This window comes from Phyllobates terribilis, unplaced genomic scaffold (assembly GCF_046119375.1).
Source record: "Phyllobates terribilis strain yellow unplaced genomic scaffold, ASM4611937v1 Scaffold_11__3_contigs__length_659146591, whole genome shotgun sequence".
NCBI lineage: Eukaryota > Metazoa > Chordata > Amphibia > Anura > Dendrobatidae > Phyllobates > Phyllobates terribilis.
In genome coordinates this window covers 260,385,541-260,457,629 of record NW_027362771.1, presented here as the reverse complement: position 1 = coordinate 260,457,629, position 72,089 = coordinate 260,385,541, and positions in this window count along the sequence as shown.

The following is a 72,089-nucleotide window of genomic DNA, read 5'->3' as shown; positions in this document are numbered from 1 at the left end:
AGGTAGATGCAGATAAAAATTATTTTTAATTTGCAACCTGATGGAGGTCAGTATAGATGGACTAATAGAGAAAGTCCCACACACTGCTAGAAGGCCAAATATTTTTTCAGAGCTAGATGCAGATAAAAATTATTTTTAATTTGCAACCTGATGGAGGTCAGTATAGATGGACTAATAGAGAATGTCCCACACACTGCTAGAAGGCCAAATATTTTTTCAGAGCTAGATGCAGAAAAAAATTATATTCAGTTTGCAACCTGATGGAGGTCTGTATAGATGGATTAATAGAACAAGTCCCACACACAGCTAGAAGGCCAATATTTTTTCAGAGGTAGATGCAGAAAAAAATATATTCAGTTTGCAACCTGATGGAGGTCTGTATAGATGGATTAATAGAACAAGTCCCACACACAGCTGGAAGCCCAATATTTTTTCAGAGGTAGATGCAGAAAAAAAATATATTCAGTTTGCAACCTGATGGAGGTCAGTATAGATGGACTAATAGAGAAAGTCCCACACACTGCTAGAAGGCCAAATATTTTTTCAGAGCTAGATGCAGAAAAAAATTATATTCAGTTTGCAACCTGATGGAGGTCAGTATAGATGGACTAATAGAACAAGTCCCACACACTGCTAGAAGCCCAAATATTTTTTCAGAGCTAGATGCAGAAAAAAATTATATTCAATTTGCAACCTGATGGAGGTCAGTATAGATGGACTAATAGAATGATGCTATGCCCAAAAGATTTTACTTCACTAGGTGCAGTAAAAAAATTGGTATTCTATACACAGGTGGTATATCTTGCAACACAGATAGGCTACTCCACTGACTAACACACTCTGCAATAGGCCAAAAAGGATTAGCTTTGCTAGATTCAGCCAAATGCTGTGAAAAAAACTTGCACAGCACTGGCACAGACCTGCCTGGCAAAAACTGATAGGAACTGATGTAACCTAGTCCTGAAAAGGACTGCAATTACAATTAGTCTTTACTCCCACAATCTATCTATTTAAGAGCACAGACCTGCCTGATAAAAGTCGTAGGAAATGCTGTAACCTAGTCCTTAAAAGGACTGCAATCACAACTATTCCCTACTCCCAAGCTATCTGTAGATTTGTGTGAAAATTGGCTTGAAATTAACAAGGTATAGCGCACACAGCAACAGCGGTGTCGTCTAACACGCAGCTGCAGCAGTGAGAAAATGGTGGCGACGGGGAAAATGGCTTGGTCTTATAGGGCAAGGACATGTGACATACACTGCCAATGACACATGCCCTTGCTTGTGTGAAAAACAGCAGTTCGCTCCGTGTGTGCGCTGCTGATAGGCTGACAGACTGCACCTCCCCACTGCAACTGCGGGAAAGAGAAAAAAAAATGGAGATCTTCATTATTCCTGCAGAGATCCATCCCCTGCCCCTCCCCCCACCCCGCTGTACACTCAAACTGCGTATTAACATTAATTTTCATCATTACTGAGAAAAAATCCAGTTATGATTTTGGTGCACGAACAGTTATCGAACATAACCTCGAACAGCCGAATTTTTCTCAAATCGTTCGTGTTCGCCGAACGGCTCGAACACCGCCCAAAACAGCTCGAATTTGAGATTGGCAAACAGTTCGAGTAGAACAACGCTCATCTCTACTCAAGAGTCAGTCTCTTTCATGAGGTCCAAGTCCATAGTGTGTTGGCGGCGGGATAACACTCAAGCTTGCTTCCTCCATCCCCTCCTGGCAACGACGGACAACAGAGAGGGGATCATTATCCTCTTGATCTCCTAACTGTTGCACGTCCATCACCTCTTCCTCCTCATCCTCCTCCATTTTTTTCTCGGCTCCTGCACCTTCACTAACAGTTTGTCTGTTATCATGAGCTCCCTTGATCACTGTAATCCACCGTCCCATGTCAACCGCCTGTGCGACTACAGTCCGGAACTTAGAGACTTAGAGATATTTTTAACCCTTCCGCATCCTCCTCTTCCTCCTCTTCCCCTGGTACCACCACTTCCTCCCGCTGACTATTTAAAGTGTGCTCTAGCATGTAGATTACCAGAATAGTGATGCTGATGATGGCATCTTCAGCGCAAACCATCTTAGTAGCCATGTCTAAAATGTGCAGAAGAGTGCAGAGGTCCTTTATCAGTGTCCACTTCGCAAGTGTGATTTGCACCACGTCCATACTGCATTGGCCCAGGTTATGCAAAATGACATACTGTGTCAGGGCTCATCGCTGCTGCCACAGTCGCTGCAACATGTGCAGAATTCAATTACACCATGTCACAACATCGCATATCAACCGGTTAACCGGTAGGCCGAAAGATCTCTATAGCAATGCAAGTCAATGACCCACGGGCTGCGAATGGCGGAAGTGAGCACACAGCAACCGTGTTTTCTGCAGCAGCGCATCCAGGCCGGGATAGTGGCCAGTCAGCGAGTTGTAATGACCCTGGCCATGCTTGCTTGTCCAGGTGTCAGTGGTGAAATTTACCCTGGCAGGCATAGATTTTTTCAAGGAATGGGTGATGTTGTCTATAACATGCTGGTGTAGTGCAGGCACATCTTTCTTAGAGAAGTAATATCGACTGGGCAAATGGAACTAGGGGACTGCGATGGCCATCAACTGTGACCGGAGACCTGTGTTAGAACATTTTCCACGGTGACGGAGGAAGAAGAAGCAGCAGTTGCGGTTGATGCGGTGGCCGGTGGTTGGCGAGGCCCTCTAGTCTGCATTTTAGTGCAGTGAGATTCCCAGTCTAATGAATGTTGATCACGCATGTGCCAGTTCATGCATGTAGTAGTCAAATGATTGCAATTTTTGCCTCTATTCAGTCATTTTTAACAAAGTTGGCAGATAACGTGAGTTGTGTCTTCCTTTGAGGTCTCCAAAAAGACACCGGCTAGGCAAACGTTGCCGCCCCTGCGAACTGCAGACCCATGACCGCTGCTGGCCACAGTCAGAGTTGTGACTGTGGATGCAGTGCTTGTCGTGGTTGCATTACTCAGTGTCTGTGCAGGAAGCCGCAACGTAACCTCTTCGTCTTCCTCCTCCTCTGCTGAGCTACTTAGCTGCATACCTCTGGGTTCACACCAAGTAGGATCTACAAGCTTATCATCATTTCTATGTCAGGGGCTCTGGCACTACCCGAAGCCGGGTCACTTACAGCCCAGGCACCTGGGAATCGGTGGTCAGCAAAAACAAACGCATACACAACACCTTCAAAGGGGCTCAAAAGCTGCCAAAACAGCTCAAATTAGGGGAAATACACACACATACTGCCCCTCTACAAAACATACATACACATACTGCCCCTCTGAAAAATACACACACACACTGCCCCTCTGCAAAATACACACACATACTGCCCCCTCTGCAAAATACACACACATACTGCCCCTCTGCAAAACATACTTACACATACTGCCCTTCTGCAAAATACACACACACACTGTGCCTCTGCAAAATACACACAGTGCCCCTCTGCAAAATATATACACACACATAGGGCTGGCTCCTGGTTTTTGTGGGCCTAGGGCGAAAGAGTCTGTGGGCCCCTTTAACACATATTATGATTAATGATGCACAGATATGGCAGAGAAATATAGGTATACAACACAGGACCCAACCTGCCCCCTCATCCTTCACATATGCAGACATGCATACACACACAGTACGCAGACATGCACACACACATACAGTACGCAGACATGTATACATGGTACACAGATATGCACACACATATAGTACGCAGACATGTATGCACAGTATGCAGACATGCACACATACAATATGCCGACATGCACACACATACACTACGCAGACATGCACTCACATACAGTATGCAGACATGTATTATTATTATTTATTATTATAGCGCCATTTATTCCATGGCGCTTTACATGTGATAGGGATATACAGTACAGACCAAAAGTTTGGACACACCTTCTCATTTCAAGATTTTTCTGTATTTTCATGACTATGAAAATTGTACATTCACACTGAAGGCATCAAAACTATGAATTAACACATGTGGAATTATATACTTAACAAAAAAGTGTGAAACAACTGAAAATATGTCTTATATTCTAGGTTCTTCAAAGTAGCCACCTTTTGCTTTGATGACTGCTTTGCACACTCTTGGCATTCTCTTGATGAGCTTCAAGAGGTAGTCAATGGAAATGGTCTTCCAACAATCTTGAAGGAGTTCCCAGAGATGCTTAGCACTTGTTGGCCCTTTTGCCTTCACTCTGCGGTCCAGCTCACCCCAAATCATCTCGATTGGGTTCAGGTCTGGTGACTGTGGAGGCCAGGTCATCTGGCGTAGCACCCCATCATTCTCCTTCTTGGTCAAATAGCCCTTACACAGCCTGGAGGTGTGTTTGGGGTCATTGTCCTGTTGAAAAATAAATGATGGTCCAACTAAACGCAAACCGAATGGAATAGCATGCCGCTGCAAGATGCTGTTGTAGCCATGCTGGTTCAGTATGCCTTCAATTTTGAATAAATCCCCAACAGTGTCACCAGCAAAGCACTCCCACACCATCACACCTCCTCCTCCATGCTTCTCGGTGGGAACCAGACATGTAGAGTCCATCCGTTCACCTTTTCTGCATCGCACAAAGACACGGTGGTTGGAACCAAAGATCTCAAATTTAGACTCATCAGACCAAAGCACAGATTTCCACTGGTCTAATGTCCATTCCTTGTGTTCTTTAGCCCAAATAAGTCTCTTCTGCTTGTTGCCTGTCCTTAGCAGTGGTTTCCTAGCAGCTATTTTACCATGAAGGCCTGCTGCACAAAGTCTCCTCTTAACAGTTGTTGAAGAGATGTGTCTGCTGCTAGAACTCTGTGTGGCATTGACCTGGTCTCTAATCTGAGCTGCTGTTAACCTGCGATTTCTGAGGCTGGTGACTCGGATAAACTTATCCTCAGAAGCAGAGGTGACTCTTGGTCTTCCTTTCCTGGGGCAGTCCTCATGTGAGCCAGTTTCTTGCAGCGCTTGATGGTTTTTGCATCTGCACTTGGGGACACTTTCAAAGTTTTACCAATTTTTTGCATTGACTGACCTTCATTTCTTAAAGTAATGATGGCCACTCATTTTTCTTTACTTAGCTGCTTTTTTCTTGCCATAATACAAATTCTAACAGTCTATTTAGTAGGACTATCAGCTGTGTATCCACCAGACTTCTGCACAACACAGCTGATGATCCGAACCCCATTTATAAGGCAAGAACTCCCACTTATTAAACCTGACAGGGCACACCTGTGAAGTGAAAACCATTTCCGGTGACTACCTCTTGAAGCTCATCAAGAGAATGCCAAGAGTGTGCAAAGCAGTCATCAAAGCAAAAGGTGGCTACTTTGAAGAACCTAGAATATAAGACATATTTTCAGTTGTTTCACACTTTTTTTGTTAAGTATATAATTCCACATGTGTTAATTCATAGTTTTGATGCCTTCAGTGTGAATGTACAATTTTCATAGTCATGAAAATACAGAAAAATCTTTAAATGAGAAGGTGTGTCCAAACTTTTGGTCTGTACTGTACATAGCAAAAACATTTACATAATGTTAACAAAACGAGTCAGCGACTGGTGCAGGAGGAGCGAGGACCCTGCCCGCGAGGGCTCACAGTCTACAAGAGATGGGTGAGGATACAGTAGGTGGGGGTAGAGGAGGTCATGCAGTAATGTGGTGGAGCTGTGGTTACTGCAGGTTATATGCTTGTCGGAAGAGGTAGGTCTTCAGGTTTCTTTTGAAGGCTTCCATGGTAGGCGAGTGTCTGATGTGTTGGGGTACAGAGTTCCAGAGTAGGGGGGATGCACAGGAGAAATCTTGTATGCGATTGTGGGAAGAGGAGATAAGAGGGGAGTAGAGAAGGAGATCTTGTGAGGATCGGAAGTTGCGTGCAGGTAAGTACCGGGAGACTAGGTCACAGATGTATGGAGGAGACAGGTTGTGGATGGCTTTGTATGCCATGGTTAGGGTTTTGAACTGGAGTCTCTGGGCAATGGGGAGCCAGTGAAGGGATTGACAGAGAGGGAGGCCGGGGAATAGCAGGGGGACAGGTGGATTAGTCGAGCAGCAGAGATTAGGATAGATTGGAGGGGCGCAAGAGTGTTGGAAGGGAGGCCACAGAGCAGGAGGTTGCAGTAGTCGAGGCGGGAGATGATGAGGGCATGCACTAGTGTTTTTGCAGAGTCTTTGCTGAGGAATGCACAGATCCGAGAGATATTTTTGAGTTGGAGTCGGCAGGAAGTGGAAAGGGCTTGGATATGTGGTTTGAAGGAGAGATCAGAGTCGAGGGTTACCCCAAGGCAGCGAACTTGTGAGACTGGGGAGAGTGAACAGCCATTGACGTTGATGGATAGGTCAGATGGGGGATATGAATGAGAGGGTGGAAAGATGATGAACTCTCTTTTATCCATGTTGAGTTTTAGAAATCTGGCAGAGAAGAAGGATGAGATGGCGGACAGACATTGTGGGATTTTGGTTAGTAGGGAGGAGATATCGGGTCCAGAGAGGTAGATCTGTGTGTCATCAGCATAGAGGTGATACTGAAAGCCGTGAGACTCTATGAGCTGTCCCAGGCCAAAGGTGTAGATGGAGAAGAGCAGAGGTCCTAGAACTGAACCTTGGGGGACACCGACAGATAAGGGGCGAGATGAGGAGGTGGTGTGTGAGTTGGAGACGCTGAATGTCCTGTCTGTTAAGTATGAGGAGATCCAAGATAGGACCAAGTCCGTGATGCCAAGAGATGAGAGAATCTGTAGTAAGAGGGAATGGTCCACTGTGTCGAAGGCAGATGACAGGTCCAGAAGGAAGAGGATGGAGTAGTGTCGCTTGGATTTGGCATTTAGTAGGTCATTGGTGACTTTGGTCAGGGCAGTTACAGTCAAGTGATGCGGTCGGAAGCCAGATTGCAGGGGGTCGGAGAGGGAACAGGAGGAGAGGTGGGAGGACAGTTCAAGGTGGACATGTTGTTCTAGTAGTTTTGAGGCAAAGGGGAGAAGTGATATCGGGTGGTAGCTAGTCAGAGAGGATGGGTCAAGAGAGGGCTTTTTGAGGATGGGTGTGATTGCGGCCTGTTTGAAACATGAGGGGAAGACACCGGTTGTTAGTGACAGGTTGAAGAGGTGGGTTAGGGTTGGGATGAAGACTGTGGTAAGATTAGGGATGAGGAGGGATGGGATTGGGTCAAATTCGCAGGTGGTGAGGTGTGATTTGGAGAGTAAAGAGGAGACTTGACCTTCCATAATGGTGGAAAAGTGGGGTTTGGAGGAGGAAGGTTGAGTAGTTATGAGGAGGGGTTGTGTGGACTTTAGGCAAAAGCTTTGTCTGGTGGTGTCAATCTTCTGCTTGAAGAATGAGGCAAAGTCTTCGACTGAGATGAGAGAAGAGGGAGGAGGTGCTGGGGGACGAAGGAAAGAATTGAAAGTGTTAAATAGCTGTATAGGGTTGTGAGACAGGGAGAATATGAGAGATGAGAAGTAGGTTTGTTTTGCTGTAGTGAGTGCGGACTTGAAAATAGTGAGGGATTGTTTGAATGTGATGAAGTGCTCGATGGAGTGAGACCTTTTCCATCTCCGCTCCGCAACCCCGGAGGCCCGTCGCAGTTCTTTAGTAAGTTTGGTGTGCCAGGGTTGCCTGTTGATTGTGCGAGATTTGGTATGTGTGAAAGGGGCGATCGAGTCGAGACCTGCAGCTATTGTGGTGTTATATGAAGCGGCAGCAACATCTGCATTGTGTAAGGAATTTATGTCTGTAAGAGGGAGGAGGGATTCAGAGAGTGAGTGTAGGTCAAGGTGTTTGAGGTTTCTGCGAGCGTGTGTAAGTTTGTGGAGTGGGGATTGTGCACCTGGAGAGGAGAGGGTAGAGAATGTGAGGAGGTTATGGTTAGAGAGAGGGAGGGGTGAGTTGGGGAGGTTAGATAGGGAACAGAGGCGGGTGAAGATGAGGTCCAGTGTGTGGCCATCTTTATGAGTAGCTGCCGAAGACCATTAAGCAAGGCCGAAGGAGGAAGTGAGGGATAGGAACTTAGAGACAGACGAGTGGGAGGTGTCAATGGGGATGTTGAAGTCACCCATTATGATAGTGGGGATGTCAGTGGAAAGGAAGTGAAGCAGCCAGGTGGTGAAGTGGTCTAAGAAAGTGGTGGCTAGCCCCGGGGGTCGGTAAATGTCGGCCAGTTGGAGGTCAGAGGGGGAATAGATGCGCATACAGTGCACCTCAAAAGAGGGGAGTGAAACGGAGGGTGGCAGTGATATTTGGGTGAAAGCGCAGGCATCTTACAGGAGAAAACCTATGCCTCTGCCATGTTTGCCATTGGGGCGGGGTGTGTGGGAAAGGTGGAATCCGCCATATGAAAGTGCAGCTGGAGATTGAGCCATGTTTCGGTGATGGCGAGGAAGGAAAGTTTGTTAGTAATGAAAAGGTCGTGGATGTAGGAAAGTTTGTTGCAGATGGAGCAAGCATTCCATAGAGCTCCTGTTAGTGCAACTGAGGAAGTGGGGATTAGTTGGATGGGTATGAGGTTAGAAGGGTTGCGACAGTTTGTGGAAGGTCGTGGATAGGAGGTAGAAGTAACTGTGGGGATATGGCGAGGAGGACCAGGATTTGGAGAGATATCTCCAGCAGTGAGGAGGAGCAGAGAAAGTGTTAGCAGGTGGGAGCAAGAGAGAGCATGAGGTGGCTGTCTGTGTTTGGAGATCCAGGATTGAATGTTGAGGAATAATTTGGAGGAGGAGGTGAGATGAATGGGGAGGATGGAGGGAGAGATGAAGAGTTTCTTACTAGGTGTAGGGATTTGAGGGGTTACTAGAAAGTGGAGGACTATAGAGGAAAAAGTGAGAGCTAACAGAAACATAGTTAAAAGAGAGTAAGTTGTCAAAGTGTTGGTTAACTGACTCCTGCCCTGACTAACTGCCTCTGAAATAACTGCCACTTATCTCCGAAGCCACTTTGCAAAAGAAGACGCGTGCACAACCCAGCACGCGTGCACCCCTTAAAGGGCTTCTAAATATATAGGGCACACTAAACCATCAGGTGAGGGGCATTGTGGGAGCTGCTTGTGGCTAAATTAGCAGCTGGTCATCTCACCAGGAGATGGCTGGATGATCAAAGACAGAGCTAGGACTCTGTAGGCTCTGCAGTTTGGCACCTCTAAACATCAAATAAAATCTACAGTAGGGAAAGAACAGACATATGTGAGTATTGAGGGGAATGGGACAGATAAAGCAGAAAGCTTAGATGGCGGCATATACAGCAAGCAGAGGAATTGTGCAGGAGAAGAGCATGTACCAGTGAGTTGAATCAGGGGAGCAGAGCATTAAATGGTGGCATATACAGCATGCAGAGGAATTGTGCAGGAGAAGAGCATGTACCAGTGAGTTGAATCAGGGGAGCAGAGCATTAGATGGCTGCATATACAGCAAGCAGAGGAATTGTGCAGGAGAAGAGCATGTACCAGTGAGTTGAATCAGGGGAGCAGAGCATTAGATGGCGGCATATACAGCAAGTAGAGGAATTGTGCAGGAGAAGAGCATGTACCTGTGTGAAAAGAGAAGAAGAAGACGGGTGTTAGTCCATGGCCTCTGAAATAACTGCCACTTATCTCCGAAGCCACTTTGCACAAGAAGACGCGTGCACATGCACAGTACGCAGATATGCACACATACAATATGCAGACATGCGCACATATACAGTACGCAGACATGCATATATATACAGTACAGACCAAAAGTTTGGACACACCTTCTCATTTAATGAATTTTCTGTATTTTTATGACTTTGAAATTGTACATTCACACTGAAGGCATCAAAACTATGAATTAACACATGTGGAATTATATAGTTAACAAAAAAGTGTGAAACAACTGAAAATATGTCTTATATTCTAGGTTCTTCAAAGTAGCCGCCTTTTGCTTTGAATGACTGCTTTGCACACTCTTGGCAGTCTCTTGATGAGCTTCAAGAGGTAGTCACCGGAAATGGTTTTCACTTCACAGGTGTGCCCTGTCAGGTTTAATAAGTGGGATTTCTTGCCTTATAAATAGGGTTGGGACCATCAGTTGTGTTGTGCAGAACTCAGGTGGATACACAGCTGATAGTCCTACTGAATAGACTGTTAGAATTTGTATTATGGCAAGAAAAAAGCAGCTAAGTAAAGTAAAACGAGTGGCCATCATTACTTTAAGAAATGAAGGTCAGTCAGTCTGAAAAATTGGGCAAACTTTGAATGTGTCCCCAAGTGCAGTTGCAGAAACCATCAAGCGCTACAAAGAAACTGGCTCACATGAGGACCGCCCCAGGAAAGGAAGACCAAGAGTCACCTCTGCTTCTGAGGATAAGTTTATCCGAGTCAACAGCCTCAGAAATCGCAGGTTAACAGCAGCTCAGATTAGAGACCAGGTCAATGCCACACAGAGTTCTAGCAGCAGACACATCTCTTCAACAACTGTTAAGAGGAGACTTTGTGCAGCAGGCCTTTATGGTAAAATACAAGCTGCTAGGAAACCACTGCTAAGGACAGGCAACAAGCAGAAGAGACTTGTTTGGGCTAAAGAACACAAGGAATGGACATTAGACCAGTGGAAATCTGTGCTTTGGTCTGATGAGTCCAAATTTGAGATCTTTGGTTCCAACCACCGTGTCTTTGTGCGACGCAGAAAAAGTGAACGGATGGACTCTACATGCCTGGTTCCCACCGTGAAGCATGGAGGAGGAGGTATGATGGTGTGGGGGTGCTTTGCTGGTTACACTGTTGGGGATTTATTCAAAATTGAAGGCATACTGAACCAGCATGGCTACCACAGCATCTTGCAGCGGCATGCTATTCCATCCGGTTTGCGTTTAGTTGGACCATCATTTATTTTTCAACAGGACAATGACCCCAAACACACCTCCAGGCTGTCTAAGGGCTATTTGACCAAGACGGAGAGTGATGAGGTGCTACGCCAGATGACCTGGCCTCCACAGTCACCAAACCTGAACCCAATCGAGATGGTTTGGGGTGAGCTGGACCGCAGAATGAAGGCAAAAGGGCCAACAAGTGCTAAGCGTCTCTGAGAACTCCTTCAAGATTGTTGGAAGACCTTTTCCGGTGACTACCTCTTGAAGCTCATCAAGAGAATGCCAAGAGTGTGCAAAGCAGTCATCAAAGCAAAAGGTGGCTACTTTGAAGAACCTAGAATAAAAGACATATTTTCAGTTGTTTCACAATTTTTTGTTAAGTATATAATTCCACATGTGTTAATTCATAGTTTTGATGCCTTCAGTGTGAATGTACAATTTTCAAAGTCATGAAAATACAGAAAAATCTTTAAATGAGAAGGTGTGTCCAAACTTTTGGTCTGTACTGTATATATATATATATATATATATATATATATATACACACACTCAGCCTTCTGGAAAATACACACACTGCCCCTCTGAATAAAGCAGCCCCCAGCCCCATCCCCCCACACACGGCTTCTATACAAACTCCTTCTGCAGCTCTTTCCAATTCCCCACGCACAGCATGTTGTTTCTGCTCCTTTGTAGCCCCGGAGCAGGCAGCATTGTGATGAGGTCTGTAGCTAAATGATGTCATCACACTGTTGCACGTCGGACCCGGGGCTGACTGGGGCTCCTCTGGCCCAGTCCTGGCACAGCACTGTTCAAATGTATTCAAGTCTAGAAGACAAAAATGCATGAGAAAGGGGCTCTGAGTGCCACCTCTGGCAATCGTGCCATAGGTTCGCCACCGCTGCCCTAAGCTTTGCTGTATTCTGCCACTCTCCCTGCTCCAACAATTGTCCCTCCCTAGACTAAATGCAGAATGTATCTGATACAAACAGCAAAGCTCAAGACTAGCCCTTACAAGGACTGTTAGTATGATGGTTCAGCTTCAGCACCAGTATGAACACTAGAGGAATCTGATTTGTTAAACTGTGCACACCTGTTTGGCCTGGACAACCACTCTCTCCCTCCAAAAAGAACTGTCCCTGAGCTGTGCAATGGTGTCAGTGTGCCAAGCATGGCGACATCTGTTTTTTTTTGTATAACCTCTGATAATGTAATACGGCCACAGCCAATCACAGTAATGCCATCACCAAGATGGCTACAGCATCATAGTGACTGGCAGGTAATCCCCACATGTTTATTGGCTGAGTAACATACGCCAAACAAGCAGGGCGAGGATTTAAGCCTCAAATTCGAGCATCAGTTAATGTTTGCCAAATGTCGAGCACATCCGAGCACCCAGATACTAGAGTGATATCCGAGTATCACAGAACACATTCGCTCATCCCTAGTAATAATGAGAAATGACACAGAGAAAAAGTATTGAACATGCTTTCTGAAATGTATTTAATGCCTTCACAGCATGCGGCGTACATGTATAGCGCTAACAGAGCTGGTGAGATAATCAGCAGGTGTTAGCTATTAGAGATGAGCGAGAATTAAATTGCTCAGATTTTTTTTACTCGTACCGAGCAATTTCTAATACTCAGATGCTCATTTCGAGTAATGAGTATAATGGGAGTCAATGGGAAATCCGAGCATTTTTCAGACAGACCCTACAAGGAGGTCTGGGTGACATTGAAAATGTTAAAATGGATGGAAAAAGTGCTGAATGGAAGAAGAATAGCATGGGGAAGACCCTTTTAAGCATGTCTCTGACTCCCAGATCGCTGCTGAGAACAATGGTGTCACACTTTTACTCCACTTTAAGGACTGACAATAAAACATTCAAAATTGAAGAGAACTTGGAGTTACAGGAAAAAAAATATTAAGGAACATTGTTTTCCTGTATAATGACTCGCATATAAGGCAAATTTTAAAAAAGATTTAAAAATAATAATTTAAGTAAACTAAATTGATATTAAAAAATTTAAGATTTCAGTGTAATTTATGAAGGAAGAAAGAAGTGCCAAAAATTAGGGACTCAGAGGAACTCAGATAGACCCTATATTAGACTCATACACATTCTGTTCAAAATGTCATCTAGTGGGACTCTTAGACTCATAAAGGCTATGCAATAAGTACAAAGCCTGACAAAAGTTACAAGCAGGGTCATCCATACACTCTAGAAGGCACCAACTTTAGTGCCTCATAAAAAAATTAAGAAAGTGTAGTTGTGGTACTTCTACACTCATAAAGGCTTTTCACAAAGTGCAAAGCCTGGAAAAAATTATAAGTAGGGTCATCCAGTCATCCATAGACCCTAGAAGGCAACAACTGGGGGACTCATTCAAATATTGAACATTAAAAACACTTTATATGCTGCTGTCATCTGGTGGTGTAGAAAAGCCTGTTCTAATCCAGGCTTTGTTATTTATCAGAGTTAGCCTGTTTGTTATCACCCCTTCCCGGTGGCACTCAAAACCTGCTCAGAAAAGATGCTAGTGGCAGGGCAGCACAACACATCCAAGGTATAGACTGACAGCTCATGCCAGTTGTTCAGCTTTGATACCCAATAGCTGAAGGTCACAGAGGAATTGGGGAGAACGCTGGTTTTGTTGGCCAGGTATTGCTTGACCATCTTTAAAATTGTTTTCTTCCTTCTGGTATACCACCATTTTAGTATACCTCTCCACCTCAGGAACGAGAGGTGCAAAGTTCTCCGTGTAGCATGGGTCTAGCAGGGTGAACAACCAGTACTCTTATGGGAGGGCTGTGCTGTTCTGGAACCTCAGAATCTCTGCCAATGTGACATGGCACTCGCAAACCATTCCAGAAAAATCTGGACTGTAATATGGCGCTGTGAAAGATCCCCACCTCGCCACCCGCCTGACGTTGCTATTACGTCAGACGGATCACGTGATATGGATCCACACTTTGCACCAACATGGCGTTCCGTACTCCTTGGGCACACGTAAGGTCAGATTGGTACAGTTTTACACCAACACCCTCTGTCAGCACAGGTTCAGGAATGTACCAAGAGTGAAAAGAGGTGGCCCACTCAGTCACTGACGTGGCACAACACTTGCTCACACCCCTGACAGGCTGAGAGGCCCCCTTCACTGACCCCAGTGAAACAGAACCTTATCAGCCCAGTAGAGCTGTCACCAGTTCTTATTCGATATAAACCCTGGTCCGTTAATGATAATTATATCAGGCCAGAAACCAGCCCCGGTAGCATGAGAGTTCACCGGACAACGGATGTGTGGATTCGTGGATCGAGATAAAAGAACAGCCCAAGGTTAAAATATATATTTAATCGCCTTAAGGGCACACTAGACAATACACTAAATACACAAGGGTTATACATATATAATGGTCAGAGATGCAAATACAACAGTGATAGGACAAAAGATATAAGCAGATTAATTATGTCAATTACTGGTTATGTCTGTCCATGTGTGCGCGGGGCCTCATAAGTTCCTCGGTCCTTTACAGCTCGTTACTGTACATGAGTTCCCTGTTTGAAGTTGCCACATGCATCAGAGACAGAGAGACCCACATGGCCTTACTCTAGCTTATATGTCCTAAGGGTACCTCCCCTCCTGCCCACTGGGCTGAAACTGAATCCCATCCCCATGCCCCTGGCAGATAATAACTCCAAAACTTCAGATGGGTCATAACTCCTTAAGGGACGGTCCTAGGGAGGCAGTTCTGGTGTCATAGGAGCTAGCCGGGCCCCTGCTACGTGTGGAGACTAAACGTAGTCGTATTATCAGTTTCCAAACAGCTGTTCTATGTACTTCCCTATCCCTATGTGCTAGACTGGGTCGAGACCCAGGTGGGCATTCACCATGTCCTGGGGATCTCGGAAATATACTCGATGTATGGCTAGGATGTATAGTATTTCCATAACTCGATATGAAATTCCTATCTGTCTGAACAAAGGAAAACCGCATGGCTTGGATCCACATGGCAAGCCAGTCCTTTGTTCTGAGTTTAGCTGGCTTGAGGTGGGATATCTGTCATTCACAATCTCTTGAATCCCCTGCTCCTTGATGTTCTGTTACTGCACACTGAAGGGGGGTTTATAATTCCAAATAGGATACAATGATCAACATTTAATGATATCTCCAATATTCTTCACAGGCGCTCCTTCCCTTCTGAGCTTTATACTATGCCTCAAAAGTAGTTTTTGACCACTCATGGAGCATTGGAGTACACAGGGGAATTTGCATAACAAACTGCTCATTTTATCCTATTAGCAATTTTGAAAATTAAAAACTTGGTGTCAAAGCAACATTTTAGTAGAAAATGGTAATTTACATTTATTTATCCCAATGTTATGCAATTCTATGAATCGCCTGAGGGTTACAAATTCTTAGTACACCTCTAGATAAATTCCTCGAGAGGTGTAGATTCCAAAATGGGGTCATTTGTGGTGTCCACTATCTGTTCCAGCCAATTTTTGCTCTCTAAAAGTCAAATGGTGCTCTTTGCCTTCTTAGCCCTGCCGTGTGCCCAAACAGTAGTTTTCCACCACAAATCAGTATCGGCTTACTCAGAAGAAATTGGACAAGGAATTGTACAGTTCATTTTCTACTGTTACTCTTGTGAAAAAGAAAAAAATTGGGGGTAAACAACTTTTGTTGGTAAAATCTTAATTTTCATTTTTTCCTTCCACATTGCTTTAATTCTTGCGAAGCACCTAAAGGGTAATAAACTTGTTGAATGTGGTTTTGAGTACTTTTGTCACTTTTGGGTAATTTATGTCATATAGGCCTCTCAAAGTCACTTCAAATGACTCTCTAAGTGTTGTCCTAAAAAAATTACTGATAAAGTTTTAACCCTTCTAACTTCCTAACAAAAAAATAATGTTTCAAAAATTATGCTGATGTAAAGTAGACTTTTCGTAAATGTTATTTATTAACTATTTGCGTGATGACCTTATCTGCCTTAAGGTCATAAAAATTATAAGTTTGAAAATTGTGAAAATTTCCAAATATTTGCCAAAAATCCAATATTTTCAATTTGGGTAATTGGCAGGGCAATTCTAGAAGCTTTTTTTTCATTCTCTGGAACCAATTGAAAGTTTCCTTGGCTGTGTGTTTGGGATCATTGTCTTGCTGAATTGTCTACCCTCGTTTTGTCTTTATCACACTCGTAGATGGCAGCATATTTTAAATAACAATGTCTTGGTACATTTGCCATTCATCCTATCTTCAATAATAGGAAGTTTGCCAGTGCTGTATGCTGAAAAACAGCCCCACACAATGATGTTCCCGCCTACAAACTTCACTATTGGTATGGTATTTTTTGGGATGATAGGCAGTGCCTTTTAGCCTGCAAACATGGTGTTTATTGTGGCACCCAAAGAGTTCAATTTTGGTCTTATATTCTCCCAGTATTTCACAGGTTTGTCTAAATGTTAAACTTTAAATTCACGTGAACATGCTTTTTGTTCAGCAATGGGGTCTTGTGTGTCAAGGAAGCATGCAGGCCATGGAGGTTGAGTGCATTACTTATTGTTTTCTTTGAAACAATTGTACCTGCTGATTCCAGATCTTTCTGCAGCTCTCCACAGGTGGTCCTTGGCTCTTGGAAACTCTTCTGATAATTATTTTTACTTCTCTGTGTAGCGCTATGGCAGGCGCCCGTGCATGGGGTCTCCTTCTTCCTCCATGCAGGAACACCGGCTTACTCACCTCCCTGGCCCCGCGGCATGGTCCCCGGTGTGTTACTGCTTATAGTGAAATGCCCTCACCCTGTATCTGAGAGGCAGTTAGTATAATTTGTGCTCCTGCAAGATGGCTGCCTGTCAATTTCTGGGAGTCATCCTGTATAAAAGACTCCCTCTCCCTTAAGGAGTAGCCAAGCAATGTGTTTAGTCATTAGGCAGTGTGATGTTCTATCAGGGCAGTTGTGAGGTCCCCTGATCCTGGTGCAGCCAGTGCCCTGAGCCTGAATCCCTGGTCCCAATGTGGCCATGTCGTGAACCCGAATCCCTGGTCCCGTTGCGGCCAGCTCCCTGAACATTGTCCCAATGTGGATGGTCAGTACTGAATCCAAAGTCCCCTGGTCCCAGTGCGGTTAGTGCCTGACTGTTGTCCCCTGGTTTCAGTGTGGCAAGTCCTGTTCCCAAAGTCCCCTGGTCCCAGTGCAACAAGAGCCTGAACATTCAACCCTGGTCCTGGTGCGGCCACTCCTGTTCCCAAAGTCCCATGGTCCCCGTGCAGCCAGAGCCTGAAAGTTGTCTCCTGGTCCCGGTGTGGCCAGTCATGTTCCCAAAGTCCCCTGGTCCCAGTGCGGCCAGAGGCTGAACATTGTGTCTGAATGTAGCCCTAGTCTGTGTCAGCGAACCTGACCCCTGTAATCAGCAGCTGCAGTACTGGGATCTGCCTAAGAGTGGTACCTGGGGGCTGCCAGCAGCGCAGTCTGTCTCCACCATCAGGAGCTCCAGTGAACACCAGGTAGCTGCTTAGCTATGCCCCTTCATAGGCAGGCATGGCCCTGTGGCACAATGGGTCCACAAATCAACATGCGCCACCATTGAGCTTAACACACTTTCTGAAATCTTGCAAGGAGCATCTGGTTGTGGCCGTTTTATGGTGAAATTATGTTGTTTCCACTTTTGGATTATCACCGTGCTCACTGGAACGTTCAGTAGTTTAGAAATTCTTCTGTAAGCAATGCCATCAGTATGTTTTGCAACAGTAAGGTTGCAATCATTGAGACTGCTGACTGATTTTACCCATCATGAGATGTTTCTTGTTTGGCACCTTGGTAATGAGACACTTTTCTTAGGCCATCAGTGGAACCAGCTGATATTATTTCTAACAAAGTGGCAGGATTGCTTTCTAATTACTGATAGATTTCAGCTGGTGTCAAGACCTCCCATGTCTTTTACACCTCTCTTTCTTCATGTGTTCAATACGTTTTCCCTATGTCATTTCTCATTATTACACATACCTTAATACCTTAATTTATGGACATCTATGGTTTGATTTCTTTGCCTATGTGGATTGGATGGGTTGTTACCTATCTGGTGAGATTTTCAAGTCAATAGTACCTTTAGAAATATATTTACTTAGAAAATTGGTGACGTGTTCAATACTTATTTCATGCTCTGTATGTCTATTACTCCAATATATATTTTGTGCTAACAGCAAGGAAAATTTAATTATAACTTAAAGCTAATACTTTTTGTTTTACGATTACATGGAACTTGGTATCAGAACAAAGAGGTACAATTATGCTTACTCCTTGATTTGCTAGATTTCTCTCACAGAATTTAAGAGGTTAAAGAGCAGCCATCAAAGCTCGCTCAGAATACAGCTGTTAGAAGCAGGTGCTGGCTGTATAATACAGCTGGCAATTGCCCTGTCTGGAATGGGCTTAAAGGGGTGGTCTGAAACTAAAATATATTTTAATCCCAAATATATTATAATTAGAAAGTCCCTATCCTTCCCTCACTACTCTAACTGCTATATATATATTTAAAAAAAAAAATACATGCTGTGTGATGACACTTCATTTGAGAATCTCAGTGCATGCTGGGATACTCAAACGAGTCATCATGGGGTAGAGGCTGCGGTCACTGCAGCAGTCTCTGCCCCCACCCTGAAACGAAGCTTGATTAGTGACTTTCGATACAGTGGCTGGGCTAGCCCCTGATGTAGTGAGCATGTGTCGGTTGTAAACGTCAATGGATGCTAAGTAGGGTTGAGCAGACCTGTGTATGTTCGAGTTCGTCGGGTTCAGCCGAACTGTAGTTCATAGTTCAGTTCGGCATCTAAACTTGACTTCAAACCCAAACCCAATGGAATTCAAAGGGGACCCGAACTTTGGTGCTTTGAAATGGCTGTAAAATGGTCATAGCAAGGGCTAAGGGGCTGTAAAAGGAAGCAAAATGGGGGTAAGAGAAGGACAATTGCCCTGCAAACAAATGTGGATTGGAAAATCACCTAAAATAACATAGAATTAAAAAAAAAGTTAAAAATAACAATCATGAACCAGGAGGTAGAGGTCCAAGTGGAGAAGCAGATGGAGTAGGTGGAGGTGGACTTGGCGATGTAGGTGGAAAAGGCAGGGAAGGAGTTATCCAACACTTTGTGGTTTTTTTTTAGATTTTTTTAGTAAATTGATTTAAAGGAACATAGAATTAAAAAAAATAAAAATAACAATCTAGAACCAGGAGGCAGAGATCCAAGTGGAGGAGGAGGTGGAGATGGACGTGGTGGTGTAGGTAGAAGAGGCTGAGGAGGTGGTAGCCAACACTGTTTTTGTGTTTTTTTGTTTTTAGTTTAGTTTTTGTTTTTTTTTATTTGGGGAGGCTCCAAAATTAAACGAATGCCAAATAGAGTATAGCAATGGTTAATGCTGTGGATGGTATAGTTGTCTAGTCAGCCAAAAGGTACAGAAAAGTCCTGTGGGTTCCACGCCTGGTTCATTTTAATGAATGTTAGCTTCCCACATTGGATGTACACAGGCGCATGCGCCACTCTGTGATCACACCTCCTGCCATGCTAAAGACGTTCCGACAGTACACTTGCTGTAGGGCAGGCCAGCACCTCCAAGGCATAAAGGGCAAGCTCAGGCAATGTGTCCAATTTGAAGACCCAAGAGTTAACTGGGGCAGACCCATCAGTTAGTACGTGGAGATGTTTGTACACGTACTCTTCCACTATATTGTTGTAAAGCAGCCTCCTGCTAAAACGGACTGTAGCAGATGGTGGTGCCGGATGTTGTGTCATGCTGAGAAAGTTTTTCCACATTTCAGCCATGTTAACCTTGTGGTGGTGGTGCCCTAGCTGCGTTGGCGACTTCCTCCTTCTCTGCCTTGTTCTTCCACCAAGCCTGCACTGTCAGGTGGGAATGCCTCTACCAGCGTGCGCATGTATACACGCATTTTGCGATCCCACTCCAATGATGGAAGTAATGATGGTATGTTGTCCTTGTAATGGGAATCCAGCAGGGTGGCCACCCAGTAATCATATTGGTAATAATCCGGGTAATTCGGTGATCGTTGCGCAGGCACAGCAGCATGTATTGGCTCATGTGTGCCATTCTGCCCAGAGGCAATGACAAGCTGTCCTGAGTGGGAAGTTTGTGGTCTGGGTCCTCTCTATCCTCCAGCCATGCTCCAGTGATGCCCATGAGCTGCTTTGAGTACCACCCTGCTGCGAACACTGTTCCTCCTCCTCCTTATCCTCCAAAACTGTCCCCTGGCTTTACAGTTGGGTACCTGGCACACAGCACATTCGTTCTTCATGGAGGCCCACTCATTGGTGGTGAAGTGGTGTTGTTCTGCAGACCGACTCACCCGTGCATGCTGCTGCTGAAACTTCACTATTTCCTGCTGCTCGCACAGCCTCTTCAGAAAATGCAAGGTGGAGTTCTACATTGTTGAAGCATCACATATATTAGGCAATGAGTGGGGAGGCAGAAGTGATGCTGCAGCGCAGACAGGCGAGCAGCAGCAGGGTGAGAATGTCGAAAGCACGCACACACTGCCAGCACTTTCAGCAGCAGCTATGGCATATGTGGGTAATTTTTAAGGAAGCTCTGCACCACCAAATTCAGCACATGCGCCAGGCAAGGGATGTGCGTCAAACCGGCTAGGCCCAGAGCTGCTACGAGATTTCGTCCGTTATCGCACACCACCAGGCCGGGCTTGAGGTTCACTGGCACCAATCACTCATCTGTCTGCTGTTTTATTCCCGTCCACAGCTCCTGCACAGCATGGGGTTTGTCCCCCAAACAGATGAGTTTCAAAACAGCCTGCTGTTGTTTCCCTCTGGCTGTGCTGAAGTTGGTGGTGCAGGTCTTACTGTGATGGGATAAGGAGGCTGTGGAGAAAGCAAAGTCAGTGGAGGAGGCAACCTGGACAGAGAAACATTCAGCAATACTTGGTGCTGGTAGGACATGTGCTAGAACGCCTTTTGCCTCTGTCCCAACCGCCATTACATTTGCCCAGTGGCTAGTTAGGGAGATTTGGTGTCCCTGGCTGTGCATAATTGTCTACACATCGGTTGTTATGTGAACCTTGTCACTGATAGCGTTGTGTAGTGCACACCTGATTTGGTCCGTAACGTGTATGCAGGGCAGGGATGGCTTGCCTGGAAAAGTAGTGGCGGCTGGGAACAACATACTATGAGAAAGCCACTGCCATCAGTTTTTTAAAACTGTCCGTCTCCAGCATTTCAAAGGCCAGGAATTTGGAAATGCTGTCATTCAGCAATCAGGACCATGGCTTGTGAGTGGGTAGGGGGGTATTTCCTCTTTCTCTCAAGAGTTTGGGGGAATGGAGAGTTAAACACTTCCATGGGACTGTGTGGAGATGCTTGGTGACACTGCTGGTGGTGGTGCTGTTACATCCTCTCTTTGTGGGGAGGCAGGTGGCTATGTTGATCGTGAGGAAAAGGCCGAGACTACAGCAGAAGAGAGAGCAGGAGGTGGTTCAGAAAGGTCATGCTTTTTAAGGTGTGTACTCCACTGCACTTCGTGTTTGGAATTCAGATGCCTTGTCATGCAGCTGGTGCTCAGGTTCAGAACATGTATGCCTTCCTTCAGGCTCTGACGGTAAAGCGTGCAAACCACCCATGTCTAGTTGTCAGCACATTGGCTGAAGAAATGCCATGCCATGAAGCTCCTTTGAGCTGGCTTTGGTTTGCTCATCTCCTTGATGAGGTGGGCAGTAGCAGCTGATGTACTGGCTAGGGGCCACCCGCTGTGCTTTTACACCATGCGCCCTCTTTTGCTGTGCTGCTAGGTCAGCGTGACCACCTCCTCCTACAAACTGCGCACATCACTAGGATGGCCTTCTCTTCATGTGGGGTCTAGTACCTTATCATCCCCTGCATTATTTTCCACCCACTCCTCACCACTGCTCTCCTTGCCGGTCTGCACAATGCAGAAAGACGCAGCAGCTGGTACTTGTGTTTCGTCATCCTCTGAGATGTGCTGCAGTTGTCCATTGACTGAGTGCACTAGCCCTCCCACGTACTCATTCTTCAACAAAACAAGTGGTTGGGCATTTAGTTTCTTCCTCTTCTGGGGCAGGGTCAGGTGGATGGGCCATGGAACCCCAGCCAGCCGAGTCATCAAAAAGCAGAAGAGACTACTGCATGACTTGGGGCTCAGACTGAATGGCTGATTTGCAAGGGTGTGAGGTGGAAGCCGGATGACCTTGGTCCTCAGGTGCCACTATACTTTCTGCTGTGGACCAGGTGGAAGAAAATGTGAAGGAACTGGAGGCACTCTCAGCCTTCCAATCTAACACTGCCTCAACATGTTCTGGCCTCACCATTTGTGTAGCAGTACTTGGCCCTACGAAATGATACAGAACGTCCTGTCACCTGCATGCACCAGAGGAAGGCATTTCATTTGGATATATAGCAGGTACAGAACGACCATGTCCTCTCCCTGCAGAAGCTACAGCACCACAACCACCAGCAGCACCATGGCCATGTCCACGTCCCCTATTTGATGCTCTCCTCAATTTTTTAAGTGATTTTTTAGGCACACTACTACTACAGACACAGGTGTAGAGTAAAAAAAAATGTTTTTAGGCACAATTCTCCCACTGACACTGGTGCAGAGTAGAAAATTTTGTTTTAACTCACAGTACTCGTACAGACATGGGTGTAGAGTAAATAAAAGTGGCTTAAAGGCACACTACTCCCTCAGACACAGGTGCAGAGTAGAACAATTTGTTTATATGCACACTACTCCCACATACATGGGTGCAGAGTAAAAATGTGGCCTAAAGGTACACTACTCCCACAGACACGGGGGCATAGTAGAACAATTTGTTTTTACGCACAGTACTACCACAGACGCTAGTGCAGATTACACACACAGAGGGTTTTTTGCAGAGTGCGCACACACAGAACCTAACACTGTTCCTCACTCCAGCTGCATCCTGTCCCTATGCTAAGCAGAGCAGAATGGCGGCGGTACCCGCAATTCGGCATTTATTCAGGCCGGGTCATGTGGTGCTCCGGCTAATCACAGCCATGCCAATACTTGATATGGCTGTGATGGCTCCGGAAGTACCAACAGTCTAAAAGCTTGTTAATTGGCTGCGCTGCAGCCTTTCAACAAGCTTTATTCGGTATCTGAACCCGAACAGTAAACCAGACTTCCGGTAAAAATCCCGTGTTCGGGGTTTGATACCAGACACTGGGTGTCTGGTACGAACCCCGAAGTTTACAATTCGGGTTCACTCATCCCTAATGCTAAGTGGCATCTTGTCATTGTGCACTATTCTTCTCAGCGCACAAAGACAATATGCTCCCTCGCCGATTGTGTTGAGAAGTGACGAGCCAGCAAGAGAGTGCACTGTCAGTGCGCATTGTAAGCAGAGAACAAGCGAGCAGAGACCAGTGCTGCTGTCACAAGTAGTGAGGGAACGATAGGGACTTTTTAATTAAAGTATATTAAGCCCCAAAAAAAAATGAACTGGAATTTAAGTTGGTATGCATGCAAAATAGGAACATGTTCACACCGGCCATTAAACAGACAAAACACAAGACAGAAACAAAATAAACATATACTCTGCTGTTAGCTAATAAGTAAAAGCAATAGTGCATATAAACAACATTGGGCACCCAGTAAACACAGTTTTTGATAAAGAAAAAGTGTAAAAGCCATCCCACCAGCATCAAGGTGTACCCAAATTCTGGATGGTCCTACCCTCTAGTATTAAAACCTTACCATGCATCATAGTGACGTCTGTGTGAATAAGGCCACATGTAACCGATGACTGATTGACCAGGACCAGATGTTTGACCGTTCAATGAGTGAGAACTTAGAGGGTATTACAGTAGATAGCGGGTACATAACTTGGTGAACGTTTCCTTCACAATACAAAGCATTTTTCTACACACAGTTTCAATTGCTTCCTCTTTACTCGCTCATTCTCTATTTTCACCGTTCCGCTCTACTTCACCACAGCCCAGCTCAGTACTACAGTCCAGTTAGAAAGAATCTTATTCTCAACCCGCGGATCTGCGTCTTCTTTCCCTTCAAGGGAACTACAGTGGTGGCCAAAAGTATTGGCACCCCTGCAATTCTGTCAGATAATACTCAGTTTCTTCCTGAAAATGACTGCAATCACAAATTCTTTGGTATTATCTTCATTTAATTTGCTTGCAAGGAAAAAACACAAAAGAGAATGAAGCAAAAATCAAATCATTGATCATTTCACACAAAACTCCAAAAATGGGGCAGACAAAAGTATTGGCACCCTCAGCCTAATACTTGGTTGCACAACCTTTAGCCAAAATAACTGCGAACAACCGCTTCCAGTAACCATCAATGAGTTTCTTACAATGCTCTGCTGGAATTGTAGACCATTCTTCTTTGGCAAACTGCTCCAGGTCCCTGATATTTGAAGGGTGCCTTCTCCAAACTGCTGTTTTGAGATCTCTCCACAGGTGTTCTATGGGATTCAGGTCTGGACTCATTGCTGGCCACCTTAGAAGTCTCCAGTGCTTTCTCTCAAACCATTTTATAGTGCTTTTGGAAGTGTGTTTTGGGTCATTGTCCTGCTGGAAGACCCATGACCTCTGAGGGAGACCCAGCTTTCTCACACTGGGCCCTACATTATGCTGCAAAATTTGTTGGTAGTCTTCAGACTTCATAATGCCATGCACACTGTCAAGCAGTCCAGTGCCAGAGGCAGCAAAGCAACCCCAAAACATCAGGGAACCTCCGCCATGTTTGACTGTAGGGTCCGTGTTCTTTTCTTTGAATGCCTCCTTTTTTTTCCTGTACACTCTATGTTGATGCTTTTTCCCAAAAAGCTCTACTTTTGTCTCATCTGACCAGAGAACATTCTTCCAAAACGTTCTAGGCTTTCTCAGGTAAGTTTTGGCAAACTCCAGCCTGGCTTTTTTATGTCTCGGGGTAAGAAGTGGGGTCTTCCTGGGTATCCTACTATACAGTCCCTTTTCATTCAGACTCCAACAGATAGTACGGGTTGACACTGTTGTACCCTCGGACTGCAGGGCAGCTTGAACTTGTTTGGATGTTAGTCGAGGTTCTTTATCCACCATCCGCACAATCTTGCGTTGAAATCTCTCGTCAATTTTACTTTTCCGTCCACATCTAAGGAGGATAGCCACAGTGCCATGGGCTTTAAACTTCTTGATGACACTGCGCACGGAAGACACAGGAACATTCAGGTCTTTGGAGATGGACTTGTAGCCTTGAGATTGCTCATGCTTCCTCACAATTTGGTTTCTCAAGTCCTCAGACAGTTCTTTGGTCTTCTTTCTTTTCTCCAAGCTCAATGTGGTACACACAAGGACACAGGACAGAGGTTGAGTCAACTTTAATCCATGTTAACTGGCTGCAAGTGTGATTTAGTTATTGCCAACACCTGTTAGGTGCCACAGGTAAGTTACAGGTGCTGTTAATTACACGAATTAGAGAAGCATCACATGATTTTTCAAACAGTGCCAATACTTTTTGTACACCCCCTTTTTTAGGTTTGGTGTGGAATTATATCCAATTTGGCTTTAGGACAATTCTTTTTGTGTTTTTTCATTGAAGACAAATTAAATGAAGATAATAATACCAAAGAATTTGTGATTGCAATCATTTTCAGGAAGAAACTGAGTATTATCTGACAGAATTACAGGGGTGCCAATACTTTTGGCCACCACTGTATGTTGTCAGTATGGCTGGAACTTAACTTCTCTGTCACTGATGCCTTGGAACTCCCGCTTGGGGCACTCTCTTTGTCTCAAGTACTCTGTCCATCTAGGCCCGTTACATCTCTGAGTTATAAACTCTGGGCCGTACTACTAGGCTTCCTGACCGAGGACCTGTCTCTGATTGACCACTTTGTTTCTTCGGTCACTTGTTAGGATCTCGCTATCCCTGTCTCAGTCTCCTCTCAAGCTAGGGACACCCAGTCATTCGGCACTGCTCACATCAGACCTTAGGTCTGCTTTCTACGCAAACTGGGCCCTGTCTAACTTTCTTACAGGAAGCATTCTCTGTCCCTTTACCTTCATTTCTCTTACTCTGGGCTAGTCCCAAACTTTAACTCTAACTCTCCCTACCGTTGGGCAACACACAACATTAACATCATTAATGCATATCACAGTTCACACTACACAATGCAATATTACACTTGTTCTTCAAGTGGAACGTGGGCAATATTTCCTTCTCTTTACATATGTACAGTATGACAGAATTTTGTTTTGATGTTTCAGAAATAACGCCTATGGTATGCAACTGCTAGAAAGTGACAGTGTTTCCTGTTTCTGATTTCTATCAGAAACAGTGTTGTCACATGAATATTATGTTAATTTTATCAAATAAATTGATTTCCCCACATATATTAGACTTAATTGACACTATTTAAGTCAAATATCATTTGTTGATTGGTTAATTTGTCTCCTTTACAATATTACATAACAGAAATTGGATGTGGACATGTCAGTCTCTTTCCACTTTTGGTTAGTGGCTACAAACAATCATACAACAGGTACGTGTTAGTATGCCCATTCCCTATATGTGATGTCTCTATGAAAGGCTGGTTGTATCTACAGCTGATGCTGCTTACTCCACGAATTTGCTCTGGATGGCCTCACAGGACTTACTGGTGATATCAGCTTTGAAGGCTATTCTATACATGAAGTATTTGCCTTATATCCATGCAAATATTCGTAAAGTATTTTTTTGTACTTATACTATCTTGAGGGAATGCTTACTTTAAGTAAATAATAGCAGCTTTGAAAATTAATTGGACTTGTGTCTAGTGATGAGCGAACGCGCTCGCCACTGCTCGGTACTCGCCCGAGCATCACTGTGCTCGACGAGTTCGGCACTCAGCGAGTATTTCCGGGTTGCTCGGGGGGGAACTCAGGTCCCCTCCCTGCATGTTTGGCGCTCTTTAGAGAGCCAATGAACATGCAGGGATTGCCTGCCACACACTGTAATGCCGTAGCCATGTTGGTTATGGCGTCATCAGGTGTACATAAGACCGGGCGCCACCATGCTGGTCACAGTCTACTCCGGAATCTGCTGCGTCAGGGAGAGATTTGCTTGTTCATAGTTAGTATAGCTATTCCACAACATATATCTATATCCATCTGAACCTAAAGTCCTTCTGAGGACTAATTCAGCTGCGTGTAATCAGTGCTAGTCAGGCAGGCAGTGTATGTGGCAGACTACAGTGTATAATACTGCACAAGAGGGCCAATTGAACATCCTGTCTGCTGCTGCTGTAATAATTACAGATATTTCTAGACATAGCCCCAGATATCAGGGGCCAGGGAAATTTTTTTTTTTTCTTAATCCTGGTTATTTTCTTAAAAAGCAATCCAGAGTACTCAATTTTTCTGCTCACTGCAGAATAAAGCCAGATCTGTTCCATATTACAGCGATAAAAATTCAGAAATTTGAACGGTACGTGGAAAATATTGGCCTCCTTTTCCATTCTGTTGCAGTGTGTCGGTGAAGCTGTTCACACTAGGTCTCCGTGTAGAATAATATTAGTAAATTACAGGCCTACAATTTAAATCCGTGGTTCTCTGTCAGACATATCACCGAAAAGACTTCTGTAATCATACATTTCTTCCATTTTCATTCCTTTGCAGTGTGTCGGCGACGCTATTCACACTAGGTCTCCATGTAGAATAATATTAGTAAATTACAGGCCTACAATTTAAAACTGTGGTTCTCTGTCAGACATATCACCGAAAAGACTTCTGAAATCATACATTTCTTCCATTTTCATTCCGTTGCAGAGTGTCGGCGAAGCTATTCACACTAGGTCTCCGTGTAGAATAATAATAGTAAATTACAGGCCTACAATTTAATGCCGGGGTTCTCTGTCAGACATATCACTGAAAAGACATCTGAAATCATACATTTTCATTCCGTTGCAGTGTGTCGGTGAAGCTACTTCTCCGTGTAGAATAATATTAGTAAATTGCAGGCCTGCTATTTAAAATCATGGTTCTCTGTCAGACATATCACATATAACCGTGTTCCAAAATCAACCATTTCTCGTGAACGTGGAAAATATTGTCCTCCATTTAAAATGGGCAACGTGCATGGCAAGGGACGGGGAAGTAGACGTGATGGAAAATTGGCAAGGTGCATGGCAAGGGACAGGGAAGTGGACGTGATGGTGATGGTACATGCAGAGGCTGAGGACGTGGACATGGGGAAGGTGAAATTGTTCCACAACAAACAGCCACATCTTGTTGCTCGACCTTCCTGTCCCAATTACTAGGGGACCGCAGAATATCACTATTGCACACAGAGCAGTGTGAAAAGATTATTGGTTGGATAGCAGATAATGCTTCTAGTCACTTGGCCACCAACACCTCCACCCTGTCTTCTGCACGGTCAAGTCTCAGTAGCCGTGAGTCTGGACCGCATATTCCTCACCCTGATCCTCCTTCCTCCCACCATGCCGAATGCCCGGAAACAACTGATCCCACACTTGGACACTCAGAAGAGCTGTTCACTTTTCCATTTGTAGATTCGGGCCTCTCGCCCAGCCAGCTTCAAGTAATTCAAGAGGAGAACGCGTGTAGCGATACCCAAATATTGGAGCAGCCACGGTCACACGAAGGCGATGGTGGTAAAGTGCAATTGCTGTCGCAAGAGGTGGATGATGATGATGAGACACAATTGCCAGAAAGTCAGGAGGAGGACCAGGGTGCGAAAGTGGAAGACGAGGTGGTGGATGATATAGTAACTGGTCCAACCTGGCAGGGGGACATACAGAGTGAGGACAGCAGCACACAGGGAAAGAGAGGTGAAGCACCACAACAGGCAGGAAGAAGCAGTGTGGTGGCCGCAGACACAAGACTGAAAAGCGTTACTCGTAACGCCAACACGACGGAAGTTGCGAGTACAACTGTTAGGCCTTCCCGAGTCTGGTTATTTTATAAAGACTTTGCAGAAAACCCCAAAAAGGCCATTTGCACCACCTGCCAGGCCAGCATCAGCAGGGTTAGCAAAACTAGCAGCCTTACCACCACCAGCATGATCAGGCTCATGGCAGCAAAGCACACGACTAAGTGGGCCGAACCCCCGGGTCCATCAACAATGTCTGCGGGTGACACCACTGCTCCTTCCGCTGTTGTGTGTGCACGCCAATCCCGTGTCCATGGCGCATGCCAAGATGCCTTCCGCCCTGCACCTGTCGCTGCACACTCTCAAGTAGCACCATCAGCAAGCACGTCCACGTCCTTGCCCCAGCACAGCAGTGTTCAGTTGTCCCTACCCCAGTCCTTGGAACGCAAGCGAAAATACACAGCTAACGCCCCACCGACCACACTACTAAATTCACACATTTCGCGAATGCTTGTGCTCTAAATGTTACCTTTTAGGCTCGTGGAGATGGAAGCTTTCTGCAACCTGATGTCGGCGGCCGTCCCTCGGTACTCGGTCCCCAGCCACCACTATTTCTCCTGGTGTGCCATCCCCGCATTACACGAGCACGTGTCCCACAAAATTAGCTGTGTCCTCAACAATGCAGTTACTGGGAAAGTCCACCTAACCATGGACACGTGGAGAAGTGCTTGTGGGCAGGGACGGTACATCTCGCTGACGGCACACTGGGTTAATATAGTGGAAGCCAGGACACAGTCGGACCTTGGGACGGAACACATCCTCCCGATGCCAAGGATTGTGGGACCTGGGTCAATCAGGGTTGCCCCCATATTCTACAGTTCTTGCACCACCTCTTCCTCCTCTTCAGCATCCATCACCGAAATGACCACATCAGTCACAAGCTGGAAGCACTGCAGCACTGCCTCGGCCAAGCGGCAACAGGCTGTGCTGAAGCTAATATGTTTAGGTGACAAACCATACAATGCTGAGTTGAGGACAGCTCTGAAAGAGCAAGCAGATCTGTGGCTGACACCGCTGAACCTACAGCTGACCCTACAGCCAGGCATGGTCATGTGTGATAATGGCCGGAATTTGGCGGCGGCTCTGAGGCGGGGCAAACTCACACACGTACCATGTGCTTAACCTCGTGGTTCAGCGGTTTCTCAAAACCTACCCAGATCTCCTGGATCTGCTTGTCAAAGTACGCCGCCTGTGTGCCCAATTTAGAAAGTCAGCTACAGCTTCCGCCTGCTATGTTCTGCAACTTAGAGCTAAGGAATAGGAGGGAAAAGCTGTCCCTGCACTGAGACTCAGCTTTACCCTACGCTGGGGTGGGTGCCCTATTCCTTATTAATAGCCCCACCGAAACTCCTGCACTGAACTCAAACGAAGACTTGTAGGAAAGGGAAAGGGGTCCCTAAAAGATTTAAAGACTGGGAGCAAAAGCAGGAGACCTCCTAACAGAAAAGTTAGTTGGAGAAACGAAAATTAAAGGAAACAAAACTGGTGGAACAAGAAGTCCCAGGATAACAATAGTCAAAAGCAAGAAGAACTAAACCAGGCTACTTAGCCAGAGCACGAGCGAAACAACACTGATGTCCAGCAGGGAATGGGAGCCAGGTGCTGGGTAATAAAGAGTGCAGAGATCACGTGACCAAGAAACCCAGCACCAGAGGAAAAGACTAGAAGCCAGCAAACCACAACAAGATGGCCGATAGTAAAACAAAATAGATTCTAACAGTACCTCCCCTTTTACGATGATCCTCCAGATCCTCTAGGCGGAGCCTTACCAGGAAATCTCCTGCAAAAAGCCTTAATTAGCCTTGAGGCCGAGACATCCTCGGCCTTCACCCAGGAATTATCCTCGGGGCCGAAACCTCTCCAGGACACAAGATACTGTAATCTTCCTCTATGCCACCTGGAATCCAAAATGCGAGAAATCTCAAATTCACCATCCTCATCAACAGCTTTGCCTACTTATCAGGCATGTGCGCCTTCTTAAGTAACGACACATGAAACACAGAAGTAATCCTCCAGGATGAGGGAATGCCCAACCTCACAGCTGCTGAGTTGACAATTTGAACCACTTTGAAAGGACCCACAAATTTAGGCCCCAGTTTTTTAGAAGGAATTTTCAAACAAAGATTCCTAGAGGACAACCAAACCATATCTCCAACAGAAAACAGGGACTCCTTTCTTTTTATGTGAAAATACCTTTTTGATCTCCTGTTAGCCTCTTTAAGGTTCAGGCGTACAACTGGTCCAAACCCTCTCCAAATCACCAGAAAAATTGTCCTCCTCCGGTACAACAGCCTCAACTTTGGAAAATGGACCAAAATGTTGCCAGTACAACAAAAAAAAGGAGAACTACCAGCCGAGGAAGAAGTATGATTATTAAGGGCAAACTCTGCAAGTGGTAGAAATTCTGACCACATTTCCTGATTGTCTGCCACAAAACATCTCAAAAACTGCTCGACATCCTGGTTCTTCCTTACAGTCTGTCCATTGGACTCTGGAAGATACCCCGACGAGAATGACAAACGAATTTTCAATCTGTCACATAAAGCACGCCAAAAGCGAGCTACAAACTGTGGTCCTCTATCGGAAACAATGTCCGTGGGAACACCATGGAGCCAAACAATCTCCTTCACAAAAGCCTTAGCAAGAGTCTTGGCGCAAGGTAACTTGTTGAACGGAACCAGATGACACATTTTACTAAACTGGTCCACAACAACACAGATGACAGAAAAACCCTCAGATAAAGGCAGATCGGTGAAAAAATCCATGGCAAGGTGCGTCCATGGCGAACTAGGAACTTCCAAGGGGCATAGCAACCCCGCAGCCGGAGTGTGAGAGGCCTTCGACCTAGCGCACACAGAACACTGACACACCCACTTGATGAGTTCCTTTGCCACCCTGGCCACCAGAAACTCCGACTAATAGACTTCCTAGTTTCTGAAATCCCTGGGTGACCCGCCAACCAAGACTCATGACATTCAACAAACAACGTGTAACATCCCTGGCGGTGTGTTTGCATAGTGCAACGCCTCCCACTATGCAAGACCGCAATCTTACCCATCAGTCCAGCCTACAAACCTTGCTCCAGTTCATGCTGTGTGCATGTCTCTTGTCTGATTGCTTAGGGCGGCGGCCCGGTTACTTCCTGATTCTTATAACTGCTGTGGGCGCGCTCCTAATGCGTCCCCAGCCTATTGCTGTGAGTCACTGGATATTTAAACCCCCTCCACCCAGAAGGAGGTGCCTGAGCAACACCTTCACTCAGTTTGTCTTAGCAACTGAATTGCCAGGTCCTGTCCTGTATCTTGTCTGTTTCTGCCACTCTGGGGGCTGCATACCCAGACCTGTTATCTCTGACTTCTAGTCTGTTTCCGCCACTCTGGGGGCTGCATACCCCGACCTGTTACCTGTGACTTCTAGTCTGTTTCTGCCACCCTGGGGGCTGCATACCCAGGCCTGTTATCTCTGACTTCTAGTCTGTTTCCGTCACTCTGGGGGCTGCATACCCAGACCTGTTATCTCTGACTTCTAGTCTGTTTCTGCCACTCTGGGGGCTGTATACCCAGGCCTGTTACCTGTGACTTCTAGTCTGTTTCTGCCACCCTGGGGGCTGTATACCCAGGCTCGTTCTTGTATCTCGTTGCAGTATCAGTTCCTGTCTGAACTGTCTCCTAGCCTGTTACCTGTTTGTCTCTATGTCCGTACCATCCCTTTTCTTGCAGTGTCTGAACCTGCACCTAACTCCAACTCGTTGTCTCTGTACTTCTGTTTGTGAGTTTTGTGTCCACTCGCTACTTCATAGTAAGTACCTTGTGTGTATCTGGTTCTGCTTGTCCCTTTTCCCTTCCTCCGTATCTACTTCCTGTGTTCTAGTCATCTTCCTGTATTTTCCAGTCTGTTCCATGTGAACAGAGTCCTGTCCTCTCTGCCTGCACCTTCAGCCCTGTTCGGCTCTGCTTGCTCACCTCGCCAGCGGTTTCCCTCTGCTCTGCCTTGCCCACCGCTCCGACGGTTCCGCTCTGCTCTGCCTTGTCCACCGCACCAGCGGTTTCGCTCCGCTCTGCCTTGTCCACCGCACCTGCGGTTTCGCTCCGCTCTGCCTTGTCCACCTCACCTGCGGTTCCACTCCGCTCTGCTCAGCCTTGTCCACCGCACCTGCGGTTTCGCTCTGCTCTGCCTTGTCCACCACACCGGCGGTTCCGCTCTGCTCTGCCTTGTCCACCGCTCCGGCGGTTCCGCTCTGCTCTGCCTTGACCACCGCTCCGGCGGTTCGTCTCTGCTCTGCCTTGACCAACGCTCCGATGGTTCCGCTCTGCTCTGCCTTGCCCACCGCAGCGGCGGTTCCTCTCTGCTCTGCCTTGTCCTCTGCTCCGGCGGTTTCGCTTTACTCTGCTTGTCTACCGCATCTGCGGCTCTGTTCCTGTCTCCAGTCTGTACTGGACCCTATCCAGCCTGTGCTCCAACCTGCTAGTACCTCCCTGTATGCACTCCAGCCGTGCTTAGCAGTATCTCCCTGTCTGCACTCCAGCCGTGCTTGCCAGTATCTCCCTGTCTGCATACCAGCCGTGCTTGCCAGTACCCACCTGTCTGCATACCAGCCGTGCCTGCCAATACCCACCTGCCTGTATGCCAGTCTAACCTGCCTGTTCCTGCATTCCCCGATGTGTGTCAACAGCTGTGACCGGGGTCTGACCTGGAGTAGCACCTGGTCCCTCTGCTCGGTTCCTCCTTGATTCACGGAGTTGACTGAGCCGCCGTGCAACCTTGGTCGGATCGGGTTGATACTTAGTTACGCCCCTCCAGGCACTCCTCGGTTCATGGTACAGTGGGGTCACTAATCACGCTCACGCCAGTCAGTCTGGGCGCGAGCGTAACACAACGCTCTCCTCAAGGCTCTAGCCACAAACAATTTACCACACGGAGTGTGTAGCATCGGCGTCTCTGCCCCTTGCTAGGCAGAGACGCTGTCCCTCTAACCTGCCCGCTCCTGGCGTGGCACCCACTAGCGCTTCTCTCCCCGCTGCTTCCGGCACGCGCTCCTTCCCCGGCTGTGTGCTTAGGGCGCGCGCGCGCACTCCCCCTCTCTTAAAGGGACCGCGCGCGCCGTCCTAAGGAGTCCCCGGCCAATTGCCGGAGGACCTCCCATATATAAGGCACCTCCTCCAAAATGGAGGTGCCCGAGCAAAGTTGTTTGCACTGTGTCTGATCTGTGCTTCAGCCCTCAGGTCCCGCTGCTAGCTTGACTTCTCGTCCTGCCTGCCAGCCTATTACCTGCCCGTTACCTGCCAGCCTGCTCACCTGGAGCGCTCACCTGTTACCTGCCGGTTACCTGCCTTGGCTATCTGTCTGCTCACCTGGGAGCATCCGCCTGCCTTGTCTGTCAGACCGCTCACCTGGGAGAGCCCACAAGTTACCTGCCAGTTACCTGCCTCGTCTGTCTGGCCGCTCACCTGGGAGCACCCGCCTGTTACCTGCCTCATCTGTCTGCCCGCTCACCTGGGAGCGCCCACCTGTTACCTGCCAGTTACCTGCCTCGTCTGTCTGCCGGCTCACCTGGGAGCACCTACCAGTTACCTGCCAGTTACCCGCCTTGTCTGTCTGCCCGCTCACCTGGGAGCACCTGCCTGTTTCCTGCCAGCCTGCCTGGAGACCCTGCCGTCACTTGCTGTGACCACCTTCCTGGTAAACCTAAAGACTGCTACTTGCCCTGCTTTCTCGAACTGTGACCACCTGTCTGCTACCAGAGACTTCCGCCTGCTTGCCGTGTCCATCCGCCATACCGGTCAGTCCCAGCCATCTGACCCGTGGGAGCCACCTGCTCTCTTACAAGGTCGTCCCCAGAGTAGCACCTGGTCCCTCAGCCCGGATCCTCCCTGGTCACGGTGTCGTTAGCTGCCGTACGATCAGGGTCGGTTCGGGTGGATACTTAGTCACGCCCCTCTGGGTCCCTCCTTGCACTTTGGCACAGAGGTTCCACCACCTGGACCCGTAACGGTTTGCTCGGGCCATGGAACCCGGTGGCACCCAAGCTCCCTCGCTCTCTGACCTCTACCAGGAAGTCTCCCATCAGAGATCCCAGCAGGAGTCCATCCTGAACCACCTGCGGAATGTTAACTCCCGCCTGGACACACTGACTGCTCCACCTGCAACCACCGCAAGTCGCACGACTCGCACCCCGGCAGCGCCGCTGCCCACCAATACCATGGCATCCTGCCCCGGACCCCGGCTTTCTGCACCTCCTCGTTTCGGAGGCGACCCCGCTCAAGCTCGGGGCTTCATAAACCAGTGCACCCTGCACTTTGAACTCTTGGCTCACCAGTTTATCTCCGACCGGGCCAAAGTGGCATTCATCATGTCCCATCTCACTGGGGAGGCACTGGCATGGCTTAACCCCCTGTGGGAGAGAGGGGACCCCCTGGTGTCCGACCTGTCATCTTTCCTCACTGCTTTCCGGAGGGTCTTCGATGAACCGGGACGAAAGACCTCATCTGCCTCCTCTCTGCTACGTCTCCGCCAAGGGAGTCTCACTGTGGGCCAATATGCCGTACGGTTCCGCACCCTCGCTTCTGAGCTTGCCTGGGATAACGAGGCCCTGGTGTCCGTCTTCTGGGAGGGTCTTTCCGGCCAGATTAAAGATGAGCTCGCCGGTCGGGACATTCCTACCACCCTGGATGACCTGGTGTCACTGGCTACCCAGATTGACATCCGGTTTCAAGAACGCACCAAAGAGACCACCCGTGAGAGAAGGTTTCCCCGCCTAGCTCCTACTTTCCAGAGACCTGTCTCCTCTTCTGTCACTCCCCGGGCGCACTCACCCGAGCCCATGCAGATCAACCAGACCAAGATGGTCAAATCTCGCCAAGACTCACGCCGAGCCGAGGGGAGCTGTTTCTATTGTGGCAGTAAGGAGCACCTGATCCGTTCCTGCCCGGAGAGGCCCGGAAACTCCAGTGTCTAGGACCGCTCGGAGAGGTCGCCCTAGACAAAAGTAAGTCCTCTCCAACCCTGACTTTGTTTGTATCTATCTCCTGGGGAGAGAACCGTCACTTTGAACTCACCCACCTGGATTCTGGATCCGCTGGAAACCTCATTTCCCAATCCCTGGTTGAGAAATACCATATTCCCACCAAGTCTCTGGCTGAACCTTTGGCAGTCGCCTCCGTGGATGGAAGACTTCTTCCAGTGACCATCCTGCTCGTCACGGAACCCATAACCCTGCTGGTGGGAATGCTGCACTCTGAGGTAATCTCCTTCCATGTGTTGCCCGGACTCTCCCACTCCCTATTGCTAGGTCTACCTTGGCTCCAGACACATGAACCCGTGTTGAACTGGCATTCCGGTGAAGTACTCCGGTGGGAGCCGCTCTGCCATAAGACCTGCCTGGTTCCGGTTCGTCCGGTTCGTCCTCCACCTACCCCAGCTAATTTACCCGGTCTTCCGGCTCCTTACTGGCCCTATGCTGACGTCTTCGGTAAAAAGGAAGCAGAGACATTGCCACCTCATAGGCCATATGATTGCCCGATCGACCTGGTACCTGGCGCCACCCCACCCCATGGGCGTATTTATCCGTTGTCTGCGGCTGAAACCCGGGCCATGTCTGAGTACGTAGAAGAGAATCTGGCCAGGGGATTCATCCGGAAGTCTACTTCCCGGGCTGGAGCCGGATTCTTCTTTGTCAAAAAAAAGATGGCTCGCTACGCCCCTGTATTGACTATAGAGGACTCAATCAGATCACGGTTAAAAATAAATACCCCCTTCCGCTCATCTCTGAGTTATTTGATCGCTTTAAAGGTGGCAGGATCTTTTCCAAGCTGGATCTACGTGGAGCGTATAACCTGGTCCGTATCCGTCAAGGAGACGAGTGGAAAACGGCATTTAATACCCGGGACGGACACTATGAGTACCGTGTGATGCCCTTCGGCCTCCGCAATGCTCCCGCCGTCTTCCAAGAACTGGTCAACGACATCTTCCGTGACCTTCTTTACTCCTGCGTGGTGGTATACCTGGACGACATCTTGGTCTTCTCTCCAGATCTTCCCACACACCGGAGGGATGTTCGTCAGGTCCTGCTTAGGCTCAGGCAGAACCACCTCTATGCTAAATACGAGAAGTGCCTTTTTGAGCAGACCTCTCTTCCATTTCTAGGCTATGTTATCTCCCAGACAGGCTTGTGAATGGATCCCGAGAAGCTCTCTGCTGTCCTAAAGTGGCCCCGTCCGGAGGGCTTGAAGGCGATACAGCGATTCCTGGGCTTCGCTAATTACTATCGTCTCTTCATTCCTCACTTCTCGTCTCGGACTGCTCCCATATCTGCACTCACCCATAAGGGAGAGAATGCCAAGGTATGGCCTCCCGAAGCTGAGGAGGCCTTCTTTTCCCTGAAGCAAGCCTTCTCCTCTACCCCTGTGCTGCACCGTCCGGACTGCAACAAACAGTTCTACCTGGAGGTTGATGCTTCCTCCTCTGGAGCCGAAGCAGTGCTCACCCAAAAGTCTTCATCCGGGAGAATGGTAACCTGCGGCTTTTTCTCCAAAATATTCTCTTCCTCTGAGCGCAATTACTCCATAGGAGACCGAGAACTGCTGGCCGTCAAATAGGTGCTGGAAGAGTGGCGCTATCTGCTTGAAGGGGCACTATACCCGGTGATCATCTACACGGATCACAAAAACCTGGCATATCTCCAAAATGCCCAGAGACTTAATCCACGTCAGGCCCGGTGGTCTTTGTTTTTTGCCCGCTTCGATTTCATCCTTCATTTCCGCCCGGCGGACAAGAATGTCAAAGCTGATGCCTTGTCCCGATCCTTCCTGTCCTCCGACCAAGAGGAGGAGCCTATGCACATTATCGACCCCTCCAAGGTGATGAATGTGGCCCCCTTGGATCTGACTCGTCTACCACCCGGCAAGACATTCGTGGCGGCTCCTGACCGTGAGAAGGTTCTTCGCTGGGGTCATTCTTCTAAACTAGCTGGCCATGCCGGCCAAAAGAAGACCTTTCTACTCATTTCCCGGCATTACTGGTGGTCTACCCTGCGTAAGGATGTGGTAGACTTCGTCTCTGCCTGTTCATCTTGTGGCCGCAACAAAGTTCCCAGACACTTACCAGCTGGTCATCTCCTGCCGCTTCCCATACCTGTTGCCCTGTGGCAACACATCGCTATGGACTTTATTACCGATCTCCCTGTTTCTGCCGGGTGTACTGTCATTTGGGTGGTCGCGGACCGCTTTTCTAAAATGGCCCACTTCATCCCCCTGCCTGGTCTCCCGTCTGCACCTGAGCTGGCTAAGGACTTTATCCACCATATCTTCCGTCTCCATGGCCTACCCCTCCACATCGTGTCGGATCGAGTGGTTCAGTTCATCTCACGCTTCTGGAGAGCCACTTGTAAACTGCTGGACGTCAGCCTGGATTTCTCCTCCGCTTACCACCCTCAGTCCAATGGTCAAGTGGAGCGGATCAATCAGATCCTTACCAGCTATCTCCGGCACTTTGTTTAAGCCCACCATTCTGATTGGGTGGACCTCCTTCCTTGGGCCGAATTCTCTTATAATAACCACGAGAGCGAATCCTCTTCCAAGTCCCCGTTCTTTATTGTCTATGGCCAGCACCCCCGGATTCCGTTTCCCGTCTCCGCCTCTGTGGACAACCCTGCCGCGTAGTCTCTTGTCAGCGAGTTTTCTACTATTTGGGAGAGCACTAGGTCCGCACTTCTTCTGTCCTCCGAGCGGATGAAGAGATATGCTGATAAGAGACGTCTGGATCCGCCTCAGTTCCGTCCGGGAGACAAGGTTTGGCTCTCCTCCAAACATGTACGGCTCAAGATACCCTCCTACAAGTTAGGTCCTCGCTTCATCGGCCCTTTCGAAATTCTCAGGCAAATCAATCCGGTGGCCTACAAATTAAAACTCCCGGCCACCTTACGGATTCCCAACTCCTTTCACGTATCTCTCCTCAAACCCGTTGTCTTTAACTCTTTTTCCAACAATCCAGGTACTCCCCCTGCTCCGGTTTCTGCTGAAGACGTCTTTGAGGTAGAGAGTATTCTGGCCACCAAGAGGGTAAGAGGAAAGACCTTTTTTCTGGTAGATTGGAAGGAGTTTGTTCCTGAGGAGAGAACTTGGGAACCCAGGGAGAACATCAACGCCCCGCTTCTCCTTGAAAAATTTCTTTCTGGCCTTAAAAAGAGGGGGCCTAAAGGACGGGGTACTGTAGCATCAGCGTCTCTGCCCCTTGCTAGGCAGAGATGCCATCCCTCTAACCTCCCCGCTCCTGGCGCGGCATCCTCTAGCGCTTCTCTCCCCGCTGCTTCTGGCACCCGCTCCTACCCCGGCTGTGTGCTTAGGGCGCGCGTGCGCTCCCCCTCTCTTAAAGGGACAGCGCGCGCCGTCCTATGGAGTCCCCGGCCAATTGCCCCAGCAGAACGTAAAACCGCAATGCGAACGGGAGTGTTATTTCTACTGACCATTTTTTTTTTCTTTCCTTAAGCGAACCTCACATTGCTTTAAAAAATGATCAGCCTTACCACAATACAAGCAAAATCCCTCAGAGAACCTCCGGTCCCTCTCCCTGGAATGGGATGACATTGCCCCGACCTGCATAGGTTCCCCTATGTCGGCAGGAATATCGTGAGAAACAGAATCCAACAATACAGGAAACTTCTCCTCATTCGGTCTAGCCCTCAACCTTCTATCCACACGGATAGCTAAATGCATGGCAACTTGCAGAGTATCAGGTACAGGGAATGCAATGAGCAAATCTTTAACCCTTTCACTCAAGCCTGCCAGAAACTGAAACTTGAGTGCAGGGTCATTCCACCTGACCTCTGTAGACCATCGTCTGAACAGGGTGCAATAACTCGTAGCATCAAGAGAACCCTGTTTGAGACGTCTGAGCTCTGCCTCAGCTGATGTAACCCGATCAGGATAGTCATATAGCAAACCCATGGCATCAAAAAATGCCTCCACAGACCTCAGACAATGATCATCAGGGGACAAGGGAAACGCCCTGATTTGAACTTCCTTATGCAATAGAGACATAATAATTCCTACACGCTCTAGTTCACTACCAGAAGATCTAGGTCTGAGCCGAAATTACAACGAACAAGCATTTTTAAATGAAAAAAAATCCTGTCAGGCAATCCTACCTTAGGTTCTTTATAGCGTTCTGCAGGGTATTTACTCACGTACTGCTGAAGATTGGCAACCTCCAGAGTCAGCCCTTTCAAGCATTGAGCAAGCTCCTGGATGGTACACATACTGAAGAAAATCCAGGAAGAGGAGAGGAGAAGAAAAAAAACAAACAAAAAACTTTTTTGTTTTTTTAACATGGCTGGACATACTGCTATGTTCTGCAACATACAACTAAGGAATAGGAGGGAAAAGCTGTCCCTGCACTGAGACTCAGCTTTACCCTACCCTGGGGTGGGTGCCCTATTCCTTATGAATAGCCCCACCAAAACTCCTGCACTGAACTCAAATGAAGACCTGTAGGAAAGGGAAAGGGGTCCCTAAAAGATCTAAAGACTGGGAGCAAAAGCAGGAGACCTTCTAACAGAAAAGTTAATTGCAGAAACAAAAATTAAAGGAAACAAAACTGGTGGAGCAAGCAGACTCAGGATAACAATAGTCAAAAGCGATAAGAACTAAACCTGGCTACTTAGCCAGAGCACGAGTGAAACAACACTGATGTCCAGCAGGGAATGGGGGCCAGGTGCTGGGTAATAAAGAGTGCAAAGATCACGTGACCAAGAAACCCAGCACCAGAGGAAAAGACTAGAAGCCAGCAAACCACAACAAGATGGCCAATAGTAAAACAAAATAGATTCTAACACCGCCGCCCTTGCCGTGCTTCAGCAGCATTTGCAGCTTCCAGCTCACCGACTGATCTGCAATGTCCCCACGCGTTGGAACTCTACATTGCAGATGTTGGTGAAGGACTTGTGAGCAGAAAAGGGCAGTTGTTACCTACCAGCATCAACAAGGCCGTAAGTATTCAGGTCAGACTCCACACATAAAACCTCAGGAGTGGACATGGTTGTCAGACATTTGTATCATCCTTCAAAACTTTGATGGTGAGCAGCGATGACGCCATAATTTGCGTCACCATCCCCCTTCTTTGTCTTCTGAAATGCTCTGTGCTCTCAATTAAAGAGGATGCACTGCATGCGGAGCACGATGAGATGGAGCAAGGAGCCATACAGGGTCATTCCACACAGCCCAGCCTCATCTCATCCCAATGTGGATTGGGTGACAACGAGGAAGAGGAGGAGCAAGAACAGGAGCTAGTTTCCTGTGCTATAGACGGTACTTCCTGCACAGCTGTCATACCGTCTGTTCAGCGTGGATGACCTGAGGACAGGGAGGAGGAGGAAGAAATGAGGATGAGGAGGAGAGCATGGTCAGTCGTCCTCTTGGTGAGGACACAGAAGTCTTGCCTCTTTGAAGTCTGGCACACTTGGCTGAGTTTATGTTACGCTGCCTTTCCCGTGACCCTCGCATTGTCCAAATTTTGGGTGAGTCATTACTACTTGGTGACGCTTCTAGACCCACGCTACAGGGAGAATTTTCTCTCTTATTCCCTTGCAGGACAGGCCTAATAAATTGGTGCAGTACGAGAAGGCCCTTGTTGCGGAATTATTTAATTCCCATCTGAAAATGCTGGCGGCAGAGGCCACAGTTCGTTGGACAACCAAGGAGTACAGGCGAGAGAGACACAAATGCAATCCAGCAGAGGCAGGGGAACACTGTCAAAGTTCTGGGACAGTTTTCTCAGACCCTCCGATCCCATAGGCCTACTCTCACAAGGAGTGCAACGTTTCGGAAGATGGTGAGGGAGTACCTTGCCGACTCAAATACAGTGCCTTTTTTTGGGGAGGTCTAACGCTATTCCCATGCACCTCTGTCTTCACACCCAGACATGGGTATGCGCCTCCTGATTTTGTCTATTTGCCCTTGTCCTCCTCCTTCTTTGCATCCTCATCCTCCACCACCATACCACCATCATATGTACCATACCAACATAACTACGTCTCTTGCAAGGGGCATTGGAGTTGCTCCAAATTTTTTGCTTCAGTGCATAGGCAAACAGTATGGGAGACTCACTTCATAATAATGGGAACATTGTTTGCAGGAGGCCCTCCAACCTCTTCGTCTCTTGCAAGGGGCATTGGAGTGCCTCCAAATTTTTGACAGCCATTGCAGTCACTGCATAGTCAAACAGTATGGGAGACCCGCTCCTTTCTAATGGGAATATGTCATTACTGAGGCCCACCTCTATGCGTCTTTAAATTGTTAGTGGAGTTTTCCCTATAACATTGAGCCATAAAAATAAAATCTTCACATTTTTCCCACAAAAATGTTTTTCAGCCCCCAATTTTGCATTTTTATAAGGGTAACAGGAGAAATTGCACCATGCAGTTTGTTGTGCAATTTCCCCTGAGTAAGCAGATACACCATATGTGGGGGAAAACCACTGTTTGGGTGCACGGCAGGGTATGGAAGGGAAGGAGCGCCATTTGACCTTTTGATTGTAAAATTTACTTGAATAATTAGTGGACGCAATGTTGCGTTTGGGAGCCCCTGATGTGCCTAAACAGTGGAAAACCCCACAAGTGACACCATTTTGGAAACTAGACCCCTCAGGGAACTTATCTAGATGTGTGGTGAGCACCCTGAACCTCCAAGTGCTTTACCGAAGTTTATAACAAAAATGATGATTTAGCCCCAATTTTTTTATTTTCACAAGGGTAAGAGGAGAAAATGGATCCCAAAAACTTTTGTGCAATTTCTCCTGAGTACGCCAATACCCCATATGTGAGGAAAATACAGTGTTTGGACGCACGGCAGAGTTCAGAAGGGAAGGAGCACTGTGTGACTTTTTGAAAGCAAAATTGGCTGGAATTGAGAGCGGACGCCATGTCGCGTTTGGAGAGCCCCTGATGTGCCTAAATAGTGGAAACACCCCACAAGTGACCCCATTTTGGAAACTACACCCCTCAAGGATTTTATCAAAGGGTATAGTGAACATTTTGAACCCAGAGGTACGACACAGAATTTGATTACATTAGGTCATCATATTGAATAAGTTGTTTTGAGTGCAAGTGCTCGCTACTTGAGTTTGCATCGAGTACTCAGGTATGCACCATGTATCGTGGGTGCTTGAGTGACATGCTCGAGTCCCCACCCGCATGTTTCACGGTTATTAGACACCAAAAAAAAAACATGCGTGGATAGCTCGTGCATGGCAGGCAATCCCCGCAAGGTTTTTTTGGCCGCGAATAGTGATGAGCGAGCATGCTCGCTACTGCTCGGTGCTCGCCCGAGCATCTCAGTGCTCGAGATGTTAGGCGCTCGCCGAGTATTTCCGGGTTGCTCGGGCGGGAACTCGGGTCCCCTCCCTGCATGTTTGGCGCTCTTTAGAGAGCCAATAAACATGCAGGGATTGCCTGCCATGCACTGTAATGCCGTAGCCATGTTGGTTGTGGGCATTACAGTGATTGGCTGGCCGCACAGCGTCATCAGGTCTATATCAGACCTGGCGCCGCCATTCACGTCACAGTCACTCTGGATCAGACAGTGTAGGGAGAGCTGCTGCTGCGTTAGGGATAGATTTGATTGTGTATTAGGTAGTGTAGGAAGAAAAACCATGCATTACACATATCCATCTTAACAAACAGTCCTTCTGAGGACTAATCCATCTGCAGAGATATCAGGCAGGCAGGGTGTATAGGCAGGCAGTGTATATAGCAGACTCCAGTGCATATAGAAAGGCCCAGGTCTCAGGGGCCAGGAATACTTTTCTTTGGATCTTAATTCTCACTATTTGCTAAAAAAGCAATCCAGAGAACACCGTTTTTTCTGCGCCATTTGCTTGTTGGCACTGCAGAATACAGCCAGGTCCTTTCCATATTAGAGCGCTAGAAATCCAGCTATTTAAAGCTGTGTTTTCTCCGTCAAACGGATCACATATACGTTGTCAAAAAATACTGCCATTTCTGGCCTCCATTAAAAATTTCTTTCAATGTGTCAGTGAAGCAATTCACAGCAGTTTGCTGGTCAAACTACTTACCTACAGGCCAGGTATTTAAAACTCTGTTTTCTCCATCACACGGATCACATATAAGTTCGATCGAAACTCAGTCATTTGTAGTGAGTGTGGAAGATACTGTCCTCCATTTAAAATGGGCAAGGCATGATGGTAATGGTGCATGCAGTGGCTGAGGACAAGGCCGTGGGCAAGCCGAAATTGTGCCACAACAAACACCCCCATCTTCTGGCCTGACCTACCTGTCCCAATTTCTAGGGGACCGCAGCACACCACTATTGAACCCAGAGCAGTGTCAAAAGGTTGTTGGTTGGATAGCGGATAACGCTTCCAGTCACTTAGCCACCACCACCACTCTGTCTTCCACACGGTCAAGTCTCAGTAGCCGTGAGTCTGGACCGCATATTCCTCACCTTGATCCTCCTTCCTCCTACCATGCCGAGTACCCAGAGACAACTGATCCCACACTTGGACACTCTGAAGAGCTGTTCACTTTTCAATTTATAGATTCGGGCCTCTCGCCCGGTCCACTTGAAGTGGGGCAAGAGGAGAACGCGTGTAGCGATTCCCAAATATTTGAGCAGCCACGGTCACACGAAGGCGACAGTGGGAAAGTGTCACAAGAGGTGGACGATGATGAGACACAATTGCCAGAAAGTCAGGAGGAGGACCAGGGTGCGGAAGTGGAAGACGAGGTGGTGGATGATATAGTAATTGACCCAACCTGGCAGGAGGACATGCAGAGCGAGGATAGCAGCACACAGGGGGAGGGAGGCAGAGCACCCCAACAGGCAGGAAGAAGCAGTGTGGTGGCCGCAGACAGAAGGCAGGCAACCGTTCCTCGTAACACCAACACAAAGGAAGTTTCCAGTACAACTGTTAGGTCTTCCCGAGTCTGGTTGTTTTTTAAATACTCTGCCGATAACCCCAAAAAGGCCATTTGCCCCACCTGCCAGGCCAGCATTAGCAGGGGTGGCAAAACGACCAGTCTGACCACCACCAGCATGATCAGGCACATGGCAGCAAAGCACCCGACTTTGTTGGCCGAACCCCAGGGTCCAGGAACAGTGGCTGTGGGTGGCACCATTGCTTCTTCCGTTGTTGTGCATGCAAGCCAATCCCCTGTCCATGGTGCATGCGAAGATGCCTCCTGCCCTGCACCTGTCGTTGCACACTCTCAAGTAGCAGCATTAGGAAGCACATCCATGTCCTTGTCCCAGTGCTGCGTTCAGTTGTCCATACCCCAGTCCTTGGAACACAAGCGCAAATATGCAGCCAACGCCCCACAGGCCACACTACTAAATTCTCACATTTTACGACTGCTTGCGCTCGAAATGTTGCCTTTTCGGCTCGTGGAGACGGAAGCGTTCCGCAACCTGATGGCGGCGGCCGTCCCTTGGTACTTGGTCTCCAGCCGCCACTATTTCTCCCGGTGTGCCGTCCCTGCATTACACAAGCACGTGTCCCAAAACATTAGCCGTGCTCTCAACAACGCAGTTACCGGTAAAGTTCACCTAACCACGAACACGTGGACAAGTGCTTGTGGGCAGGGACGGTACATCTCGCTGACAGCACACTGGGTTAACATAGTGAAAGCCGCGACCCAGTCGGACCTTGGGACGGAACACGTCCTCCTCACGCCAAGGACTGCGGGCCCTAGGTCAATCAGGGTTGCCCCCACGGTCTACAGCTCCTGCACCTCATCCTCCTTAGCCTCCTCCTCTTCAGCCTCCATCTCCGAAATGACCACATCAGTCACAAGCTGGAAGCACTGCAGCACTGCCTCGGCCAAGCGGCAACAGGCTGTGCTGAAGCTGATATGCTTAGGTGAAAAACCGCACAATGCTGAAGAGTGGACAGCTCTGAAATAGCAGGCAGATCTGTGGCTCACACCGCTGAACCTACAGCCAGGCATGGTCACGTGTGACAATGGCCGGAACCTGGTGGCGGCTCTGAGGCGAGGCGAGCTCACACACGTACCATGTCTGGCCCATGTGCTTAACCTCATGGTTCAGCGGTTTCTCAAATCCTACCAGGAGCTGCCGGATCTGCTTGTTAAAGTACGCCGCCTGTGTGCCCATTTTAGAAAGTCAGCTGCAGCTTCCGCTGCCCTTGCAGTGTTTCAGCAGCGTTTGCAGCTTCTGGCTTACAGACTGGTGTGTGATGTCCCCACACGTTGGAACTCTACACTGCAGATGTTGGGAAGGATTTGTGAGCAGAAGAGGGCAGTTGTTGAGTACCAGCACCAACAAGGCTGTCGGTATTCAGTTCAGACTCCACACATAAGACCTCAGGAGTGGACATGGATGTCAGACATATGTACCATCCTCCAAAACTTTGAGCGGCGAAGATGCCATAATTAGCGTCACCATCCCGCTTCTCTGTGTTCTGAAACGCTCTCTGCTCACAATCAAAGAGGATGCATTGCAAGCGGAGCGCGATGAGATGGAGCAAGGAACCATACAGGGTGATTCCACACAGCCAAGCCTCATCTCATCCCAACGTGGATTGGGTGACAATGAGGAAGAGGAGGAGGAGGAGGAGGAAGGACAGGAGCTAGTTTCATGACGGTACTACCTGCACAGCTGTCATACCGTCTGTTCAGCGTGGATGGCTAGAGGACAGAGAGGAGGAGGAGGAGGAGGAGAGCCTGGTCATTCATCCTCTTGATGAGGACACGGAAGTCTTGCCTGTTAGTAGTCTGGCACGCATGGCTGAGTTTATGTTACGCTGCCTTTCCCATGACCCTCGCGTTCTCAAAATATTGGGTGACAATTATTACTGGTTGGTGACACTTTTAGACCCACGCTACAAGGAGAACTTTATATCTCTTATTCCAGAGGCGGACAGGTGTGCAAAAATGGGGCAGTACGAGAAGGCCCCTGTTGGGGAACTATTAAAAAAATTCCCATCTGAAAACGCTGGAGGCAGAGGGCACACTTCGTTGGACAACCAAGGAGTACAGGCGAGAGAGACACAACTTCAATCCAGCAGAGGCAGGGGAACACTGTGAAAGTACTGGGAGAGTTTTCTCAGACCCTCCCATCGCACAGGCCCTGAGGCATGGGGTACTCTCACAAGGAGTGCAAAGTTTGGGAAGATGCTGAGGGAGTACCTTGCCGACTGTGCCAACGTCCTCCGTGATTCCTCTGTGCCTTTTAATTATTGGGTATCCAAGCTGGAAACGTGGAATGAACTGGCTCTCTATGCCTTGGAGGTCCTGGCCTGCCCTGCCGCCAGCGTTTTATCAGAGCGGGTTTTAGTGCCGCTGGTGAAATTATAACTGATAAGCGCATCCGTCTGTCAACTGAAAATGCTGACAGGCTGACTCTTATAAAAATGAACAAGGGCTGGATTGGGCCAGACTTCTCAACACCACCGTTGGGAGGTGTATTCCCATGCACCATTTCACACCCACACATGGGTATACGCTTCCTGATTTTGGCTATTTGCTCTTGTCCTCCTCCTTCTCCTCATCCTCCACCACCATATCACCAGGGTGACCGTGGTCCGTGATGCAACACCCACATAATTTTTTAAAGGGTGTTTATGATGCACTTAAAAAATTTTTTTTATACCGTATGTTCATGTATACCCCCCAGGGGTAAATGTTTGTCAGCCCACACACTTAGTGCATGGGCATTACAAGTATAGGAGGCCCGCTCCTTTCTAATGGGAACATTTTTTTATTAGGCCCTCCTCCACTTTTCTTCCAAGGGTCATTGAAGTGCCTCCAAATTTTTGGCAGCCCTTGCATTCACTGCATAGGCCAACACTATGGGAGACTCTTTCCTTTCTAATGGGAATTTGTCGTTACTGTGGCCCTGCTCTATGTGTCTTTAAATTCTTAGTGGGGTTTTTCCTAAAACTGGTCAGCCGTTGGACTCACTGCATACCCTATAACTTTATAGCAGACCCTCTCCTTTTTAATGGGAACATGTCATACCTTGTTACTGTGGCCCTGCTCCGTGTGTCTTTAAATTCTTAGTGGGGTTTTTCCTAAAATTGGTCAGCCATTGGACTCACTGCGTACCCTATAACTATTTAGCAGACTCTCTCCTTTCTAATGGGAACATGTCGTACCTTGTTACTGTGGCCCTGCTCCGTGTGTCTTTAAATTCTTAGTGGGATTTTTCCTAAAATTGGTCAGCCGTTGGACTCACTGCATACCCTATAACTGTATAGCAGATCCTCTCCTTTCTAATGGGAAGATGTTGTACCTTGTTACTGTGGCCCTGCTCTGTGTGTTTTTAAATTCTTAGTGGGTTTTTTCCTAAAATTGGTCAGCCATTGGACTCACTGCATACCCTATAACTGTATAGCAGACCCTCTCCTTTCTAATGGGAACATGTCGTACCTTCTTACTGTGGCCCTTCTCTGTGTATCTTTAAATTCTAAGTGGGGTTTTTCCTAAAATTGGTCAGCCGTTGGACTCACTGCATACCCTATAACTGTATAGCAGACCCTCTCTTTCTAATGGGAACATGTCGTACCTTGTTACTGTGGCCCTGCTCTGTGTCTCTTTAAATTCTTAGTAGGGTTTTTCCTAAAATTGGTCAGCCGTTGGATTCACTGCATACCCTATAACTGTATAGCAGACCCTCTCCTTTCTAATGGGAACATGTCGTACCTTGTTACTGTGGCCCTGCTCAGTGTGTCGTACCTTCTTACTGTGGCCCTTCTCTGTGTATCTTTAAATTCTAAGTGGGGGTTTTTCCTAAAATTGGTCAGCCGTTGGACTCACTGCATACCCTATAACTTTATAGAAGACCCTCTCCTTTTTAATGGGAACATGTCATACCTTGTTACTGTGGCCCTGCTCTGTGTGTCTTTAAATTCTTAGTGGGGTTTTTCCTAAAATTGGTCAGCCATTGGACTCACTGCGTACCCTATAACTATTTAGCAGACTCTCTCCTTTCTAATGGGAACATGTCGTACCTTGTTACTGTGGCCCTGCTCCGTGTGTCTTTAAATTCTTAGTGGGATTTTTCCTAAAATTGGTCAGCCGTTGGACTCACTGCATACCCTATAACTGTATAGCAGATCCTCTCCTTTCTAATGGGAAGATGTTGTACCTTGTTACTGTGGCCCTGCTCTGTGTGTTTTTAAATTCTTAGTGGGTTTTTTCCTAAAATTGGTCAGCCATTGGACTCACTGCATACCCTATAACTGTATAGCAGACCCTCTCCTTTCTAATGGGAACATGTCGTACCTTCTTACTGTGGCCCTTCTCTGTGTATCTTTAAATTCTAAGTGGGGTTTTTCCTAAAATTGGTCAGCCGTTGGACTCACTGCATACCCTATAACTGTATAGCAGACCCTCTCTTTCTAATGGGAACATGTCGTACCTTGTTACTGTGGCCCTGCTCTGTGTCTCTTTAAATTCTTAGTAGGGTTTTTCCTAAAATTGGTCAGCCGTTGGATTCACTGCATACCCTATAACTGTATAGCAGACCCTCTCCTTTCTAATGGGAACATGTCGTACCTTGTTACTGTGGCCCTGCTCAGTGTGTCTTTAAATTCTTAGTGGGGTTTTTCCCAAATTTTGGCAGCCCTTGCAGTCACAGCATGGACATTACCACTATAGGAGACCCGGTCCTTTATAATGGGAACATTTTTTTTACTGAGATCCTCCTCTATGTCTCTTCAAAGGTGTATTGGGTTGCGTCCAAATTTTTGGCAGCCCTTGCAGTCACTGGATATGCAATAACAGTATAGGAGACCCACTTGTTAATAATGGGAACAACAAAGCATAGCCGGCTGATGGCTCTCTAACAATAGCTAGGGCCGACTGCTAGCCTTTTAAGAATAGTAAGGGCCGTCTGATGTCCCTATAAAAATAGGCTTTATGACTTTCAGAGTCCCTCCATCATAAATAAAACAGGATGTGTCTGATGATGTGTCACACACCACATTGCCAGATAAGGTTGTAAAATGTTAAAATGACATTTCCCGGTGAATGCATTTGTCTTAAAAAATAACGTAAAAAAAACAAAACAATAAGATCTTTCTTTAGCATAAAAAACAGCGCCACCAATTTAACCTCAATGTAATCACATTGTTCAGCTCATGCACTTCCTCCTCCATCTCCGAAATGATCACATCAGTCACAAGCTGACAGCACTGCAGCACTGCCTTGGCCAAGCGGCAACAGGCTGTGCTGAAGATAACATGCTTAATGCTTAATTGACAAACAGCTCAGACCTGCAGAGTTGATGAAAGATGTAACACAGCAGCCTGATCTGTGGCTCTCACCGCTGAACATACAGCCAGGCATGGTCGTGTGTGACAATGGGTGGAACCTGGTGATGGAGAAATGACAGCCGGGGTAGATACGTTTTCCCTCTATGCCAGTCCTTTCACCGAGCTAAAGAATATGGCTGTGGTGAAATACAACTCCCACTGTGAAGCTGTTTCAGATTGAAAAACATTGTGCCCACCAGAGGATTTGATTCTGAGGGCTAACCTTTCTCCCCCGCTCAAGAGTCCCATAGCAGCTGCAAAGTTAGCGCTATCATGAACTCTCCTGAGGTAGAAGCCAAGGCACACCAGAGAATTCTCTGGTGGGACCGTTCAACCCTGCCGAGAAGCAGTCCTGGCTAAGAAAAGTGTGTGTGGGAAGGTTCCCGGACACTCTATGGCTGCTTTTTTACTGAGGAGGAAACACACGCAAACACGGGAAGAACTCTCCTTCGCTATCCCCACACCCCAGCACCCTCTAACCAAATCATCATCTCTCCTTCCCTCCTTCCTCCCCACCTAACCTCATCTACAGACCTGCTCCTCAACCTTAGATTTGTTACGGGGCCGGGTGGTGGAACCTCTGTGCCGAGGTGCAAGGAGGGACCCAGAGGGGCATGACTAAGTATCCACCCGAACCGACCCTGGTCGTACGGCAGCTAACGACTCCATGACCAGGGAGGATCTGGGCTGAGGGACCAGGTGCTACTCTGGGGACGACCTTGTAAGAGAGCAGGTGGCTCCCACGGGTCAGATGGCTGGGACTGACCGGTATGGCGGATGGACACGGCAAGCAGGCGGAAGTCTCTGGTAGCTTGCAGGTGGATACAGTTCGAGAAAGCAGGTCAGGTAGCAGTCTATAGGTTTTACCAGGAAGATGGCCTCCAGGCAGGCCGGCAGGGTCTCCAGGCAGGCTGGCAGGAAACAGGCAGGTTCTCCCAGGTGAGTGGGCAGACAGACGAGGCGGGTAACTGGCAGGTAACTGGTGGACGCTCCCAGGTGAGCGGTAAGACAGACGCGGCAGGTAACAGGCAGGTAACTGGTGGACACTCCCAGGTGAGCAGTCAGACAGACGCGGCAGGTAACAGGCAGGTAACTGGTGGACGCTCTCAGGTGAGCGGTCTGACAGACGAGGCAGGTAACAGTCAGGTAACTGGTGGACGCTCCCAGGTGAGTGGTCTGACAGACGAGGCAGGTAACAGGCAGGTAACTGGTGGACGCTCCCAGGTGAGCGGTCAAACAGACAAGGCAAGCAACAGGCTGGCAGGCAGGACGAGAAGTCAGGCTAGCAGCGGAACCTGAGGGCTGAAGCACAGGTGAGACACAGTGCAAACAACTTTGCTCAGGCACCTCCATTTTGGAGGAGGTGCCTTATATATGGGAAGTCCTCCGGCAATTGGCCGGGGACCCCTTAGGATGACGCGCGCGGCCCCTTTAAGAGAGGGGGAGCGCGGCGCGCGCCCTAAGCACAGTGCCCGGGAAGGAGCGCGCGCCGGCAGCAGCAAGGGAAGGAGCGCAGGAGGACGCCGCGCGCTGAACAGGAAGGTGAGAGGGACGGCGTCTCTGCCTAGCAGGAGGCAGAGACGCCGATGCTACAGTAACCCCCCCTTTAGGCCCCCCCTTTTTAGGCCAGAGAGAAATTTCTCAAGGAGAAGCGGAGCGTTGATGTTCTCCCTGGGTTCCCAAGTTCTTTCCTCAGGACCAAACCCCTTCCAATCCACCAGAAAAAAGGTTCTCCCTCTTACCCTCTTGGTGGCCAGGATACTCTCCACTTCAAAGACGTCCTCAGCAGAAACCGGAGTAGGAGGAGTACCTGGATTGTCGGAAAAAGTGTTAAGGACAGCGGGTTTGAGGAGGGATACGTGGAAGGAGTTGGGAATGCGTAGGGTGGCCGGGAGTTTTAATTTGTAGGCCACTGGGTTAATTTGCCTGAGGACTTTGAAGGGTCCGATGAACCGAGGGCCCAACTTATAGGAGGGTACTTTGAGCCGCACATATTTGGAAGAGAGCCAAACCTTGTCTCCTGGACGGAATTGAGGTGGATCCAGACGTCTCTTATCAGCATATCTCTTCATCCGCTCGGAGGACAGAAGAAGAGCGGACCTGGTACTCTCCCAAATAGTAGAAAACTTGCTGACAAGAGACTCTGCGGCAGGATTGTCCACAGAAGCGGAGACAGGAGCTGGAATCTGGGAGTACTGGCCATAGACAATAAAGAACGGGGATTGGGAAGAGGATTCGCTCTCATGGTTATTATAAGAGAACTCGGCCCATGGTAGGAGATCCACCCAATCCGAATGGTGGGCATTAACGAAGTGCCAGAGGTAGCTGGTCAGGATCTGATTGATTCGCTCCACTTGACCATTGGACTGTGGGTGGTAAGCGGAGGAGAAATCCAGGGTAACGTCTAGCAGCTTACATGTGGCTCTCCAGAAGCGTGAGGTGAACTGAACCCCACGATCCGATGTGGAGGGGTAGGCCATGGAGACGGAAGATATGGCGGATAAAGTCTTTAGCCAGCTCGGGTGCAGATGGGAGACCAGGCAGGGGAATGAAGTGGGCCATTTTAAAAAAGCGGTCAACGACCACCTAAATGACTGTACAACCGGCAGAAACAGGAAGATCGGTGATAAAGTCCATAGCAATGTGCTGCCATGGAGCAGCAGGTACGAGTAGGGGCAAGAGATGGCCAGCTGGTAGATGTCTGGGGACTTTGTTACGGGCACAGGATGAACAGGCCGCGACGAAGTCTACAACGTCCTTACGCAGGGTAGGCCACCAGTAATGCCAGGAAATGAGCTGGAAGGTCTTCTTTTGGCCAGCATGGCCAGCTAGTTTAGAAGAATGTCCCCAGCGAAGAACCCTCTCCCGATCTGATACTGCTACAAACGTCTTACCGGGTGTAAGACGAGTCAGATCAAAGGGGGCCACATTCATCACCTTGGAGGAGTCAATGATGTGCGTAGGCTTCTCCTTTTGATCGGAGGACAGGAAGGACCGGGACAAGGCATCAGCTTTGACGTTCTTGTCCGCCGGGCGTAAATGAAGAATGAAGTCGAAGTGGGCAAAAAACAATGACCACCGGGCCTGGCGAGGATTGAGTCTCTGGGCATTTTGGAGATATGCCAGGTTTTTGTGATCCGTGTAGATGATTACCGGGTAGAGAGCCCCTTCTAGCAGATAGCGCCTCTCCTCCAGTGCCAATTTGACGGCTAGCAATTCAGGGTCTCCTATGGAGTAGTTGCGCTCAGACGAGGAGAAGATTTTGGAGAAGAAGCCGCAGGTTACCATTCTCCCGGTAGAAGATTTTTGGGTGAGTACCGCTCCGGAGGAGGAGGAGGAGACATCAACCTCCAGGTAGAATTGTTTATTATAGTCCGGACGGTGCAGCACAGGGGCAGAGGCGAAGGCTCTCTTTAAGGAAAGGAAGGCCTCCTCGGCTTCAGGCGACCATACCTTGGGATTTGCCCCCTTACGGGTAAGCGCAGATATGGTAGCAGTCCGGGACGAGAAGTGTGGGATGAAAAGACGATAGTAATTAGCGAAGCCCAGGAATCGCTGTATCGCCTTCAAACCCTCTGGACAGGGCCATTTTAGAACAGAAGAGAGCTTCTCCGGATCCATTTGTAGACCTGTCTGGGAGATAACATAGCCCAAGAATGGAAGGGAGGTCTGGTCGAAGAGGCACTTCTCGTATTTGGCATAGAGGTGGTTCTGCCGGAGCCTAAGCAGGACCTGACGAACAACCCTCCAGTGTGTGGGAAGATCCGGAGAGAAGACCAAGATATTGTCCAGGTAAACCACTACGCAGGAGTACAGGAGGTCACGGAAGATGTCGTTGACCAGCTCTTGAAAGACAGTGTGGGCGTTACAGAGACCAAAGGGCATCACAAGGTACTCATAGTGACCGTCCCGGGTATTGAATGCTGTCTTCCACTCGTCTCCTTGACGGATACGGACCAAGTTATATGCCCCTCGTAGATCCAGCTTGGAGAAGATCCTGGCACCCTTGAGACGGTCAAACAATTCGGAGATGAGCGGCAGGGGGTATTTGTTTTTTATAGTGATTAGATTGAGTCCTCTGTAGTCTATACAGGGATGTAGCGAGCCGTCTTTATTTTTGACAAAGAAGAATCCGGCTCCAGCCGGGGAGGTAGATTTTCGGATAAATCCCCTAGCCAGATTCTCCTCAATGTATTCAGACATGGCCCGGGTTTCGGCCGCAGACAACGGGTAGATACGCCCACGGGGAGAAGTGGCGCCAGGTACCAGGTCGATCGGGCAGTCATATGGCCTATGGGGTGGCAACGTCTCTGCTTCCTTTTTACCGAAGGCGTCCACATAGGGCCAGTATGGAGCCGGGAGACCGGGAAGATTAGCTGGAGTAGGCAGAGGGCAAGCTGGGCGGACCGGAACCAGGCAGGTCCTATGGCAGTCTGGACCCCACCGGAGTACTCCGCCGGATCGCCAGTTCAATACGGGTTCATGTGTCTGGAGCCAAGGTAGACCTAGCAACAGGGAGTGAGAGAGTCCGGATAGCACATGGAAGGAGATCTTCTCAGAGTGCAGCATTCCCACCTGCAGAGTTAAGGGTTCAGTGACGAGCAGGATGGGTACTGGAAGGAGTTTACCATCCACGGAGGCAACTGACAAAGGTTCAGGGAGAGGCTTGGTGGGAATACGGTACCTCTCTACTAAGGACTGGGAGATGAGGTTCCCAGCCGCTCCAGAGTCCAGGTGAGCGTTTTCAAAGTGCCGATCCTCTCCCCAGGAGAGAGAGACAGACAAAGTCAGGGAGGGAGAGGACTTAATTTTGTCTAGGACGACCTCTACGAGCGATCCTAGTCACCGGCGTTTCCCGGCCTCTCCGGGCAGGAGCGGATCAGGTGCTCCTTGCTGCCACAATAGAAACAGCTCCCCTCGGCCCGGCGTGACTCCTGGCGGGATTTGACCAACTTGGTCTGGTCGACCTGCATGGGCTCGGGTGAGTGCGCCCGGGGAGTGACTGAAGAAGAGACAGGTCTCTGGAAGTTAGGAGCAAGGCGGGGAAACTTTCTCTCGCGGGTGGTATCTTTGGTACGTTCCTGGAACCGGATGTCAATCCGGGTAGCAAGTGACACTAGGTCATCCAGGGTGGTAGGGATATCCCGACCGGCAAGTTCATCTTTAATACGACCGGAAAGACCCTCCCAGAAGATGGACAGCAGGGCCTTGTTATCCCAGGCAAGTTCAGAAGCGAGGGTACGGAACCGTATGGCATATTGGCCTACGGTGAGACTTCCTTGGCGGAGACGCAGCAGAGAGGAGGCTGACGAGGTCTTTCGTCCCGGTTCATCAAAGACTTTCCGGAAAGCAGTGAGGAAAGCTGACAAGTTGGACACTAGGGGATCCCCTCTCTCCCACAGGGGATTTAGCCAAGCCAGTGCCTCTCCAGTGCGATGGGACATGATGAAAGCCACTTTGGCCCGGTCGGTGGTAAAGTGATGTGCCAAGAGTTAAAAGTGCAGGGTGCACTGGTTTATGAAGCCCCGAGCTTGAGCGGGGTCACCTCCGAAACGAGGAGGTGCAGAAAGCCAGGGTCCAGAGCAGGATGCCATGGTATTGATGGGCAGCGGCGCTGCCGGGGTGAGAGTCGTGCAACTAGCGGTGGTTGCTGGTGGAGCAGTCAGTGTGTCCAGGCGGGAGTGGACATTCCGCAGGTGGTTCAGGATGGACTCCTGCTGGGATCTCTAACGAGAGACTTCCTGGTATAGGTCAGAGAGCGAGGGAGCTTGGGTGCCACCGGGTTCCATGGCCCGAGCAAACTGTTACGGGGCCGGGTGGTGGAACCTCTGTGCCAAGGTGCAAGGAGGGACCCAGAGGGGCGTGACTAAGTATCCACTCGAACCGACCCTGGTCGTACGGCAGCTAACGACACCGTGACCAGGGAGGATCCGGGCTGAGGGACCAGGTGCTACTCTGGGGACGACCTTGTAAGAGAGCAGGTGGCTCCCACAGGTCAGATGGCTGGGACTGACCGGTATGGCGGATGGACACGGCAAGCAGGCGGAAGTCTCTGGTAGCTGGCAGGTGGATACAGTTCGAGAAAGCAGGGCAGGTAGCAGTCTATAGGTTTTACCAGGAAGATGGTCACAACAAGTGACGGCAGGGTCTCCAGGCAGGCTGGCAGGAAACAGGCAGGTGCTCCCAGGTGAGCGGGCAGACAGACTAGGCAGGTAACTGGCAGGTAACTGGTGGGCGCTCCCAGGTGAGCGGGCAGACAGACGAGGCAGGTAACAGGCAGGTAACTGGTGGACGCTCCCAGGTGAGCGGTCAGACAGACGCGACAGGTAACAGGCAGGTAACTGGTGGACGCTCCCAGGTGAGCAGTCAGACAGACGCGGCAGGTAACAGGCAGGTAACTGGTGGACGCTCCCAGGTTAGCGGTCTGACAGACGAGGCAGGTAACAGTCAGGTAACTGGTGGACGCTCCCAGGTGAGCGGTCTGACAGACGAGGCAGGTAACAGGCAGGTAACTGGTGGACGCTCCCAGGTGAGCGGTCAAACAGACAAGGCAAGTAACAGGCTGGCAGGCAAGACGAGAAGTCAGGCTAGCAGCGGAACCTGAGGGCTGAAGCACAGGTGAGACACAGTGCAAACAACTTTGCTCGGGCACCTCCATTTTGGAGGAGGTGCCTTATATATGGGAAGTCCTCCGGCAATTGGCCGGGGACCCCTTAGGACGACGCGCGCGGCCCCTTTAAGAGAGGGGGAGCGCGCGCGCGCCCTAAGCACAGTGCCCGGGAAGGAGCGCGCGCCGGCAGCAGCGAGTGAAGGAGCGCAGGAGGACGCCGAGCGCTGAACAGGAAGGTGAGAGGGACGGCGTCTCTGCCTAGCAGGAGGCAGAGACGCCGATGCTACAAGATTAATCCTCCCAAAACATAAAACAAGCCGGACATTCTCTTTCTCCCACCTGCTGTCCCTCTCTCTGCTTCTCCTCACTGCTGGCGACATATGTCCCAATCCTGGACCCCCACAGCTTGCACTTTCCACCAATTCTCCCACCTGTCGCATCAAACCAACTGCAAACTACCACAACCCCTCTTACGCAAAACCTGTCCCCCTGACGCCCACCCCGCTGCTCCCTCTCTCTGGAGCACTGTGGAATGCACACTCTGTCTGCAACAAGCTCCATTTTGTCCACGACCTCTTTACCTCTCGTCATCTCTTTTTCCTGGGCATCACAGAGACATGGCTAACACCCTCTGACACTGCCTCCCCTGCTGCGCTGTGTTATGGCGGCCTCCACTTCACCCACACTCCTCGCCCTGGAAACAGACATGGTGGAGGAGTGGGTCTTCTCCTCTCTAACAACTGCACCTTTAGCCCTACTCCTCGTCTTCCCTCCCTTATTCTCCCTTCTTTTGAAGTCCACTCTGTCCGCATTTACTCTCCCTCCAACCTCCAATTGGCTGTCATACACCGACCCCCGGGCCCAATCACTGCCTTTATCAACCAATTCTCCACCTGGCTTCTTCACTTTCTCTCGGCTGACATTCCCACAATCATCATGGGCGATTTCAACATCCCACTGACACTCGCCAGTCAGCAGCATCAAAACTCTTGTCGCTTACTTCATCCTTTGGACTTACTCAGTGGTCCTCCTCAGCCACCCACACAGACGGACACACACTAGACCTTATCTGCACCCGACTCTGCTCCCTATCTAACCTCACAACCTCCCCCCTACCCCTATCTGACCACCACCTACTCACATTCTCATCCCTGTCCTCCTCACCTGTCACCCATGTCCAGCAACTAGCACAACCCCGCAGAAACCTTGCACATCTAGACACTCACACACTCTCTGACTCTGTTCTACCACTGACATCCATATCCTCACTCCATGACACAGACAGCGCCACTGCTTTCTACAATGCCACTCTCGCATCAGCTATTGACTCGGTCGCCCCTCTTATGCATGGCAGAGCGCGACGAGTCAACAGGCAACCCTGGCACAACAACCTCACTAAACAGCTTCGACAAGCGTTCAGGGTTGCAGAGCGGCGTTGGAAGAAAACACATACTCAAGATGACTTCACTGCATTCAAACAAGCAACGCTCGCATTCAAATCAGCACTCACCTCTGCTAAACAGGCCTACTTCACAACCCTCATATCTTCCCTATCCTACAACCCCAAACAACTATTCAACACTTTCAACACTCTCCTCCGCCCTCCACTGCCCCCTCCGACCTCCATCATCTCTGCTGAGGAGTTTGCCACACACTTCAAAAACAAGATTGACCAAACACGGCAAGTCTTTACTGTCCGACCACCACAACCCCTCTGTTTTCCACACCACTTCCCTACCCCTATAACCTCCCTTCCCAACATCACGGTAAGAGACCTTACTCATCTCCTCTCCAAATCACACCTCACCACATGTGCACTCCACCCCATCCCATCCCACCTTCTCCCTAACCTCACCCCCACACTCGTCCCATCCCTAACCCACCTCTTCAACCTATCACTATCCTCTGGTACTTTCCCTGCTGCCTTCAAACATGCCACAATCACGCCCATCCTCAAAAAGCCATCCCTCAACCCATCCGTCCTGTCCAGCTATCGCCTCATATCGCTGCTCTCATTTGCCTCCAAACTCCTTGAGCAACACATTCACGCTGAACTTTCCTCCCACTTTTCATCTAACTCTCTCTTCGACAACCAACAATCCGGCTTCCGCCCCCACCATTCCACCGAAACTGCCCTTACCAAAATCACCAATGATCTACTTACAGCCAAAGCTAACAGACAATTCTCTGTACTCCTTCTACTTGACCTGTCTTCTGCTTTCGATACAGTTGACCACTGCCTCCTACTGCAGATCCTCTCTTCCTTTGGCGTCAAAGACCTTGCCCTATCCTGGATCTCCTCATACCTTTCTAACCGCACATTTAGCATCTCCCACTCCCACGCTACCTCCTCACCTCGCCCCCTCTCTGTTGGAGTCCCTCAAGGCTCTGTCCTAGGACCCCTACTCTTCTCAATCTATACCCTTGGCCTGGGACAGCCAATAAAATCCTATGGCTTCCAGTACCATCTGTACGCTGATGACACCCAGATCTACCTCTCTGGCCCAGACGTCACCTCTCTGCTGGCCAGAATCCCAGCATGTCTAGCAGCCATATCCTCCTTCTTCTCCTCCCGCTTCCTCAAGCTCAATATGGACAAAACTGAACTCATTATCTTTCCCCCATCTCGCATATCTTCCCCACCTGATCTATCTATCACAATAAATGACATCACTCTTTCCACTGTACCGACAATCCGCTGCCTCGGAGTAACCCTTGACTCTGCCCTGTCCTTCAAACCCCACATCCAAGCTCTCGCCACCTCCTGTCACCTCCAGCTCAAAAATATTTCCAGAATCCGTCCTTTCCTCAACCCTAACTCTACTAAACTGCTTATGCATGCCCTCATCATCTCTCGCCTCGACTATTGCAACATCCTCCTCTGTGGCCTCCCTGCTAACACTCTCGCACCCCTCCAGTCCATCCTCAACTCTGCTGCACGACTTGTTCACCTCTCGCCTCGCTACTCCTCTGCTAAGCCCCTTTGCAAATCGCTTCACTGGCTCCCAATTGCCCAGCGCATCCAGTTCAAACTACTAACACTGACCTACAAAGCCATTCATAACCTCTCTCCTCCGTACATCTCTGAACTAATCTCCCGATATATTCCCTCACGTAACCTCCGGTCCTCCCACGACCTCCTTCTCTCCTCCACACTTATCCGTTCCTCACGCAATCGCCTCTAAGATTTCTCCCGAATATCCCCCATCCTCTGGAATTCTGTGTCTCAACACGTCCGATTATCCACCACATCCGGATCCTTCAGACGGAACCTGAAAACCCATCTCTTCAAACAAGCTTACAGCCTGCCATGACCCCGCTGCCTCCTCAACAACGCCGAAGCTACTACTACTGCAACCCCCCAACCTACTGTCTCCTCCCAATTCCCGTAGAATGTAAGCCTGCAAGGGCAGGGTCCTCTTCCCTCCGTACCAGTCTATCTTTGTTAGTCTGTTTACTGTAGTGATATTCTTATTTTGTATGTAACCCCTTATGTACAGCGCCATGGAATCAATGGCGCTTTATAGATTATTAATAATAATAATAATAATAACATACAAAGTCCTTTCAGATGTTGTCCTTGCTGGAATTTGAACCCAGGATCCCAGCGCTGCAAGGCTTCAGTGCTAACCACTGATCCAATGTGCTACCGTTCACCCTCTAATATCTAACAGGCTGGAGAAACTTGCACCTACTGCCACTCTATCTTCAGCTCCTTTGTGAGAAAATGTATTTGGGCAGCCACTCAGTCTACCAAATAAAATTCATGAGAAGAAAATTGGGGATGGCTTCTTCTACTGGTATTAGGGGCAGTACTAATACCATGCCGTCGTACCATAGTTCACTGGAAATATTCCAGGCTGGTAGGAGGCAAGCAAATTCCCACAGAAAAGTACCAGCAGTAATTTTCAGGCCACATTTCAAGTGCAAGCAGCTTTAGAGGACTTCCTGGGAGAAATGACACGCAGGGTAGATACGGTTTCCCTCTATGCCAGTCCTTTCACCGAGCTAAATACAACTCTCAGCAAAAAAAGTTGTGGACTGGCTCCGTACCGTCCCTGGCCACATTCACCTGTCCACATGTTTGTGGTTAGACGGTCCTTCCCAGTAAGTGCACTGGGCAGGGCACGGGTAATGTTGTGGGACCCGTGCTTGTGGAAGGCGGAGACAATGCCGAGAAAAATAATGGCGGCTGAGGACCGAGTATGGATACTCGGTCGCCACCGCCATAAGACTGTGGACAGCTTCCGCCTCCATGAGCCTAAAAGGCCATATTTCAAGTGCAAGCAGGTGCCAAGAAATCTGGCAGTTTAGTGTTGCGGCCTGTGGGTAGGTGGGTGGCTGGCTGCATACTTGCACTTGCATTCCAAGTAACAAAACTAAGCAGATGGGGACCTCTATCATCATCATGGCCTCACCTCGGCACTATGAACTTTCCTGAAGGAGAAGCCAGGACCCGCCGGAGGAGTCTCCGGTTCTCTGGTGGGCCCGTCCAACCCTGCCGAAAAGCAGCCCTGGCTAAGAAAAGTGTGGGGGAAGGTTCCCAGACACTCTATGGCTGCTTTTTTAATGTGGATCGGCCATGCTTATGCATGTTATTTCTCAAAACGCATTACAGATCAGGCCATTGTCAAACTCTGTATTCAAGAAATTAAATGCGCAAAGAAAGATGTGTGTTTGTCAAAGCACCATCGACAAGTGCGAGTTGATGTTGGACAGGCTGCCATTGCTTCTGCAACAAGCTCAATTACAGGACTTCCTGGGAGAAATGACACGCAGGGTAGATACGGTTTCCCTCTATGCCAGTCCTTTCACCGAGCTAAATACAACTCTTAGCAAAAAAGTTGTGGACTGGCTCCGTACCGTCCCTGGCCACATTCACCTGTGAACGTGTTTGTGTTTTGGCGGTCCTTCCCAGTAAGTGCACTGGGGAGGGCACGGGTAATGTTGTGGGACCCGTGCTTTTGGAAGGCGGAGGCGATACCGGGAAATATAGTGGCGGCTGGGGACCGAGTATGGACACCCGGCCGCCGCCGGCATGAGCTTATGAAAAGCTTCCACCTCCACGAGCCTAAAAGGCCACATTTCAAGTGCAAGCTGCTGTCAAAAATTTGGCAGTATAGTATTGCAGCCCGTGGGTGGGTGGATGGGTGACTGCCTGCATACTTGCGCTTGCATTCCAAGGAATGTGGTAGGGACAACTGAACGCTGCAGTGGGACAAGGATGTGGACGGTGATTGATGCAAGTCTGCAATGACAGGTGCATGGCGGGAGGCATCTTTGCATGCGCCAAGGATCACTTATGATGGGCACACTTTTAGGCAGTGACCTGGGAGTCAGAGATGCTTCCAGAGGTCTTCTGCATGCTGTTCCAATGTCTTTTCAGCACTGTATGTATGTGTCTGATAATGTGTCACACACCACATGACCAGATAAGGTTGTAAAATGTTAAAATGACATTTCCTGGTGAATGCATTTTTCTTTGTTGAAAGCAATGCAAAAACACATCAAAAACGCTACTTGTGAACATAGCCCAAGTTGTGGAGGAGTATTTTTGTTTTTGGTTATTTATTTTGCCTTATATACAAGTCATTACCCTGGAAAGGATGTTCCTTAACATATTTCCCAGGAAAATCCATTTTGGTTTCGTTTTTGTATGTTTTATTGTGAGTCCGTAAAAGTGGCTTAATACTCTGACCACGTTGTTGACAGCAGTGATCTGGGAGTCAGAAATGCTTCCAGGGGTCTTCCCCATGCTGTCCCCATGTCATTTGAGCACTGTTCCCATCGATTTGGGCAATTTTTAGGCCCTCTGCAGACCGCCGGGGGGAACCACCTGAAAAATGCTCGAGTTTTCCATAGACTTACATTGGGCTCGTTGCTCGGGTCGAGCACCCGAGTATTCCAATTTGCTCGACCCGAGCAACGAGTACCCGAGCATTTTAGTGCTCGCTCATCACTAGCTGCAAAGCATATGGGGCGGAGACTCGAGCATGTCACTCGAGCACCCGCGATACTCAGTGCATACTTGAGCACCCAATGCAAACTCAAGTAGTGAGCACTAGTCGCCATATTGTCATCTTTTTTTTTTTACTTTTGAAAAAAATCCCAACCCTAGCACAATCCTAACCCTAACCCTAGCACAACCCTAACCCTAAACCGTGACTTTATTTTTTACGCCGCTCCTCGTGCAATATAAGTGATTAGACAACTTTATTTTTCGGGTCGGTGCGATTACAGCGATACCAGAATCATATCGGGTTTTTATGATTGACAGCTGTCACACTCTAAAAGACGCATTTTTTTGCCAAATCTACTTTTTGCATCGCCATATTTTGAGAGCTATAATTTTTCCATATTTTGGCTGACAGAGTCATGTGATGGCTTGTTTTTTGCGGGATGAGTTGACATTTTTATTGCCACTATTTTCAGGCACATGACATTTTTTGATCGCTTTCTATTCCGATTTTTGGGAGGCAGAATAAACAAAAACCAACAATTCAGGAATTGTTTTTTTTTAATTTTTTTTATGCTGTTCCGCATGTGGTAAAATTGATAAGGTAGCTTTATTCTTCGGGTCAGTACGTTTACAGCGGTACCACATTTATATCGTTTTTCTAGGTTTTGGCGCTTTTACACAATAAAAGCTACTTTATAGAAAAAATTATATTTTTGCATCACTTTATTCTGAGAGCTATAACTTTTTTATTTTTCGGCTGATAGAGCTGTATAGAGGCTTGTTTTTTGCGGGACAAGATGATGTTTTCAGTGGTACCATTTTTATTTATATTCGTCTTTTTGATCGCATTTTATTCCATTTTTTGTTTGGCTGTATGATGATAAAGCATTGTTATTTGCTTTTTTTTTTTTTTTTTTTTACCGTGTTCACTAAAGGGGTTATCTAGTGGGCCAGTTTTATAGGTCAGGTCGTTCCGGACGCGGCGATACCAAATATGTGTACTTTTATTGTTTTTTTTGTTTTTTTTTCATAATAATATTTATTGATGGGTACATTATATTTTTATTTTTGGTGGATTATTTTTTTTTTATTTTTTTTATATTTTTGCAAAAAAAATTTCATTTTTTCACACTTTTTTTACTTTTATACTTTGTTCCACTATGGGACTTTCACTTTTTTTACTCTGATCGCCTGTATAGCATAGGGATAGAGCACCATCCCTGTGCTATACAGGCTGTCAGTGCTGCAGATGCAGAAGATACTTTGGTCATGCACTGCGCATAATCAAAGTATCTTTCTGCTGTCTGGTGACCCGGATGTTGTCATGACGACATCCAGGTCACCATGACAACCACGGAACCCGGCCTCAGACAGCGCGGGACAACGGAGAAGAGGTGAGTATGCAGCGCTTACCTCCGCAATGCTGCGATGGACTTCAATCGCAGCATTGCGCGAGTTAATGTATCGGGAGTGGTACAGGACTGCTCCCTGCACATAGCACCGAGTGTCAGCTGTGACAATCAGCTGACACACGGCGATCGCGCCCGCACGCTGTGCGGGCGAAATCAACAAGGCGTACTAATATGTACCTGACTCTTAAAGCCCAGGGCGCAGGTACGTATTAGTACGCCCTGGGCTGTAAATGGGTTAAATTGTTAGTGGGGTTTTTCCTAAATTTCGGCAGTCGTTGGACTCATTGCATACCCTATAACTGTATAGCAGACCCTCTCCTTTCTAATGGGAACATGTCGTTACTGTGGCCCAGCTCTATGTGTCTTTAAATTGTTAGTGGGGCTTTTCCTAAATTTTGGCAGCTGTTGGACTCAATGCATACCCTATAACTGTATAACAGACCCTCTCCTTTCTAATGGGAACATGTCGCTACTGTGGCCCAGCTCTATATGTCTTTAAATTGTTAGTGGGGGTTTTCCTAAATTTTGACAGCCGTTGCACTCACTTCATACCCTATATCTGTATAGCAGACCCGCTCCTTTCTAATGGAAACATGTCGTTACTGTGGCCCACCTCTATGTGTCCTTAAATTGTCATTGGTGTTTTCCCTAAATTTTAGCAGCCGTTGGACTCACTTCATACCCTATAACTGTATAGCAGACCCTCTCCGTTCTAATGGGAACATGTCATTACTGTGGCGCTTCTCTATGTGTCTTTAAATTGTTAGTGGGGTTTTTCCCAAATTTTGGCAGCCGTTGAACTCACTTTATACCCTATAACTGTATAGCAGACCCACTCCTTTCTAATGGAAACATATCGTTACTGAGGCCCACCTCTACATGTCTTTAATTGTCGTTGGGGTTTTTCCTAAATTTTGGCAGCCGTTGGACTCACTTCATGCCCTATAATGTATAGCAGACCCTCTCCTTTCTAATGGGTCATACTCTTTACTGTGGCCCAGCTCTATGTGCCTTTTAATTGTTAGTGCGGTTTTTCCCAAATTTTGGCAGCCCTTGCCGTCACAGCATGGGCATTACCACTATAGGAGACCTGCTCCTTTATAATGGGAACATTTTTTTTACTGAGACTCTCTTCTATGTCTCTTCAAAGGGGTATTGGGTTGCGTCCAAATTTTTGGCAGCCTTTGCAGTCACTGCATACACAATAACAGTATAGGAGTCCCACTCGTTAATAATGGGAACAACAAAGCATAGCCGGCAGATGGCTCTCTAACAATAGCGAGGGCCGACTGCTGGCCCTTTAAGAATAGCAAGAGCCGCCTGATGACCCTATAAAAATAGGCTTTGTGACTTTCAGAATCCCTCCATCATAAATGAAACAGGATGTGTCTGATGATGTGTCACACACCACATGGCCAGATAAGGTTGTAAAATGTTAAAATAACATTTCCCGGTGAATGCATTTGTCTTAAAAAATAACGTAAAACAAAAAAAAAATAAAAAAAGTAAAAACACAGTAGGATATTTGTTTAGTATAAAAACCAGACTGCCAATGTAACCTCAATGTAATCACATTGTTCAGCTCTTGCACCTCCTCCTCCAGTTCGGCCTCCATCTCCGAAATGACCACAGCAGTCACAAGCTGAAAGCACTGCAGCACTGCCTTGGCCAAGCGGCAACAGGCTGTGCTGAAATAACATGCTTAATGCTTAGGTGACATAATGCCCACCACTGCAGAGTTGTTGAAAGCTGTAACACAGCAGCCTGATCTGTGGCTCTCACCGCTGAACATACAGCCAGGCATGGCTGTGTGTGACAATGGGCAGAACTTGGTGACGGAGAAATGACAGCAGGAGTAGATACGGTTTCCCTCTATGCCAGTCCTTTCACCGAGCTAAAGAATATGGCTGTGGCGAAATACAACTCCCACTGAGAAGTAGTTTCAAACTGAAAAACATTGGGCCCCATAGCTGCTGCAGAGCCCCATAGCTGCTGCAAAGTTTGCGCTATCATGAACTTTCCTGATGGAGAAGCCAAAGCCCACCCGAGGATTCTCTGGTGGGACCGTTCAACCCTGCCGAGAAGCAGTCCTGGCTAAGAAAAGTGTGTGGGAAGGTTCCCGGACACTCTATGGCTCCTTTTTTTACTAAGGTGGAAACCCACGCAAACACAGATTAGAACATACAAAATCCTTGCAGATGTTGTCCTTGCTGGGATTTGAACCCAGGATCCCAGCGCTGCAAGGCTTTAGTGCTAACCACTGAGGCAGTGTGCTGCCGTTCACCCTCTGATATCTAACAGGCTGGATAAACTTGCACCTACTGCCACTCCATCTTCAGCTCCTTTGTGAGAAACTAATGTATTTGGGAAGCCACTCAGTCTACCAAATAGAATTCCTGAGAAGGAAGTTGGGGATGGCTTCACTACTTGTATTGGGAGCAGTGCTAATACCATGGCGTCGTACCATAGTTCACTGGAAATATTCCAGGCTGGTAGGAGGCAAGCAGATTCCCACAGAAAAGTACCAACAGTAATGTTTAGGGACCCTTGCTTGTAGAAGGCGGAGACGATACAGTGAGAAATAGTGGCGGCTGGGGACCGAGTATGGACACCCGGCCGTCGCCACCATGAGTTTGTGAAAAGCTTCCGCCTCCACGAGCCTAAAAGGCCACATTTCAAGTGCAAGCAGCTGTCAAAAATTTGGCAGTATAGTATTGCAGCCTGTGGGTGTGTAGGTAGCTGGCTGCATACTTGTGCTTGCATTCCAAGTAACAGAAAACTAAGCAGATGGTGGCCTCTATCATCATCATGGCCTCACCTCAGTACTTTCTGTGGAAAGTTTCCTGGACACTCTATGCCTGCTTTTTTTAATGTGGATTGGATATGCTTAATTGCATGTTATTTCTGAAACCGCATTGCAGATCAGGCCATTGCCCAACTCTGTAGACATGAAATTAAAGGGCAAAGAAAGATGTTTGTGTGTCGAAGCACCACCGACAAGTGCGAGCTGATGTTGGACGGGCTGCTGCCATTGCTTATGCGCCAAGCTGCATTAGAGGACTTCCTGGGAGAAATGACAGCTGTAGTAGATACGGTTTCCCAAAAGTCAGTCCTTTCACCAAGCTAAAAAATATGGCTGTGCTGAAATACAACTCTCACCGACAAGCTGTGGACTGGCTCCGTTCCGTCCCTGGCCACACGATTTCTCATGCCATGCCGCCATGGGGTTGCTTCCACCTCCACAAGCCTAAAAGGCAACATTTCAAGTGCAAGCAGTCCAGAAATGTGGCAGTTTAGTATTGCGGCCTGTGGGTGGGTGGATGGGTTGTTGGCTTGCTGCATACTTGCGCTTGCATTCCAAGGAATGGGGTAGGGACAGCTGAACGCTGCGCTGGGATAAGGACGTGGATGGTGATTGTTGCAAGTCTACAACGACAGGTGCATGGCGGGAGGCATCTTTGCATGCGCCAAGGATCACTTATGAAGGGCACACTTTTAGGCAGTGATCTGGGAGTCAGAGATACTTCAGGGGGTCTTCCCCATGCTGTTCCCATGTCTTTTCAGCACTGTATGCATGTGTCTGATGATGTGTCACACATCACATGGCCAAATAAGGTTGTAAAATGTTAAAATGACATTTCCCAGTGAATGCATTTGTTTTGGTTGAAAGCAATGCAAAAGTGCAAAAACGCATCAAAAGCGCTACGTGTGAACATAGCCCAAGGTGTGGAGGAGCATTTTTGTTTTTGTTTATTTAGTTTGCCTTATATACAAGTCATTGCCCCGGAAAGGATGTTCCTTAACATTTTTCCCAGGAAAATCCATTTTGGTTTAGCTTTTGCATGTTTTATTGTGAGTCCGTAAAAGTGGCGTAATACCTCGGAAAATATTGTTGACAACAGTGATCTGGGCATCCTAAATGCTTCCAGGGGTCTTCTCCATGCTGATCCAATGTCATTTGAGCACTGATCTCATCAATTTGGGCAATTTTTAGGCCCTCTGCAGACCGCTGGGGGGAGCCGCCTGAAAAATGCTTGAGTTTCCCATAGACTTACATTGGGCTCCCTGCCCGGTCCGAGCACTCGAGCATTTCAATTTGCTCATCCTGAACAACGAGTACCCGAGCATTTTAGTGCTCACTCATCACTACTTGTGTCCTTTTCATTACACCTTGCATATGCGTGTTTTATAGTATATGGTCTATGTGGTTTTTGGGAGCCATTTTGCTACACAGCTACTGTGTCACTTTTCTTTTACTTGCTTAGTTATGCCATAAATATAAAATCTGTTATCATAAAGTCTTTAAATTGGTTATATTTCTAAAGTTTCTTTCTCCATATAATATTCTATATAACTTTTTTCATTCCTACAAATCAAGCTTAGCGATGTCTGGATTTTTATTTTATTTGGGCAATATACTGTATGTTTATGCTATATTACTCAGTTACACTAGTAGTTGTTATGCTCTCTAAGGCCTCCTTCACACTTCCTGGTGATTCCTGTACAGGAAAAACCAGCACTGGTGAGATCTGTGGTCCGTGTCCGTGTGCCATCCGTATGGCATACGTGTGACAGCCATGTGTCCATGTATCCATGTGCCATCCGTTTGTCCGTGTGACACGTACCGGTGCCTGGGAAAATCAGTACAGTTCACGTTGATCCCAGGCGCTGGCTGCTGATCTCTTATAGATTCCTCTCCATTACTAACCCCTGGGATTCATGTCAGCTGCCAATACAAGGCCGACATGTTCCCCAACCCTATTAATACACTTGCCACCGCACAAGGGTAAGTGGGAAGAGCCGAGGCTAAGCGCCAGATTTGGTGCATTTTATTGATGTGCCATTTCTGGAGCCACTGAGGGCTGATGTTATTATCCTCGGAAGGGGCTAGTATTAGTATTAGTAGTAGTATTCTATTACCCCTTCCCTGGCTATTAATATCAGCCCAAAGCTGTCTGTTTAGCCTTTGCTGCCTAGAATTTATAGGGGAACCCTATGTCAATTTGTTTCTGGAGTTCCCCTGTATTCTAGCCAGTAAACACTAATCAAACAGCTGTGAGCTGTTATTAATAGCCAGGATACATTTTTGGCTAATGGCCCTTTCCCTGGATAGTAATATCAGCCCCTCAGAGAGCGGCTTTCCTACTGTTGGTCAAAAATAATCGGCGGGTGCTGACTACACCTCCCATCATTGTCGCCTGGTTGCACTGATCTCAGGGAGAACAGGCCACAATGATATGAGCTGCACTGAGCACCCAGCAACTGTCCGGCACTCGGCACTCCGGCATTCAACAGTCTGGCACTAGAGCTATCGTGAGACTCGGTGGCTTAAACTCAGGTAACCTTTCACCAGAGTTCAAAGCCACCGGGTTTCCAGGCAGCTGCGAAGCCCGGAAACATGTGTAGCTCACATTTTGCCCGTGCTGCGCAAAAAAACTGACATGTCTACGAGGTTATTCACATGGACACATGGTCCTTGTGAATAACCTGACATGTGTGTACACCCGTTACGCATGTTTTTCACACGGACACGGTGCGCAAACCCATTGAAGAACCTTATTATTAGGTATTTGCAGTCCTTATAAAACAGACCGCATATGGACATACAAAACGGACATGTGAAGGGGGCCTTAAACCATTCTACTCACCTACTCTGGCTCTTCTTTGACATTTTAAGCTCCCTGTAGATTTAGAGAGTTCAGAGAGATTGTATTTTTTCCTCAGATCTCTTTTTTTTTCTTATTCTGCCTCCCGATTGACCCCTTAAGCAAGGGGTGCTTACCACACAGGGTATACATACTATAGTTTTGGATCATGTTTCATGTTAGGTTGCATATAGATTCCCCCAGCAATGTTGATAAAGAATTTGCAATCACAAAGTAAGATTTTTTCCTTACTTTCAGATTGCAAAACCTTTATCAATGTTGCATTTCTCCTAAAATGAAGGTTCAATGTCCTGTTTACATAAGAATTAATTATTATCTTGTCATTGATTGACAACAAAGCACTAAGCTAGTGTCTCCTGATATTTTTCATTACAATACAGTTAAGTATCGAACATAAAAAATGAAAGAAACAAACTGGAATATAAGTTGATATGCATGCAGCGTAAAGGCGCATTTTCACAAAGGCCACTAAACAGACAAAACCTAAGAAAAAATAAAATGAAAAAATACCATGCAGTAAATAAAGAGTTATTCAGCTTGAAGGCGATGTCCAGCTGCAGGATGATGAGTATGAACTGGAACCAGGGACTCATCTCTTGGCTTTGGAAGGGAATGTGCACCGAGAACACAATGTCATTGGCTTCGATGAGCTGACTGACCGCCTCCTCGAAGCCTCGAATGCTGGCACAGCGATCCCTTCCCCATGGAATCAGCCACTTGGGGGCGCCGTGATTACCTTTCCGTATATCGACAAACTTTACAGCTAGAAAATCGCAGAAGTCGTCGGCTTTGGAGCGATCAGACCCCCGACCAGGAATGCCAGCACTTGGAAGACGAGCAGTGTGCCCCCCATCAGGCACAGTTTCTTGGTGCTCAAGTTCTCTATGATGGCCCCCGCCATGGCTGCTCTCAGCGTATAAATTCTTGGGGTGCCCGGACTAAATAAATAATGCCACAGCTCACTGCACTGCATTAGTAAAAATGGCCACTGGCCTATGAGAGGTTGTCAGCTGACCTCAGCGCTCTCATAGCTGTTGGTGCATGGCAGAGACATCATATGCTGCCCGTGATGTGCATGCTGCTGCCAGCTGCCTGTCTCTGATAGGCCAGCAGACATTTTATCAACCCCGTAGGATATGAAGCAGCAAGACAACAGTACAGGAGCACGGTGTGGTAGGAAGAATCTTTTGTTTTCTCTCTCTCTATGGATGTGGCTGGATAGTGGATGTAGGGGTCTAGGACGAAGAACATGGGGTTCCAGGACGGAGGAATATTGAGGCCTAGGATGGACGACATAGGGGCCCAGGACCCGGAAAATAGAGGCCTAGGATGGGGAACATATGGGTCTAAGATGGGGGAACATAGGGACCCAGAGTGGGAGACATTATTAAATAAAAGGGCTCATGATGGAGGACATTATTAAATAAAGGGGTTCAGGATGGGGGACACTATTAAGTAAAGGGGCCCAGGATGGGATGGGAACTAGAATGAGGAACATAGATTATTAGTTTATGGTGGCAAGTGGGGGACATAATTTCTGTAATGGTCAATTAGGAAACATTATTACTGGTGTAATATATTTTATGTTTGAGGATACTGTTTTCCATGGTGGGAACAAATGCGAGGTCCTATTACTGTGTAGGGTGGCACTATTTTGATTTTTTCTTCAACTGGCGCAGTGTAGTCTATGGGGAAAAAGTGGGGGATGTCATGTAGAAGCGATCAGTTATACATGTCTGGGTGTTACTTTCTGCGGAGACGAGTTGGAAGAAATGGTAGTGGTCTGCGCCGGATGAAGACGAAAAGTGAAGATGAAGGACTTAAACTACAGATGTCACTGGTAAGTCACTCTATTACATGTACACTTACATTATATAATATATACAAAGGTCCTGAGTATAATGTCACTGGTGATCACTGTATTACATGTTCACTGACACTGTGGTAGGGGTTATGTACTCACTCAGCCGCTTTTGAGGTAGGTACAGGACACTGTCTCTTTAAAATGTCCAACCCTCTCAGCACTATGTGTGCTGGAGCATGCTTTCCCGGTTTCATATCACTGAAGCTGCCAAATTCAGCGACACATATCTCCCCTCAAGGACATGTCCGGCGGCCCTCTTACACACCCCCCCCCCCTCCCAAAGCCGGGGGGCTTGGCACCTTCCGCTAATAAACAGTGGACCCTCGACATTGCGTTATTGCATGCAGTTTCCCAGGCCTATGCTCTACATGGAAGCTAAAATCCTGAAGAGCTAGGAACCACCTGGTCACTCGAGCATTGTTCCCCTTTTTCTCACTCATCCATCTCAGTGGGGCATGGTCTGATACCAGTCTGAACTTCCTGCCTAAGAGGTAGTACCTTAGGATGTCCAGGGCCCACTTGATGGC